Here is a 60,948-nt window from a genome sequence, read left to right on the forward strand (position 1 = left end):
GAACTATGACTCTTATGGCTTCTCTGTTGACTATCTTTGTTGACTTTCTCTGTTGACTTCTTTGTTGACTTTCAGGGTTAGGTTGGAAGCAGATGGAGAAGGGCAAAGGGAAGCTATTCCCAAAGAAGGTTCTTCTGGACATAGTAAACAAAGCAGGGTATGAGGCCTGTGATTGGCAGTGGGAAACATTTCAGCAGTCTCTGGGGTTGTGGGGGCGGGGGCGGTGCCCAGTAATCTGGTATTTGGTTCTGGGGTAATTTGGGGAGGTGGATGGTGAACATGGGAGCCTCAGAGTACAGGTTGTTGGGATGCAGGTTTTGGGTTGGTGCTTTGAGAAGTGAACAGTCTATGAGCAATCTGTTTGCTCTGTCTCTAGTAACTGGCTAATGAGGTAGTGAGGGCAGTCTTCTAGGGTCTGCAAGGTCTCACAGAACAGAATACTGAAAATAAAAGACGTGATTGATTTAGGCTAGTGTACAGAGATGTTGAACTGTGGGGTCTAAGCAGCGTGGACATGGAAATGCTGTACCCTATGGGCCCATTTTGAAGTCTGTCTTCAGAACTGTCTGGTCTGCCCTTTGCTGGGCTCTGGGTCTTCACGGATGGGTGCAACACCAAGGTTTTTGATTTTTAATTACTTTTCTCAGCACATAGGAGATTGGAATCTAGCCTAAGCTCCTGCAGCTATCTTTTTTTCTCTAAACTTGGCTGATCTTTCTGGGTTTTGTCAGAGAAGGGGAGCTGACCACCTCTTCCTTTTTATCTCTGAGGTATCTCTTTGTCATGATGTGTGTGGACTGGCTACAGGTTTTTGGTTTTGATTTTGTGCTGAGATTGGGGCTTGAAGTCAGTGCCTTGAAGTCATTAGCTTTTCGCTCAATGCTGAAACTCTACCACTTGAGCTTTATTTAGTTCAACTTCTTCATTTTTTTTTTTTTTTTTGGTACTTCATTGGAGATAAGAGTCTCATGGACTTTTCTACCCAGGCTAGGCTAGCTGGGAACCTTGATCCTCACATCCCTGAGTATCTAAGATTACAGATATGAGCTGCTGGCTCTAGTTTGAGTCATATATGTGGGCTGGCTTCTGCAGCATGCCTCCTTGGGCAAACACAGCAGCCTGGGCAGTGTGGGGTGAAATGGGCCCTGTGAAAGATGGTATACTAGGCTGTGACAGGATGCCAGAGGAGCCTGGATTCCATTTGTGGCCAATTTCATTCTAGCTGCCAAAGTTTGCTGAGTCCATGTACCAAACATGCTTGTGGTGGCCTGCCCTGGTGAATATTTTGAAGATGATGAATCCAAGTCAGGGCCCTCAAGGAAGTCTGCACGTGGGACATTTGGGCTTGCATGTTAGGGCACACAGGTGGGGTATCTAGGTATTTGCTATTTTATATAATGCCAGGTTGGTTGAGAACATACTAGGTATTCCTGGGCCTAAAGGTGACACATCTTCATCATCTTTCCAGAACTTGGCCAGAAAGGCCAAGTTGTCCAAGTCATAAGACACAGGGTCCTGACTTTGAGATTCATGTCTAAATGAGTTATGCATATGAGGTTTGCTGTGTCCAAAGCATTTGCTTTCTAAATTTAAACTTTTAAAGCAAGGTCTGGTCAGGTGTGAGGGTGCATGTCTGTAATCCCAGCAGTAAAGAGGCAAAGGCCAGAGGATTATCAGAGCAAGGCTTAGTCTACATGGCTTTAACCCAAACAAAACAAATAACACCCAAGCAGACAAAAACAATAGAAACAATAAAAAAAAGGAGGCCAGATGCCCATATTCCTGTTTGTTATGAATCTTAAATTTTGGTGTTTTTTTTTTGGGGGGGCTAATATTGGCACTTAAACTGGGGGTCTGATGCTATTGCTTAACTTTTTGCTCAAGGGTAGAACTCTGCCACTTGAGCCATACCTTCATTTCTGACTTTTTGCTGGTTAGTTGAAGAGTCATTGTGATTCTCCTGTTTGGGCTGACTTCAAACTGTAATCCTCAGGTCTCAGCCTCCTGAGTAGCTAGGATTCAGTTGTGAGCCACTGGCACCCAGTCTTTAATTTTTATTTAATTGAGAGCTTCAGAATTGCAGTGGATAGAGTCTTTTTTCTTACCTGCTAGAGGCCCTGACAGGTGTGTGTGTGTGTGTGTGTGTGTGTGTGGACTGTTCAGTAGTTGGGTCAGGAGGGTGGGTATGACTCTGAGGGAGCTAGAATGAAGAGTTCTAGTCTAGGAAAAAGGAACCAAGCTCACATCGCATGTACGCATGTTTACATGTGTGTGAACACACATGATACATCCTCCACAAAGGTTTGCTAGGGTAGAGACCTCCTTGAAAAATTTCTTGTACCAACTTCATTATGAGTCTGAAATTACTTCAAATAATCCATAATCATTACTTCTAATGGAAGCCAAAGGGAGCCAATGGGGATTGATTAGCATATTGGCAGGTTGGTGGGTGGTGGGGAGGCTGAGAAGAGGGAAGGGCAATGGAAGATGGACTGTGGGAGGGGGGAGGAGATGGCATAGGGTAGATAGCTGAAGGTTGGTTCTGGTATTAGATACTGATTGGTTCTCGTGGTTGCTGTCTGATGGACTTGGCATTATCTCTTCCTGCTGATTGGGCTAGGAGTTAATGTAGCATCAGATCTGCTAACAAGGAGTCCTGTAGGTGGCAGGCTCCACAGAAGTTATGGCTCCCAGATTGGAACTTGCTTTAACATGAGAAGAATCAGACCAAATATCAGGTATTGTGGTGGCATATCTCCACGTTTCACAGTTCTAGGTGCCTGACAATTGCCCAAAGGACCTACTTGATTAAGTGTGGGAGAGTATCAGAGGCTGCGGATGCAGGGAGACCACGCACTCATCATGGTGGTGGCGGGGTGGGAAGGGGATGTGGGGAACGCATTTGGGCTGGTTCTCACCAGCCCGTGGAAGAGCAGCTGCAGAGTCACTGTGTTGCTCATTCATGCTGGATGAATATCCACTTTCCATCATGAGCAGATCTTCCCCTTTCTGGTTCTAGAGAGAGGAAGATTTTCACTTCCCCCTCCAGGTCAAAGAGTGTGGGTCCACTTCAGTGAATGGCTTTGTCAATGCCCTCTGAGGTCAGCTTATAGGAGTTTCCTACTAGAAAGGTCCAGCAGCTGAGAGACCAGGCCCAGAAACAGAGGCTTCCGTTCCACGTGTTAGTTACTAAATCAAAATAGAGTCTCTTTTGCCAAACCATAACAACAAAAATATTAGCCACTGAAGCAAGGAGGTGAAGAAGGAGGGGATCTCATGTATGTATGCATGTCTGGTATGAGAAGTATCACAAAGACCCTTCCAGAACCAGAGCTTTGCATAACAGCCACACACACACACACACACACACACACACACACACACACACACACACACACACACACACACTTCTGAAAGACAACTGCCACTTCCTGTTTGATCTCTGACCAAAGCCTCCTGGTTACTGGTCCTTGGAGCCAAGGATTATTTGAGAACAACTATATAATCCTTCTAATTTTTTCCCGTGTAACAACTTCTCCTGGCCAAACTTTGTCAAATAGATACATCATTTATTATGGCTTTGTGAGGTCTATTCACAAATAATTCACTAGCTTCTGACGACTGCAAAGGAGACACCGGAACTCAGGTCACAGAAGATGGAGTCCATCTGAAGACTCCAGAGTGCTATAGAAACAAGGAAGGTTTGGTTAAGCATGTAGAAGAATACACAGGGGTATGGATTGCTGGGTTTTTGCCTTGGTGTCTGGGAGAGACACTAAGCATTGAAATAGGACAGGTTTCTAGATGCCCTGTCATCAGTGCGCGGAATCTTGTGGGAGAGTGAGCTGGAGGGAGAGGGGGTGGCATTCATTAGTGTTACAACCTTTTCTAATATCTGTCCTGGAAACACGAGGTAGAGAGAAGGAAACAAATGAAAAGAAGAAATCTTTGCACTTATGGCAAGGAGAAGAATGGAACCAAAAGATGTTTACATCCTAATCCCTACAAGCTGGGAACTCACTACCCAGTATGGCCTAAGGGACTTGGCAGATGGGACTAAACTAGTGATTTCCAGTAGAGGAGATTATCCTGGATTGTCTGAGAGGACCATAAACATAATCCCTAGGGTCCTTGTAAAAGAAAGGCAAGAAGGTCTGAGGAGGAAGAAGGGGATGCCACAGGCAGGAATAAGAAAATCTCCAGGACTCTCCCCTTGGAGGAACACAGCTTTGCCCGCAACCTGATTTCAGTCCTCTGAGACCCTGCTTAGACTGCCAGTGCCCATGACTGAGAGACATACACGCAATAACAGGAAGCCAGACCAGAGCGGTTGCTTCCTCCTTCTCTTTCAACAGGTGAAGAGCTGGAGCTCCCTGTACTCACTGTCGTTACTTTCAGTTTATTAATTTCTAAGTTACTGTCTATAGGGAATGGCTTTTCTCATGTCGCTGGATAAGATCTAGAGGGTTTTTAAAGTTTTGTTTTATTTTGGTGTGTGTGTGTGTGATATTGCACAATTGACCAGTTTACTCCCTAGAATTCTCAATTCTATGAGATCTTATTGTACAATTTATCCTAGGGGGTCAGTGGCTAGTTTTGTATGAAAATGATGGAATTCTGATCTGATAAGCAGAAGTGAATTGCGAGGATAATGCCAGAGTATTTGGATGTGAAGCTGTTCCCTCACATGATGTAGTGGCTGACATACTCTTCTTTCTCATCTTCCTCCTCCTCCCTGTGGCCTGCACATTGCAAGAAAACAGAAGGTGAGGGAGGGGGGCCGGCACAGAATTTCAAAGGATGCTACTAATCTCCGAGCAAGACTTTGGGAAGGCTCCCTTTGGTCTAAAAATGAAGAATCATTGTGTCAGTTCTTGCAAGGGTATCCTGGGTGACGTTTACCTCAAACCTCAGAGGATTTCAAGATGCTGTAGTACGTGCACTTCCTATCAGCTGGTGGAGAAGCTGAGCTGCATGTGTTGCTGATGGTGGTATCATGAGTGGAGGATGAAGGGATACAAGGAAAGCAGCCATTGTCCCATGGGTGCTATAGCAGCCTTGGGATTTAATCTTGGGAGACTGTTTTGAATGTTAACTCTTCCTCCTCCTCCTCCTCTTCCTCCTCCTCCTCTTCTTCCTCCTCCTCCTCCCCCCCTTCCCCCTCTTCCTCTTCTTCCCCTTCCTCCTCCTCCTCTTCCTCCTCTTCCTTTCTTTTTTGTGTCTATACTGGGGCTTGAACTCAGGGCCTGGATATTGACCCCTAGTTCTTTTGCTTGAAGCTACCACTTGAGCCACACCTACATTTCCATTTTTTTCCTTTTTTTTTTGAATAGTTTATTAGAGATGAAAATTTCATGGATTTTCTACCTGGGCTGTTTTTGTGAACTATGGTCTCAAGATCTTAGCCTCCTGAGATATGATTATAGGCACAAGCCACCTGCACCAAGCTGTGGGTCTTGAACACTGGGCCTGAGTGCTTCAGCTCAAAATTAGCACTCTACCACTTGATCCACAGCACCACTTCCAGTTTTCTAGTGGTTAATTGGAGATAAGAGTATCATGGATGTTCCTTCCAGGCCTGGCTTTGAACCATAATCCTTAAATCTCAGCTGTCTGAGTAGATAGAATTGTAAGCATGAGCCACCAGTGCCTGGCCCAGTGAGTATTAATCCTTGGAAGGACTATTTTGCAATCCTTGTGACTATATTATCAACTTTGCCCAAGGACAAAAGGGTATGTCATTTCTCTTTATAAAGATCACAAGAACAGTAGTATACTTCAGCATGGTTACAGGCAGGTTATGTGATACTGCCTTTCCTTCATGGCTCTCAGCAGTTGTATGATGACTGTATTATTTAGTAAATAGACTCTTCAAGCCAGGCAGGCCAATTGAGAGTGACGGGTTTGGTTAATTTAAAAGGAGACTCAGTTATTGCATGTTTACTTATTCTGTGAGGATGATGGTGTCTAGGGATATTCCTAGTAGGATAAATTCTCACCACTGGATTGACCTCAAATTTATAGCACCCTCTTCCAACTTACCATGCCAAAATTATGGAACAAAACCAGGTAATACCTTCATCCCCTTATAGGTCTTTGGGAAAAGAATAGACATGAGTATAACAGACCTTGCCCAACAAGCTCCACTTTGGAGAAGTCCTAAATTCTGTAAGTTCACTACCCGTCATGGAGCTAAGTATACCTTTAAATGGGCTCTGCTCACTCACTTGTGGCCCCTCAATGCTGAAACTCAGTTTTCTTTTAAAACTAGAGCATGGGCCAGATGTTGGTGGTTCACAACTGTAATCCTAGCTACTCAGGAGGCTAAAATATGAACAATCCAGGCAGCAAAGTCTGTGAGACTCTTATCTCCAATGAACCAAGAAAAAGCTAGAAGTGAGGGTGTAGTTCAAGTGGTAACACTCTAGCCTTGACCAGAAAAAGCTAAGGGAGAGCACCCTGACTCTGAGTTCAAGCCTCAGTACAGGCACAAAACATACACAGACACAGACAGATACACATGCACATAAAGCCTAAACAAATAACAAGCAAGCAAACAAATAAAAACCCCAAACAAACAAAACAAAACAAAACAAAAAACAGTTGGAGGATGGATTTGATTTTCTCTAAATTTCCATCTAATATTTATTCAATCTGAATTTTGACTTCCAAAATGTAGTCGCAAAAGGGTAGAGCTGATGGCCCTTTCAGATTTTTGTTCTGGGTATGGATTTCCTAAGCTTTCTCTAGAAAGTTTTCTGGATCTACTTATTGACCTGTAAGAATAGAAAGATCTGGGGCTGGGAATGTGGCTTAGTGGTAGAGTGCTTGCCTAGCATACATGAAATCCTGGGTTCAGTTCCTCAGTACAACATACAGAAAATCCAGAAGTGGTGCTGTGGCTCAAGTGGTAGAGTGCTAACTTTGAGCAAAAGAAGCTCAGGGACAGTGCCCAAACCTTGAGTTCAAGCTCTAGGACTAGCAAAAGAGAAAAAGAATAGAAAGATCTGCATAAACCAGAAAGTGTCATCAAAGTTAATAACATGGATTTGAAATTACACTTTGAAAAATGTTCTTTTTTAACCCACCAATTGAGGCTCTTCAAGTCACATCTGCTTAAACTATGTGACACTGCCCAACGTATAAACAGGGGACTCTGGGGACTCTGAACACCGGAAGGTCTCAGCCCTTGAGTTTAGCCCCTCCCACTTGGCTTCCTGTTGATAGCAAGAGGGCTCTGAGCCATCATGTTTGTCTTTGAAGTCTTGTATTGGGTGATGAGTGAAGATTTAAGTTCCTGAGTGGGATTGATTGGTCTTGAAGGACAGGACTGAAGTTGGCCTTGTGCTTGGTGTGAGCTTCCAGGGGTGGTGGGGGTCCCTGAGGGCACACTTCCAGGGAAGCTGCAGGTCAGAATCATCCTCCTGCGACCCTGTTGTCTCTCTGATTTCAGGAAGGTACCTTGTGTGGGAGATAAGCAACAACAGCACCTTTGGGCCTGTGAGAGTTGGTTGTTAGACATTGGTTTTATGCACATGTATGATTTAGTGCCAGGTTTCTACTGTCAGAACAGCAGCTACATAAACAAATTCCACAAGCTGGGAGAAATCACTAGGAAATTGACCCCTTCCATCACCTAACAATGAAATATCATCTAAGAGGAAGGAAAAGCTCCTAAAAACAAACCCATAAAGCTTTTCCTTTCTGAGCTCTCAGACCTCAGACTAGGCGGTAGGCCTGGGGACCATCTGTCACAGTCATTAAAGACCCTGTGTTCTCTTTAATGGAGTCTTGGTTAGGTTGCTAACCAGCATCCAACCAATCAACATCACTGTCAAACCACCTCTCAGCTGGAAATGTGTAATTTCCAGCGAGTCACAAAAAAATAGGGAAACTTACGCAGAGTTTCCTTGGCCACTTCCCCATCTGGTGATCACGTACATAAACACCACCAAAGGCTGGGGTGCTCCCCTATGCGGAGAAAAAGGTGTGTCCATGCCACTCCGTTGGAGTGAGTGACATAGCCTGGTTAGGAAATCCCGGCACATAAGAGGGTATATAAATCCCAGCAGGGACCGCTGAGCCTCCACTGAAGGTGAAAGTCTGGCCTGGCAGCTTTCCCTAGGCAAGAAGCAACAAGGTTCAAGAATGCAGAGCTGCAGGTAAGAGAGGGAGAAGAGAGGAAAGCGAGGAAAAGAGAGGAGGAAAGGAGAAAGAGAGAGAAAGAGAGGGGGAGAGAGAGAGAAAGGAATCAGAATATCTGAGGGAACAAGGTACAAGAATGCAGAGCTGCAGGTAAGAGAGGGAGAGGAGAGAGGGGGGAGGTAGGGAGGGAGGGAGAGAGAGAGAGAGAGAGAGAGGAATCAGAACATCTTTGTCCACCACCCAGGTGACTTTCTTCATTTCTCAGGACCCCAGATGTGTCTCATTTGGGAGACCTAACTCATCAGTGACCTTGTTATGATCTGACCTTAAGTATCACTGGACTTTTCTGAGCTTCTCTGTCCCCCAAAGGGGCTAGATCAGAGGGCTTCAGTGACAGATGAAAATGTGCAATCCAACTTGAGGAGATGGATGGGTGTCCACCTCATTCGTCCACCTCCAAGATAGAGGTTTTCTTCCTTGGAAGGCTCTGGGGATGTTACCAATGTGAAATGTTTGTATTTTGCAAGGATCTCACCCTGTCCTAACAGCTGAGCCCTCAGCCCTGACTGAGCAGCATGCTCATGGTTGTCTAGGAGAGAAGCATTGTGGACAGCATTGTCCATGTATGTGTCCTTGAGCGTAAGTAGCCCAGGTTCAAAGTTCAGTGTTGCTTCTTTCAGGTTGGGTGAGGTTGCACAATTTGTGAGCAACTCTTGGTGCTCACTTCCCCCATCTTCTCATCACAGCCAATGAACCCTAATAACGGAAGGTACTTAGGGTCTTGGGTGGTGCAAAGAGGGACTTTGTCCACATTTGCTCTTACGCGTTGAAGTCCCTTCTCTTCGTTTTAGAGGTTTGCACTCTGTTTGAGGCTCCAGACTCTCTCTACTCCTAGCCTCCAGGTCAGCCTCCCCACATGGTGTGATCTTGGTCAAAACTCTTCCTCTTCCAGTTTCACTTCCTCCTCAGTTTCAGTAAACTGAGGCAGGGGAGTGGACTGCCCTTCCCTTTCCCTCCCAGAACTCCCTGTCTGTGGCAGGATGATGCTGGAATCTCTTTCTCTCTATGTTCCTTTTTACCTCCCACCGAACTCACTCTTTCCCCTGGCCCATTTCCCCCAGCTCTGCCTTCCCACAAAGTCTGTGGTGGACTTGCTTCCCCCCAGCTCAGAGCAGTGCCCCAGCATGCAAAGCACAGAAAGGAACACCTTTCATAATTGTCATACAAAGCCTGGTGATTTGGAGGCAAGAAGGAAGGATAGGTCAAGGCTGAGCGATGAGGATAATCTCTGTCCTATGTGTTGCAGTTGTCCTGGAGCCCCCTTCCTGGCCCTGCCAGCACAACTTCCTCTCAGCATCCCCACTCCCAACATTTGACAACTAAAGCCAAGTGATCCCAAATACACACAGAACCCAATCATCACTCCTTCCATGCCCCAGGATAGAGTCAGTCTTCAAGGTCAGCTAACAGCCGAAGTAGTCCAAGTGATGCAGGTTCATGGTACCTTCTAATGTTACTGTCACCCACTGTACTTGTGGGGACACTTCAAGACAGTAAGGGTGGTCCCAGGTCCTTAAATTTAAGTCTGCAGCAGAATCTCCTGGCAGGTTGATTACAGTGCAGAATGAGTCGGGTGTAGTGGCATTCTTGGATGTCTTGAGATCAGGAAGATCATGGCTTGAGATCAGTCTAGCAAAAAGGGTGACCTTTTTGCTATGTGTTGACATAGCTGTGTGCAGTGGCATGTGCCTGTCATTCTAGTTATGTGGGAAGCTGAGGCCAGGAGAAGGTGAGGCTAGGCAGAAAAATCTGTGAGATTCTGCCTCAATGGAAAGAAATTGGGTATAGTGGCATGTGCCTGATATCTTAGCTAAGGTGAGGCATTAAAAGAAATAGGAGGATCAGTTCTGGCCTGAGCCTGGGCAGGAAGGAAGACCACATCTCAGAAACAACCAGCACACAAAAGGGCTACAGATGTAGCTCTGTGGTATGGTAGAGTACCTGCCTAGTAAGCATGAGAGGTTAAGTTCAAGCCCTAGCAACTAACCTCCAACTCTCCCAAGAGAATTGACTGCTGGGCCCACACTGATTTTTTCTGATTCAGTAGAAATGGGCAGGGTACAGGGGCTCACATCTCTACAAGGTTCTCAGGTTATGTTGGAGATGCTGGTGCAGGGACCACATTTTGAGAATCACTTCCTTTGGAGGTGAGAGATTTGGTCTATGGGGGAGTTATTGGGAGCTAGGTTCTTTTGAGATCAGTGCTTCTTGTATTCCCTGAGAGGCTTGTCAATATGCACATGGTTCTTATTTCTTAGGTCAACAGCAGAGTCTGGGAACCTGCATTTTGCACCATCATTGTTCATTTTGCGGACCCACAGACCATACTTTGAACAGGGCTTTAGAAAATTTATGATGAGGTCTTATTTGAGAGCAAGGAACAAGGTAATATAAAGCTCTGGGTGGCTGGTACATTGCTACAGCTAAGATTCATCAGAATGTTTCCTTAGATGAGTGTGACAGGCAGAATCCTAGTATGACTTCCACTGATTCATCCTGTTGTATAATCCTTTCCCCTTGAATGAAGTGGGGATGTGTGACTATTTTCATGGAGCAAAAGTTCCTCTGCTTTTAGTACCACCCTTTACCTTAAAACCTTTTGTCTCTTGGCTTTCAGGTTTTAAACCTAGAAAAACTGGGCCCACCTACCTGCTTCCTCTTGGAGCTTCTGTCCATTCACGCTGACCTCTAAGGCCCTCCCCCACTTTTTTCTACTTCTCTTTCCTACTAGGAAAGAATTTCTTCCATGTCCTACCCACTTCCTTCCCTCCTTTGTGAGCAGGACTCTGTGCTTCCCCTTTTCTGAGGCCTTTGTAGCAGAACATTCTGGAAGAATGTTGCAAGAAGAGAAATACACTGAGAGGCAATGACAATATTACTACTATGCAGGTCCCATACTAGAGAAAGAGGATTTTGAACAAAATTTGAAGTGTTCTTTGTGATTCAAGGATGCCAGCTATTAATTCCTTCAGGTATTTCGTATGATAGCTTTTAGAGGCCTTTTGGAGGCAGGCCACAGAAACACAGGCAAATACTTGTGTCTGCTTTTCAAGGTGTCAGATGGTTATAGTCTTTGGTTCTTGCATATGTCTAAATCATTTTTCTGTCTCCTTTGTTTCTGAGCATCAGCTACCATTGGTCTTGGTGTGTGCTTTCTTCTATCAGCCCTCTATTTTTATAATTTGCTACATCTAATTTCTTTTTTCCTCCCTCCCTCTCTTCCCTCCCTCCCTCTCTCCCTCTCTCCCTCCCTTCCCTCCTTCCCTCCCTCCCTCCCTTCCTCCCTTCCTCTCTTCCTTCCTTCCTTCCTTCCTTCCTTCCTTCCTTCCTTCCTTCCTTCCTTCCTTCCTTCCTTCCTTCCTTCCTTCCTCCCTCTCTCTCTCCCTTCCTTCCTTCCTTCGTTCCTTCGTTCCTTCCTTCCTTCCTTCCTTCCTTCCTTCCTTCCTTCCTTCCTTCCTTCCTTCCTTCCTTCCTTCCTTCCTTCCTCCCTCCCTCCCTCCCTTCCTCCCTTCCTTCCTGTACATGGTCCACTACTGAGCTACATTCCTAGTTCCTCAAATCTGTTTTTGATTCAACATTCTATTCACCTCTTGCTGCATGAAAAATTACCCTGAAATGTAGTTGTTTAAAACAATTGTTAATTTACACATCCCATCCATGAAGAGCTAGACAATTCCTCTGTACTATGAGGACTGGTGTTGTTCAAACAGTGGCTGTGGTTCTCAACCAGTGAATGGAATCATCTGGAGATTTTAAGGTGGCTTTTCTGTCATGGCTGTTGCCTTTGAGGGGAGTCCTGGAGACTGGTCCAGCTCAACCAGGCCCCCTTGGCAAGGTGGTCTCAGCATAGTCAGACTGTTTCCATGGTGACTGGTTTTTCCTGGAGTCAAACTTCTAAGGAAACCAGTGGCACCTGTGCGTGGTTTTCTGGGCTAGCTTTAGAGTTCACAGTATCACTTCAGTTGCATTCTATTGGTCATGTGAATTCCAGGCCCGCCCCACATTCAAGTGAGGTGAGTTGGATTCCACTTCTTGGTGGCAGACTAGGATGAAAGCATTTTAGAAGACCATGTGGAATGAGACAAGAGTTGGGACAATGGGCAGAAAATGCAATCTACTCTTCTGAAAAACTAACCATACTCATACAAATAAGGGGAAAGAACAGCTGGCAAAAGGCTTCCAAGTTGCTTCTGTGAGTAAAATATACCCCCCTTTGTGTTGGGATCCTGTTGGCTCTCTTCAGTGATTTGGGTCTTTCTGTTCTTGCTTCTGCTGTCTGTGTGATATTTAGATGGGCGAGTTTTCTTGAGGATTGAAAGATTTGAGTTGTTTCAGATGGTACAAGGTTGAAAACAACATTTGGTTCAAAGGTTGTGCATCCACCAGTACCCAGTGCTTTAAGGGAGTATTCAGGTAGTAATTAATGAATATCATCTAGCCATAGTCCAACAGAGCTGGAGCCCCATTGCCCCAGATTCCCAAGCCCTGAGTATTGGCATCTGACCTTTTCTGCCTTGGAGACCTACAGCAAATGAGTTGACCTGGTTCAGTCCTTAATTAGGTCCCTTGACTTGATGCTTTAGAAATGGAAGCTCTAACCAAGAGCAGACCTGTGCCCCAACCTGGATTAGAATCATAGGTGTTTATGCCTGAGAGGACACTCTCAGCCCAAACTTTGTATTTTAGAGATGAAGAAACTGTGCCCTTGGATTATGTAAGTGATTCTGTGGTTGCTTAAGATCACATAGCTAGAATATGCAATGTGAAGACAGGCTCTGAATGAGCCAGGGTTACTAGGAACTCTAGAAGGTATGAGTAGAGGCTTTGACTGTGGGGTCTGATGAGTTGGGTTGATGTATGGAGATGTCTTTTCCTGGTGCTTCTTGGGATAGAAGTTGGTTAAGTTCATAAGGTTCCACAGGAAGAGGGCACCTTTAGTGAGAAGAGTTATTTGTTGGCAGAAAGACAAACTGAGTGTGAAGCCATAACAATATCTCTAGGTCTTCCTTGCTAAGGTACCACCTGTGTGGCCTGAGGCTCAGTGGCCAGGTCTGGCAGGAAGGGTCTTCTTAAGCCATAACTTTTAGGATATGATTTGGTTTACTCAGGCCTCACCAAGAAGTGGAGGATTTTGGTCAAATAATATGGCCAGTTGTCAGCCTGTGGCTCATGCCTGTAATCCTAGCTACTCCGGAGACTGAGATCTGAGGATCCTGATTCTAAGCCAGCCTGGGCAGAAAAGTTCCCATGAGACTCTTATCTCCAATAAACAACTCAAAAAAACCAGAAGTGGTGCTGTGGCTCAAGTGGTAGAGTGCTCACCTTGAGCACAGAGGCTCAGGGACAGTGTGCAGACCCTGAGTTCAAGCCTGGGACTGGCCAAAAAAAATAAAAATAAAAATGAAAAAGTTGGCAGTTGTCATTCTGACTGGGCACTACAGCCAGAGACAGTTCACCATGAAGTTTGGAGGCTGTATTCACGTAATTTTGTATAAACACAAATAATATAGGAATTCTGTTTTTTTTGTCTTTTTGTTTTTTGTTTTTTGGGGGGCTTGAACTCAGGGCCTGGATACTATCCCTGAGCTTTTTTGCTCAAGGCTAGTACTCTACCACTTAGAGCCACAGAAATCACTTCTGGTTTTCTGCTGTTTAATTGGAGATAAGAGTCTCTTGGACTTTCCTGCTTGGGCTGGCTTTGAGCTATGACCTTCAGATCTCAGTTTCCTGAATACCTAGGATTACCAGTGTGAGCCACTAGTACCTGGCTGGAGTTCTGTTGTTCTTTTTTTTAAAGAATTGATTGTATTCAAAATTCATGCATCTCAGATACAAAATTAGTACTCACAAATTAAGGCTGGGTAAAACTCTGTTTTACCAGTACATTTTCCAACAAAAGCTTCAGCAACTTTGTTATAGATTTCTCTTTATTAGAAACTAGAGAGTCTTTCTTATGCTGCACCATCTTAAAATGATTGTGATTGCCTGAGAATTAATTTTTATAGAAATACGTATTTTTTTCTCATGGGTTTCAAAAAGTGCTATATGACATGCATGAAACATGTGTGGGTGGATTTTGGGAATTGATTTTTCTATATTGGATATGACTTAAGTGATAAGTGTAAAGCCTGAGAGGTAATCGACGTCATTAACATTCAACATCTGCTCCTTAGTTTTGTTCTTTAAATGACTACTTGGCCTGATTCAGAGCTGGGGCAGTTGCCTAAAAACCTTCTGGGAAGGAGCAGGGATAGTAATAAAAAAAGGCTTAATCACTGCAGTGACTTTAGTCTCAATAAATTCAAATAAACCATAGAAACATTTATTTATTTTTTTATTTCTGGGGCCATCCCCTAACTTAATTGTTCTCAATTTGCTTAAAAAAATGTATTCCTGCATTTATTCTGAAGTATTTAGGAATAAAGCCAGTGATCTATAACTTTCAAGCATTTAAGGGAATATATATATATATACGTGTATGTGTATAATTCAACATATACATATATGCGTGCATATACATATCTGTCTGTCTATCTATCAGTTATATACCTTAGAGGAAACAAGAAAAAAGTAAATGCAGAAGTAGGTTAAGTTGGCACATATTTGTGGTCCCAGTTTGTGGGAATCAGGGGAAGGAAGATAGATTGAGGTCTGTCTGGGAAAAAGTAGGAGTCCCTATCTGAGAAATAAACTGGAGGTAAAAGGACTGGGAATATGGTTGAAGAGGAAGAAGTCTTGCCTGGCAAGTATGAAGACCTGAGTTAAATCCCCAATACTGAAAAACAACAACAACAATAACAACAAATCCAGAACAAAATAAAACCAAGTAAAAAACCGGTTAGATGCAAGTGGCTCACATCTGTAACCCTAGCTGAGGATGGTGGTTCAAAGCTAGCCTGGACAGGAAAGTCCATGAAACTCTTATCTCCAATTAACTACCAGAAAAAAAAATAAAGCTGGAAGTGGAGCTCTGGCTCAAGGGGTAGAGTGCTAGTCCTGAATGAACACTGTCCAGGCTCTGATTTTAAACCCCAGAACAGGCACGCACACACGCACAAACCCCAAACACAAATTCGCAAAATGTTAGTAAATGAATCAAGGTGAAATATATACTGGTCTTGACCATCCCATTCTATTTCTTTCTCTATTTTTTTTGGCATTGCTAGGGTTTGAATTTAGGGTCCTGTACTTGCTAGGCCCAAAATATTCTACCACTGGAGTGAAACCTCTAGCCCCCTTTCCCTTAGTTAGATTTTATATAAAGTCACATTTTCTCCTAGCCTTCTTGGACAGCAGTACTATTTATGCTTCTCCTCTTCTCATATAACTAAGATGACAGGCACCCACTTCCATACCAAGATTTTATTGATTAGAGATGAAGTTTTGCTTTTTTTTCTTCTTCTGTTTTTGACCTGGCCTAGCCTTCAATGGCAATCCTTCCAATGTCTGCCTCCTGAATTGCTGAGATTACAAAGGTGAGCCACTGGTCTGGCTGGTCACAATATTCTTTCAGCTTTTTAGTCTTTTTTGCACCTTAGGCTTTACGTGTTGTCCTTTTTGATCCCTGGCATTAAAAGGGAGATGGCCAGTTAGTTACCTAGGCCTCAGTATGTGGTGTAGAAAGATGCTTGTAGTGCTGTCATACCTGTCTACTTGCTGTTGTGTCTTTAGCTCTTTCTACCTTAATGTATCCTCCCTCCTTCCATTAGCTCCTCACACATTCCCCTCATTTTCCTTCTTTCTTCTTTTCTTCTCTTCTTTCTTCTGTCAGGTGGACTTAGAGCCTCACCTTACCCCTGCCCCAGATTCCTCCTCCTCTTTCTCCTCCCCCTCCCTCCCTCCCTCTCTCCCTCCCTCCCTCCCTTCCTTCCTTCCTTCCTTCCTCCCTCCTCCCTCCCCCCTCCCCCCTCCCTCCCCTCCTCTCCCCTCCCTTCCCTCCCCCCCTCCCCCCCTCCCCCCTCCCTCCCTCCCTTCCTTCCTTCCTTCCTTCCTTCCTTCCTTCCTTCCTTCCTTCCTTCCTTCCTTCCTTCCTTCCTTCCTTCCTTCCCAGTGCTGGGATTTGCACTCAGGACCTGGGTGCTGTCTCTTAGTTTTTTTCACTCAAGGGTAGTATTCTGCCACTTGAGCTACAGCTCCACTTCTGATTTTTCGCTGGTTAATTGGAGATAAGAGTCTCATAGACTTTTGTGCCCTGGGTTTTGAACTAGGATCCTCTTTTGAACTACCCTCTTGAGTAGTTAGGATTACAGGCATGAGCCACCAATGTCTGCTCTCTTATTTTCTTATGTCCTGCCATGCTTTTCATCTTATTCTTTTGCTTTCTTACATGGAGGGAGGTGAAACATGCTTATTTCTTTGGGAAAAAAGAGTTTGAACTTTAAATACTTGGAATGTGCTATCATAGAAATTTTTTCTGGTAATAAGGTCAAGTCAGATTTCAGGAGAAATGTTATACTGCTTGTGCTTTGAAAACATTCTTAAAGAAAGTAGGGCAGGAGAATAATGTTTTGCTGCAAACCTCTGCAAACAAATCTCCCTCGCTCATTTCTGGGACTGTCAAAGATTCACTATTTCCCACGCTACAGCAATTTGGGTTCCAGCCCCTTTTCTGAGGTTTCTGATGACTGCAAAATGTTACTACTATGTGCTTGTGGTGTGAAGCCACATCCTGGAGAAGTCAAGTCAAACATCTGTTATACTGAAGTCCAGGGAAAGAAACCAAGACAGCTTCCCTGGTGGGGGTAGGTTGGAGCATGGCCAGAAGGTGGCTTCCGAATTTCATTCTTCTGCAAAAGGGCTCTTGTCGAACATCTCTTTCCTCTCTCTTGACCAGCTGTGCAATGGGGTCCAACTTCCTGACAAGCTGTGCAATCTGTACCGTTTCCAACTCATCTCCATTACCTGTCTGAAGAAGAGGTGGCAGTAGAATCTCTGATGCTCTTCAGCAAAATAACTCTTTCTTGGCCAGTCATTCAGTCTGTTTTATTTTATTACTGAAAACATACTGGCACTATATGTTCAATCACAAAATAAAGTGATGAGATTAAAGAATATTTACTGCAAGAGGCACAGCCTGGCAGGATTGCAATTCAAAGTCAGCTCTGGTAAAGTATTAGTGAGCATCTATCTTTACAAGTTAGCTGGGTGTGGTGATGTATGCTTGCCATTCCAACTACAGTACAAGTGCACATAGGAGGATGGTAGTCCAGGCTGGCCTGGAGATTCTAATCCCCCCTACAAAAAAATAACAAAAGCCAAAAAGATGGGGTATATATCTCTGAATGATGAAGTGTGAGTAAATAAAGGAATATAAAATAAAAGGAAGGTATTGAAGGGATGAATGATACAGATCAAGATTCATTGCTTTATTAAATGGCAAAAAATTCAGTACATAACCTAAAAGTTAAGAAAAGTGAGGGAAAAGGTAAGGTAGGAGGGGTGAGTGAGAATGTTAAGAGGGGTGACATTGATCAAGAAGCACTGTCTTCATAAACTACTGTTTATACAGCTACTTAGAGAAAATAAAAATATAGTGGAAAAAATAAAGGGGTGAGTCAAATGCAGGTGGTTCATGTCTGTAATCCTAGTTATTCAGGAGGCTGAGATCTGAGGATCAAGATTCAAAGCCACCCTGGGCAGGAAAGCCAGTGAAACTCTTTTCTCCAATTTGCCACTAAAAAGCCAGAAGTGAAGGTGTGACTCCTGTGATAGCCCTAAAGCCTTGAGGGAAAAAGTCAAGTGAGAGATCAAGGTCCTGAGTTCAAGCTTCAGTACTGGTATACACACACACACACACACACACACACACACACACACACACACACACACACACAGAGCCCGATAAAATAACATAAATAAAAGAATAATGGTAAAGGACAAAAACCTGCTAAGGGTAGCACCTGAGGAGAATTAGGAGATCCATTTTAAAAGGAAAGAGTCTTTCTACTTTATACTCTTATAAACCTTTCAAATGTTATACCTTACAGATATGCAAATTAACATCATCACTGATAAGGGCAACACAGTTGTGGCAGATCTCCGGAGATGAGTGGTTCACAGTAAGTACTGGGAAAGCAAGGAAATGACATCCATAAAATAATCTTCAATGAAAGAGATTTTTTTTTTGAAATAGTGGATACAAAAAAAAGTTGTATTCCTATAGGGAAATATGAAATAATCAACAGAGGTACTTTTGAGGCTTGGGTTTGTGGCATTTTCCTTTTTAACTTATACAATAATATATATATGTATATATATATATATATATATGTATGTGTATGTATATACTATAAATGTATATATACACATATATGGAACTATATAATGTATATACACATATCTCCATATACTGTATAATGACATTTTGTTCAATGACAGATCACATATAAACCATATACTATGACAGTGACTCTCTGTTAGCCTTTGTGTAGCTGTGACCAAATAACTGATAGAAATAACTTGTGGTTTGTTTGGCCTCTCAGTTTCAGACATGTCAATCCATCATGATGGAGAAGATGTGGTAGAGCAGAGATGCTGGCATCATGGTGGCCAGGAAACAGAGAAAGGGATTATAAGTGGAGAGGACAAGATCTAGCCTCCAAGGACACATAAAAGTAAAAATGGCAGTGACCTACCTTCTCCAATTATGCCTACTACTTTAATCACCTCCCAATAATGTAATCGGACTATAAACTCATCAAGAAATTGACATTCATTAGATGAGAGCCCTTGTGATCTAGGTATCTCTGAAAACTCAGAACTGTTCTTTATTAATTTTTCAGGGATTTCTCAATTCAATCAGTTGGCAATTAAGATTCACCATCACAAATCTACACTTTTTCAACTTGACACCCAATCACATTTGCTTATACCATACCTTTCCACCTCTGGCTCTCAAAGACTCATGGGCCATCTTTAAAAAAAAAATCTTATTATTTTTGTTGTTTTTAAATTTTTTAAGTCACAAATACCTTTTAATATTCACAATGACAATCATCATTATCTTAATCTACATTGCTTATGGACTCTATGACCTTTAACAATAAAACTATTCTTTCACAAATCAGGTGATATATACATTTCTTTCCTTTTGTTTAGGATCAGCTGTTCCCTCTTTGTCTCTTATTCTCTCCCTCCCATCCATCACTATTCATGGGCCATCTTGTAATGCTAAATACAACTAATCCCCTTTCAAGAGTCTCCAAAGTCTTAGCGGTTCCAACTTTGTTCAAAAGTTCAAATTCACATCTCCTTTGAGACTCAAGGCAAACTCGTATGTATGAGCCCTCAGATTAGCTAACACCTAGTTTTTCTGAATTCCCTCTGCACAACTTAATTCTCCTTTTCCAACAGTAATTAGACTTGCTTAATTCAATGCCACTCTTTCTCAACACACTGAAAACTCTATGAGGGTAGGAACCACATCTGCATTGTTCTCATTAACTCCACAGCCTTGAAGAGGAGTCTTTCCAATGCATTTGATAAATTGACTTTATTGTAAAAGATAAACTTGAAGCGATTTGACTTTGTCTTCTAACCTCAAACTTTTGTACTAATGACACATGCATTTCCTTTTATTTCTCAAGGCTCTTCCTGTCATAAAATACACAATAAATACTCTTAGTTGATTATTTAGCCAGAAAATCTTAATGGCCTTGAGCCTAAATCCTGGTCAGTTTTATTCCACACTGAATAAAAATGTTTAATTGCTCTACTGGTTTATACATTGAACGTCCAAGTAAGATTTCTGAAGACTAAAAACATGAGCCAGAAAACACATCCACAGGAAGGTTTTTCTAGGACAATGATGTACTTTCAGATCACCTCCACATCATCGCCAGATTCTAACTCTCTTCGTTATACATAAATGCTTAAATATCTTAGTTTTAGTACTGTGTAGGGGTCAAGGTGGCATTGCAGGTCCCTGTGTTGAGGGGTTAGGCTTGGGGTACAGAGTTCAGCCTCACAAAATTGCTTCCAGTCCACCTATCCTTCAAAGCAAGTGTAAACATGTTTTCAGACCTCCATGAAATCTGAGGCTAAGACTAATACAGAAACAATGTGAGCCTTGGGGTAGGGGCTGAACAACTCTTGAGTCAGAGATTTTCAGAGAATCAGCCGAATGGGCTGTGAGCACAGAGCATCTGATGATGCTTGGCAGGCTCCTTCTCCTAAGCTCTTTTTATAAACTCCAGACACACAATGTACTGGGGCTAGGCTTGCCTGTATGATGCTAAAACATGAATATGTAAGAGAAAGTAGTCTAAGGTGGTGAATGGATTCACAAAACCATCAAGGAGGGTCACCCCTTTTCAGTGTTCCATCACTGTCCATTAACCCTCTGTACCTGGTGGTCCAAAATGGTGGTGATAATCCAGCAATCTTATCCATGCTGGTAATGGAAAGGAATGACACATACTAATGGTATATATTTGTAGGGGTTCAATGGTAACATGAATACATTATATAGTGAACAATTCAGGATAAATAACATATCCACTTGGCGTGTTTATCATTTATTGTGGTGAAAATACTTAAAATTCTTTCTTCTGGTTCTTTTGGCTTATACAATGAACGGTTGTGAACAGTAGTCATTCCATTGTGCAATTGGAACAGTAGTCCTCATTCCTCCTCTCTATTTGTAGTACCCATTGACCAGCCTATCACCAGCTTTTTCTCTCTACCTCCACCCATTCATCTGTGATAATCAATATGATATCAATAACATGTAGTCAACATTTTCAAGATTCAATATGTAAGTTCAAATTGTATTTGTGCATGCAACTTATTTTGCTTAGCATGATGTTTTCAGTTCAACCCATGTAGTCATGAATTATAAGGTTTCATCCTTTTTAACAAATGGCTTAATGGTATTCCATTGTGTGTGTGTGTGTGTGTGTGTGTGTGTGTGTGTGTGTGTATAGTATTCTTTATTCATCCCCTGTGGGATATTTAGGTTGATTCCAGATTTTAGTTATTGTGAATTATATTGCAATAAACGGGAGTGTGCAGATATCTCTTCCACACACTGATTTCATTTCCTTTGGATGTATGCCCAGGAATGGGGTTGCTAGACTTTAAGTCTTTTTTTTTTTATAAGAATTTCCCAAGAATATCACATGTTTCTTCTTATGCTCATTAACCAAATTTTGTCACATGGCCATTCCTATTGTAAGAAAGAAGGAGAAATATGGCTTTTGTTTGGATGGGCCATGAACCCACTTGAGAGTCAGAGTTTCCATTATTGGAGAGTAGAGTAGAGAGGGAAGAAACAAACAGTATCTGCTACAGAAAGTTATTTTTTTAAAGAGCAAAAACTTTTGAATCACCAGTCCTAAATCAGTTTTTACTTAGTAGCTAGAAGGCCTAAGCCAAACCTTTTAATCTCTTTTAATACATTGTCTGTAAGGTTGGCATGATACCACATGAGATCAAATGAGAGTCACAGTAATGGTCACTAATACAATTGTCCCTACACAAGAATCTTTGCCTTTGCTTTCCTATTCAAATAAGGAGCATCATTTTTCATTCCTACTTGTTTTACTTCCATACCAGAGGATGAGTGAGTCTAACTACAACCCGTACAGCTGGGTGCATGATGCATAGATGTGTGTCCAAAGAGGACAAAGTGACTGATGCTTCTGCAGCTTTTAGGCTGCCAAACTCAAGGATGAGGTGAGAGTTGAAGGGAAGCATTTGTACTTTGGAAACATGAGAGGAACAGCTTTGGGGAGATCGCTCCTGCTCAGATCCACAGCTAAGGGAGAAATATCAGGTCCTGGCTCCTCATCTCTATGAGCTGAGATGATCCTTTGGACTCTGGTTCTCTAATCATTTGTCTAGAGAATTCTCAATGTCATCCCTTCTCTGAAGAGCCATGTGGGTTTATATGGAGAGATGGAGAGGTGGAGTGGTAACTCAGTTTTGGTTTCATTCTGGATAAATATTCTCTGGTACTTTCTGGCATTGTGAGGCCATATGGGCTGTGAACAAGAGTCAGCCTCTGTCCTGAAGGTTGTCACCATCTGTGGAGAGCCAGGTAAGGAGCAAGCACAGGAGATGACACATATGCTCCCATTGCTTTACCCCTCCCAGCATAATTCTGATGGCACATTTGACCTGTGATTTCTTAAGGCTGATGGAATGTGGGAAGACAAGAAGGAGCTGGTTCTGAGCATGGCAGTTGAGTGACTTTGTCTCCATTGCTTGTGTTTTTGCTATTCCCTGAGAAGATCTTCTCCCAGGATGTTTACTTGTGCAAGAGGAATGAGGGACACATGGAGTAGCCTACCTATAACTTGGAGCCAGGCTTAACTCAGCCTGATCTAGGTTAGCCAACCTCCTCCATAGATTTATTTTTTTCCCCTTCAGGTACTAGGACTTAACTCAGGACTGGGTGCTGTTTGCTGTTTTTTCACTGTTTTTCTCAAGGTTGGTGTTCTGCCATTTGAACTACAGTTCCATTCTGGCTTTTTGTGTTTAATTGGAGATAAGAGTCTCAATGGATTTCCTGCCTGAGCTGGCTTCAGACAGAGGTCCTCAGATCTTAGCCTTTGGAGTAGCTAGGATTTGGAGTAGCCATGGACTTGAGAGTGAGAGGAAATGATTGCTTTATGCCAAATAATTTGGAGATGATTTCTTATGCTGAATTGTTGTGGCAATGGTTAGCTGATAGAATCACCAATGTGAGAAGGGTAATGATGGGGCATTGGCTTACGTATCCCCAGAATATCAAAATTCAAGGATTCTGGAGGTTCTTATACAAAATAGCACAGTAAACAGCATGGTGGTACATACCTGTAATCCTAGCTACTCTGGAGGTGGAGAAAGGAAGATCTCAAGTTTGAGCTTAGCCTGAGCAAACAACAGAAACAGCAAAAGGACTAAAGGTGTGGCTGGAGAAATAGAGCACTTCCTTAGTATGCTTTAAGCTTTGGGTTCAATATCCAATTCCTCAATAAAAAATAAAAAAGGTGTGGTATTTGTTTATAACCTAAGCACATCCTCCTATAAACTTGAAACTGTTTCTAGATAATTTACACTATCTGAATCATTGGAAATAGGGGGCAAATAGTTGTTATATTGCTTTGTTAGGGAATAATGACAAGTAGATAGAATAAGAAAGGCTTGATTTCCCAGCCAGGTTTTTTGACTTTAGTAGCAAAAATGTTGGAGATTCAGAAGGTAAAACATGTCCTGTGCAGGTGTGGGAGTGGAAGGGAAAAGGAAGAGGATGAAGAAGGGAATCTATGGCCAAAATACTTTATGTATATGTGTGAAAATGGAAAAAAAATAAAGCTTTCTGAGACTCATTTGGGAAGGGGTGAAGTGGGAAGGAGAGTGATGGAAGGCATGGTCAAGGTCTGATCAAGGTAGATTGTGTGCGTAAATGGACATTTCAAAATTAAACCCTTGTATAATGAATTGATGTCAAGAAAAAAAATAAACAAAACAAAGCTAAATCCCCCAAAAGTAGTAGTCTTGGAAAACAGCTCTCTAAGGTGTAACCCCATGCTCTAGCTTAGTCTATTCTGTAGGAAAGAGAAGTGGTGAGAAATTCCCTGAGTCCAGTCCTTGATGGATTGATATCAGGAACGTCTACTAGAACTGTGAACTGCAACCTGCTAGCCCTTGAGGCCCTCAGACCCTGCCCCAGACATCCTGGCTGACTGCTGCTTCCCACTGGTGCTTTGCCTCTGTCTCATTCCTCCCTTTCAGAGTCCTGTACTTCTCATGCAGAAGGCTGAATCTGTAAAAGAAACAAAATTGTCTCTTTCTAAAACTCACCTTTTCTGCTGGGCTTTAGAGAAGTATTCACATGACTTTTAGGCAACTGATCTGTAGAAACAATGCACAGTGTCTACAACCAGCTACATGTTAGTCACTTGGGGAAAAACAAATTATACTGATTTGGGGGCTCTTCCTCTAGATTTAATTGGCATGAGCATTTGGTAATTTTTGAAAGCTTCTAGGTGATTCTTATCACCTGGTGTCCAAATGGGAAGTTACCAAGAACAACCTGGTTGAATGAGAATGGATGCAACTGTCTCCTAACTCAACATGCGTTAGACAGCTACATTTATGGATGTCACACCCTGGTTACTTTCAAAAGGCAGAAGGACAATCAGCTCTGTGAGCTGTTTCATGTGCTTCCCTAGCATTATGGTAGAAATACGTATTAGGCTGTGCTTCTAAATACAAAGATTTTAGTTAATGAGCTGTGTTTTCCTGAAGGTTTTCCATTCTAGGTTTTACTTGAAGTATTTCTTCTTCTTTGACCTCCAGCTCACTTATCCCATCCATTTCATTTCTAATGAGTTCTGGGTTGGTAAATAAGCTGACATTGGCCCTCAAGGGCATCAGCTTGCACTTTGCAGAAGTGCCGAGTGCAGATAGAATACTTACCAGGATACAAGTGTTTCCCTTTTGATAAATGATGTGATCCAATGTAAGGAAAGATTTGGTAGCTTCTTAAAGAATGCCGACACACTCAGGGATGAGTTCTTTAGGTTGCATTTGACTACTTTTGTGCTAACTTGGAGGGATGTTATTGCAGTCATAACCCATTGCTGAGCCTCTAATGAAAGAAAAGAGTTCTTAAGAAGGTTGCTGAGGAAGCTGATGGGTGAGCAGCCAACACCCTGGGACATAATGTTCGGTAACCTAGAGAAGATGTGTACCTCTTATTCAGGATCTTGAGAACTTTCTATAGTATACATAGCTGGAATGGAATGTCTTTTTTGAAGGAATGAATAAATGCCTAGTTAAATCTGTTAATTAGCATAAGTATAGGGAGATGTCCTAGAAAAAAAAGAAGAAAATTCTATGGTATTCTTGAACCACTTTTCAGGGACCTTCTGAAAAATCACCCACACTGGTCCAGGATCAGTGGAAGAAAGAGCATTTGCAACTACACATTTTAGTAACATAGGCTGTCCCAGATATCTGAAGGAAGTTCCAAAAGCTGGAGGCAGATCTTTAGACCCCATTGCTAATCTTGGTAGACAAAGCCTTGAAAGTCTCTAACAACAGAGATAGAGCCAAGAAGAATAGGAAACCATAACAACACAGGTTTTGGATACTGTAATTGGACTACCACACGTTAGGGTAACAAGGCTCCAGAGTATCTATAGCCAGTTTCCAATGGGAGGCAGGTCATGTGGGTCAGAACAGGTGTGTTGATTCCTGGAAAGAAGGACACAGCCTGGAGCAACAACTAGATAGCATTCCACATGGAACTCAAGCTTACCCTAAAAGGCATAGTCACTGTGCCAAAAGAAAAAAAATCACTATCACGTCAGCAGAGCCTTGGTTAACCTTCGGTGTGGCAGGTAGTAAAACAGAATTTTATTGGACACTGAGTTTGTCTTCTCTGTCCTGACTCAACCTGTTGACTTCTTTATCCCTCATATATGAACTTTCCTGTATATTTAAACAAAGTGCCTCTAATTCTCTACATGAAATACAGGTTTTTTTGTAGAGCTAGTATCCAACAGATCTAATAGTGCTCCTTGATAGTCCTGATTTTAAACTCCTACACTTTCCTGATGGCCCATTAAAATACAACCCAAGCCTGAAATTGATTGTTAAAGGGATTTCTTGGACATGGATTCATTAGACAATGCAGTCCCTGTGTCCACTAAAGAAACCCAAATGGGGAGTACTGGCCAGGTCCCTTGGCCCATTGTTTTTTAACCATGTCTCAGGTGCATTCTTCTCCATGCAGAGTTCACCTTCTAATGATGTGATCCTGACCCATAGGAACCAATTTTGGATAAAGAGTTGAGAGCACCACCATTAAGGAATGGGACTTGCTTACAATATGTGGATGACTCATTGATTGTTAGCACCATTCATCAAGCCTCAGAGGACTGTACTTTGGGATTTCCAGACTTGCTAAACTAGTTGTCATGCAAAGTTTCTAGCCTACACCCTCAGGAAAGGAATCTGGCCTATAAGTCACTAGAATAGGGAGCAAGATTTCAATGCCTCCCAGTCAGTGTTCTTGATAAACAGAAAAGAGTTATAGATGATAGAGACCTTCCTCTGAGTTACCGTGTTCAATGAAGATGAATGGCATTGTGACTAAGAGAACCAGTGAAGAATGTATGGACCGCTGGGAGGGAGAGGTGGTGACATTGAACACAGGGAGCTGGGGAAAAATGTTATCGACAGAGCCAGTGGTGTGTGAGCACAGATCTTGGGAAGCTGGCGCTGAAGCAGCAGTCTCAGCTGAGGTACGGGGGAGGCTGAGGGACATTTCTGAGTAGATGGAAACTGAGGCTGTGGATCTGCAGGTTTGCTTGCTGAAAGTCATTTGTTTCATTTATAGCTAACATAGATAAGCTTTCTTCTTTGCTTCCCTGAGGAGTGTGTGGGGAACTTCCCCAGTGTGCTGACCCTATCTTCTTACGCTTGAGCATAAGGCTCAGTAGAATTGCCTGTCCTTTCATGACTTCTGTCTTTAATTGAACAAAAGGAGCCAAGGCTGAGGAAGCACAGTAACTTCCTATGAGACAAGATCACACATCATTGGAAAGCTAACAGGTAACAAAGAATTAGAACCAGCTACATTGGCAATGATGTACTCATATTTTTGAATATTTTCCATTTGTGTTTGATTGAGTACAGCTGTAGTATTGGATAGAGGGATGACTGAGGAGAAAGCTCTCTGACAAGTGAGACATGAGGACCTTTAGGTTTTTAATGATTCATTCCTTCAAGAAATGGCAATTGGAGATGGAACTGTAATAAAATGAAGTGGAGTTTTCATAGTAAAAGACAGAATCACTTAAAAAATATGTAGTATTGGGATGGAAAGGTGGAAAGGAGAAGATGTCACTAAGAGATTGCCATGTGAGCCAAGATCTGGATGTGGTGGGCTTGGACAGTGGCCTTAACTGAGGCACAGAGGGACCTGAGGTACAGTTCTAGAATATTCCAGTTGGAAACCTAGGGTATGGAACTCCTAATCTAGGTAGATCTGCAGATACTTCAGGAGTTTGACTTGGGATATGATCAAGAAATAGAACCATACAGAAAAAAATACAGAAGTCTTGCATTTTCTTACTTAAAAAAAAATGGAGGCAGGCCAGGCAGCGGTGGCTCACGCCTATAATCCTAGTTACTCAGGAGGCTGAGATCTGAGGAGCACAGTTCAAAGCCAGCCTGGGCAGAAAAGTCTATGAGAATCTTATTTCCAATCAAACAACAAAAGGTGAGAAGTCAAGCTGTGACTCAAGTGGTAGAGCTCTCGCCTTGAGCTTAAGAGTGCAGGGACAATGCTCAGGCCCAGAGTTCAAGCCCCACAACTGACAAAAAAAAAATGGAGGTGAGAATGTTTCCATGATTAGGGACAGCTTCAAGATTTGGACTCTGAGATCATCTTCAAGGTCTTCTCTGTTTGGGAGTTCATGACTTCTAGTGACTGTTTTGTTTTTTCCTCTAGGCGACAGGGCCCTGGACCCCAGATCTCTACTTCCAGTATTTTCCAGAAGCTGTTGGAAACAATGTTCATCTTGTATATATTGATAGTGTGTGTTTCTGCCTTGACCACTCAGCCAGAGGAACAAGCAGGTAAGAAGGAAACCCCCTTCAGCTGGAAAAGAGCTAGCCTGGAGCTTCTCTGGGGGAAGTTTCCTCATAGTGTTTCATTATTTTATCAAAAACCAAGGTACAAAATATTCATGCTTCAGTGAGTACCAAAAGCTGCTCCTTGATGATTTCATTTGCTCAAGCCCTGGGTGGGTCAGTCCTACCAAGGAACAAATCCACGATATGTCTAATTCACTCTTTAAAAAAATAGTACCTTTGACTCAGGAGGCTGAGATCTGAGGATTGCAGTTCAAAGCCATCCTGGGCAGAACAGTGTGTGAGACACTTACCTCCAGTTAACCACAGAAAACAGGAAGTGGCACAGTGGCTCAAAGAAATGGAGTGCTAGCCTTGAGCAAAGAGCTCAGGGACAGTGCCCAAGCCCTGAGTTCAAGCCCCACAAATGACAAAAACAAGTACCTTTGAATTGAACCATATAATTAGTCTGAGGGCTGTTTTGAATGTCAGCCAATGAAAAATAAAACCAAATTAAAAAAGAGTGATTGTCACCATGTGAAACTGATTCTTTTCACTAAAACTTGGTATTGGTAAGTAATTCTTGGCTTGCTATTCCTGAAGTCATGGTAATGGACATGTAGCATCTTCGGCTAAGTTATGTGACCCTCTGCCAGTGCCAGCTTCGGTCTGGGATGGGGGAAGTTTTGTGATTTAAAGGGCTGGGACCTAAAGCCTGGATCTCTCTGTGGTTTCCCCATTCAGTGGCTTCGACACTCTGCCAATTTCATGGTAAACATTATAAAGCAGAATACAGGCTGGAAGGGGAACCTGTGGTTCTGAAGTGTCCCCTGGTACAGTCTCAGTTAGAGGCAAATGCCAGCTCCCACATCCTCCTGACCTGGCGTAAAAACAACTCTGCCCAGCTGGTCCCAAGAAAAGAACCAAGGATGTGGGTTGGGGATGGTGCTCTCTGGCTTCTGCCTGCCTTGAGAGAGGACTCTGACACCTACATCTGCACAGTCAGGTAAGCCCCTCTGGGACAGGGCTGGGGTAGCCCTGTTCCTGGCACAATGGATTTCTGTGTGTGTTTCACTGACAGTCTGGATTTCCAAGTACCCAAGTGAAAAGCCATATTGTGTTCTTGCTGCCCCTGGAATACCTGTCACTGGATGTTTTATAGTTCCCTCTTCTCTTTGAATTCATTTGGTCTTTGCTTCCATGTCACTTCTTTGGGGAGGACTTTCCTAACCATATTAGCAGACACAGCATTCTCACTACTCTGTTTTTATTTTTCTTTATCATATTTTCCCATCTGATGCCTTCCCCTCTCTGTATTTCTCTCTCTCCCTGTCCATATTTAACATTTGGTAAGCCATTGGGCAGGAACTTGGTTTATTTTCTTCATGATCAATCCACATGGTAGTGAAATAAGAAACAGATGTGGAACCCTGAGTAGGATTTTAGAGTTGCGTGGGGGTCTTAGGGATAATTAAATCACACTCCCTATTTTATGGATAAGAGACCCAAAGTTGGTTACAGAATTTCCCCAGGTAGGGAGTACATGGTAGAGCTGACCCTAGAGGCCATGATTCCTGACTAGTTTTCCCCACTTTTTGTCTTGTTGCTTTTGGAAAAAAATATAGCAAAACACATATGACAAAATTTTACCTTAACTGTGTGTGTGTGTGTGCACGCGCGTGCACACGCGCTCTGGTACAGGGGTTTGAACTTAAGGCCTCATGCTTGGTCAGCATTTTTGCTCAAGGCTGCTGCTCTACCACTTGAGCCACACTTCCATTTTTGTCTTTTTGCTTGTTAATTGGAGTGTCTAGGATTTATTTGCTTGGGCTGGCTTTGAATTGAGATCCTGAGATTTCAGCCTCCTGAGAAGGTAAGATTACAAGCAGGAGCTATTGATGGCTCCCTTAACTATTTTTAAGTGTATGGCTCAGGACCATTAAGTTTATTGGCACTGCTGTGTGATCATCTCCAGAAGGCTTTCATCCTTCCATACTGAAGTTCTGGACCCACTGAACAACAGCTCTCCTTTGTGTCTATGAATTTGACTACTACTTCTGACATGAACATAAGTATTCTATATATCTTGTATCAATAGACTCACAGGCTTGTTTTTCTGTGACTATTTTATTGACAGCATGACATGATGTCTTAAAGATTCATCCATATCACAGTGTGGATCAGAATTTCCTTCCTTTACAATGCTGAGAATTAAGACTCAGAATTTCATCCACAAATACAAGGGTTGGTTCTGTCTTTTTTTTTTTTTTTGCTGGTCCTGGAGCTTGAACTCATGGCCTGGGCACTGTCCTTGAGCCTCTCTGTGCTCAAAGCTAGCACAGTGCCACTTCTGGCTTTTTTTGTTTATGTGGTACTGAGGAATTGAACCCAGGGCTTCATGCATGCTAGGCAAGCACTCTACCACCAAGCCACATTCCCAGCCCCTAATTCTGTCTTTTAAATCTTGTGAATAGGCCAATATGAATATGAGTGTGCAAATATGACCTTAAATTCCTGCATCCAGTTTATTCATTTATTTAGTTTTTTTTTTGACATATTTCTGGAAAAGAAGATGCTGGATCCTTTAGCACTTGTATGTTTGATTTTCTTTCCTTCTTCCTTCCTTCCTTCCTTCCTTCTTCCTTCCTTCGGAACTGCCATACTGTTTTCCACATTGATGCATCATTTTACATTCCTAATGCCTATTTTCATTTTCTACTTTTTTCAGCAGTTTCTAAGGGGTATGAAATGGTATCTCATTGTGGTTTTGAATGGGATATTCCTAGTCATTAGTGATGCTGAGCATTTTTTAATGCACTATTAGGCCATTTGTCTTTCTTCTTTGGAGACCCATACATTCAAGTCCTTTGCAACCCTCTCTACCACTTCCTTTTTATTCTGTGTCAGCCCTCGGGCTTGAACTTCTGAGCCAGAATCCTGGATGCTGTCCCTGAGTTTTATTTATTTATTTATTTATTTCTCAAGGTTACCACTCTACCACTTGAGTCATAACTCCATTTCTGGTATTTTGGTGCTTAATTGAATATAAGAATCTTTCCTGCTCAGGTTGGCTTCAAACCACAATCCACAGATCTCAGACTCCTGAGTAGCTAGGATTACAGGTGTGAGTCACCTGTATCTGGCTCCTTTGTCCATTTAAAAATTGTATTTTTGTTGACTTGTCAGAGTTCTGAATATCAACCCCTTATTGAATATGTGACTTGCAAATATTTTCTTCCATTCTGTGATTCCTCATTCATTCGGTTGATAGGGTCTTTTGATATACAAAAGATTTCAGTTTTGACTAATTTTAATTGATCTGTTTTGTTTATATTGCCTGTGCTTTTGGCATCAAGAATATCTGCCCCAACGACTCATGATTCCCTAGAAATTCCCTTCTAGGGATTTTATAGTTTTAGTCCTTTAATATGGGGCTTTGAAAAGTTTTCAGTTATTTTTTTTTGGGTACAGTGTAATGAAGGTTTTAACTTCATGTGAAAGTTTCACATAAAACCTCCCCAACCCCCCCTAGAAATAACCACTTGTGGAAATCCTAATATACTGACAGACATTTATTTATGTGTAGGAAGTTTACCTGGCTGATTTTTCAGACTCTCAATTGCTCAATGCTGGGCTTCAAAGTTGAATGAAAATGACCAGAGGTTGCCATAGTACTCTGGCATGTACAGCCACAGAACACAAGCTTGCCTTGCCCTGTGATTTTTGTGCTACTTAGAACCAACACAGACTTTCTGCTATTCAGAACAGTTGAGGTGATGTTCCTGGAACAAATGGCCTCCCAAGCTCAGCCCAAGGGGAATTACCAGATCTGCGTGTGAACAGCTTTGCAGCTCTCAGTATGTCTAATAGGCTTGGTTCCCAGAAGTGCTGCCTTAATGTATGGACTTTCCCAGAGTTCTGCTGGGTCCCAACAAGGCTGAGATCTACCAATAGCCAGGCACACATAAGCAATTAATTGTTGTATCTAATTTTTCTCACAAACATGTTATAATAATTTCTACCTTGTAGAGAGGTGAGCATAAAGGAACTATATATGTAAAGCATAGCCCAGCATTGGTCTAGCTACCTTGGTGATGACTTTTCAAGTGTACACTGTTCATTAGCCTTGGCCTCCTATTTCTTCTACTTGAAGTGAGATCCTACATTTTTTTTGGGGGGGGGGTCCGGTCATGGGGCTTGAACTCTGGGCCTGGGCGCTGTCCCTCAGCTCTTCAGCTCAAGGTTAGCACTCTACCACTTGAGATCCTACATTTTTTTAAGCTGAGAGTTAATTTCCTTTATATGAGCATGAAATGTTTGCTCATCTATTTTTATCTTTTTTGAAATCAGATATGGAAATCTAATGTAGCCATGGGTCTTATATATTTAAATGATGGTTTTTACTTTTCAGTAAGCAGTTAACAATTTCTTTCACATATATTTTTCATGTTTCATTGCTTCTTTGGATATATATTGTGGCACATTTTGCTGGGTAATTTTTATCCCACATGTAAAGTTTATCTTTATCATCTTAGTGGATAGATTATGTGTCTTAGGCAATTAGAAACTTATCTGAGATAATTGCTTTTTTTCTGTATGCTTTATTTTTTGAGGGCTGAGCCTAGTACCTCATGCATGGTACATGTATATCCTTTGCTTTCTTAGCTTAAAAATTAGCTTTTGCTAGTTGCAGTGACTCATGCTTATAATCCTAGCTACTTGTGAGGTGGAGATCAGGAGGATTATAATTTGAGGCTGGTCAGGACTAAAAGTTGATGAGGCTTTCATGTCAACAAATTAAAGCTGGGTGTGGAGGTCCACACCTGTATTCCCAGCTATGCAGAAAGCATTCGTAGAACTGCAATTCAGGCCTGCCTGAGCAAAAATTCAAGATCCTACTGGGCTTAGCCTGAGCCTAGCCTTAAGTTCAAACCCAAGTAATACCAAAAAATACCATTTATTTTAATTACTGTCTTCCATCCATTTCCTCCATGTTTCCAGCAAGGTTTGGCTTCTGCTGCTTTCTCACTACTACAGAATTATGCTACAGAATTGCTAGCATTATGGCATTAAAATCATGGGAGGGCCAACACACAAAAAAACTTAAAAAAACAACAACAACCAAACAAGCTCAGAAGTTAATCCCCTCCATGAAGTATTGCAAACAATTGTATTGTTTAGATGAAGTTCCCACAGCTTTCTGAAACTGGACTTGGGTTAGTAAATGACTCCCAAGAGAGGTACAGGAAATTTTCCTTTTATGGGAAATGGCTCTTAGGAAATAAGCTCTCCATTTGCATATGCTTCTGTAGACCATGCAGCTGTAGAACACACAGTACTGGGTTCAAGAAGCTTGGGAATTGGAATGATTCAAGATCCTTTGAGAGGACTTGGAGATTCCTTAGTGGCTTTTGATGGCATTGGTAGGCTGGTGAAACACTGATCAGTTGTTAAAGCAAAGACAAATTGCTGTTTCTACCCAATTAGGATGCTATGCTCTTTGTACCCCAAGGATTTAAAAAGAACAGAAGCCTCGTCCTCATGAAGAAAACAAAGTTACAGAATTTAATAGAGCAGAGGAAAATTATTCTTAATTTCGTTTAGCTTTTTATTTTGCCTTTGCTGGCTGTTTACTGTCCTTTCTTTCCCCCTTCCTTTTAAATCAGAAATGCCTCTCAATGTGGTGAAATGTCCACTGAGCTCAGAGTTTTTATGAATACAAAAGCTTCCCTGAAGCTCGTCTCCTACGTTCAAGTTGTGACTTTGTCAACCTCTGGGATGTTAGTGTGTCCTGACCTGAGGGACTTTCTTCCTCACAGAACTGATGCGAAGGTTCGGTGGTACAAGGTACATCTCAAACACACGCCATTTCGGTAGAACATATTTTACTAGCCATAGGAAAACTATATTAAGACCTACATTTGAAGGTAATCTATTGTTTTCATTTACATCTATTATATATACTTATATTTAAATATATGTACTCAACAATCAAAAATGTCTGTGATTGCCAGGTGTCAGTGGTTCACGCCTATAATCCTAGCTTCTCAGGGGCTGAGATCTGAGAAATGCAGTTCAAAGCCAGCCTGGGCAGGAAAGTCTGTGAGGCTCTTATCTTCGCCAAAACTATTTCAAAAATCCAGAAGTAGAGCTGTGGCACATGTGGTAAAGCACAAGCTTTGAGTAAAGAGAAGCTTAGGGACAGTATTCAAGCCCCAAGTTAAAGCCTCAGGACCAGCACACACACACACACACACACAAAGTGGCTATGATTAATATTTTATTAGCTGTATGTGGATTGGATGAGGTTTCCTAAAAGTGATTTGCGAAGGCAGAATAGAAAATGAATAAAGAATAGCTGAAGAAAATAGCTTTTTAGTCTATTTTATGTCCCTATAAAAATTCCTGTTTCTGTAATGACATTATATATGTACTAAAGAGGATTTTTTTCTCTTTTGTGCCAGTACTGGGGCCTGAACTCAGGATCTTGTGCTCTTACTTATCTGATTTAGATGTTTTATTCAAGGCTAGTACTCTACCACTTGAGCTAAAGCTGTACTTCCAGCTTATTTTGCTGGTTAATTGGAAATCAGTCTCATGGACTTTTTCTGCCTGGGCTGGCTTTGAAATGTGATCCTCAGATCTCAGTCTCCTGCATAGCTAAAATCACAAGCATGAGCCATCAGTGGCTGGCTTAAATTTTTTTTTTATTTCTAAAGAGTATATGGCAATATTTGGGCTAATGAAGTAAATATAGAGCACATATTTCCCTTTGTCTGGTTAAATAAAGATCCAGTGTTTTGATAGTTCTTAATGAGATTGCCAGACATCCTTTAGGTAGCCCACGTGTTGGCAAATTATAGCCTGGAGCCAAATTGAGCTTCTCCATGTCTGCCTAACTTATGAATTAAAGATTTTTTTCACTTTTTAAAATGGAAGAATATTACATTTCATATTTAGAGTTCAATAAACAAAGTGTCCATACATAAAATTTTACTGGCACACAGCTCTCTTTGTTTCTGCATTCACATGGTATAGTTATGATGGAGACCACACAGACTGTGGCCCTTAAAGTATTTGGCCTCTAAGTATTCCTATCTAGCCTATTGCTTATTGGGGCCATTTCCAGAAAGCAGGACTGATACTAAAAAGACAGTTACTCAAATCAACTGCTAGTTAGTGATAGGTAGACCAGTTGGTTGGTGTTGTAACTACAAGATATAGAAATGATATGATAGAGTATATGCTTATGTGATATAATAGGTATTTATGTATACAGGTATAATATATATGATACAGATTTGATATTGTAAATGTCATAATGATTTTCTGAAAGTAGTCAGCTCCTGTGAATAAGATGGCTCAGCCGTAGGCAGCATCTTTCAGTTTAGAAAGATCATTCAGAAGATATCCAGAAGGTTTTACCTGCAGAGGAAAAAGCCTAGATTAGCAGAAAACATATTTGGATTTGCTTGTGACTTCTTTCAGCTTTGGACAATTTATTTCCCCTCTTGAGCTTGTTACTGCTATAAAAAGGCAATTAGAAAATAGTGCTTAAAATTAGGCCAGCTGTGGCTCACACCTGTATTCCTAGCTACTCAGGAGGCTGAGATCTGATGATTCAAGTTCAAAGCCAGCCTGAGCAGAAAGTTCATAGATTCTTACCTCCAATTAACCACCAAAAAGCTGGAAGCAGAGCTGTGGCTCAAGTGGTAGAGTGCTAGTCTTGAGCAAGTAAAGCTTAGTGATATCATCTAGGCCCCGTGTTCAAGACAATGACAGTACTGATATTATATATATATATATGTTACAAAACTTTTTTTTATAATTTTTTCCATTGTAATGACTCCAAATATTGCCACAATTTTTAAAGAAATTACTGCGATCCTATCTTTTTAGAATATTGTTGTTAACATATAATAGTGAGCTTCCTAGATATTTTATAAAGCCAGAAGGAATACATTCATGTATTTGTATTTTTAAGTCTGTTTTTTCAGTGATGAGTTAGTTCTTTTTGTATTTTTGCAAAAATAAATATGCTTTACATATAGTGGATTAACAAATCCAGCTTCGATATTTGTTATATGTTAACAAATTCCTTTTCTAAGCTGAGCATGGTTGGGTACACCTGCAATTTACAGCATTTGGGAGGTTAATGCAGAAGGATCAAATATCTGAGGCCAGATAAATGTGGTGGCTTACACCTGTAATGCAGGTTGCTAGGGAAATGGAGAGTGAGAAGGTAAATCTAGGCAAAAAGTCTGTTAGAACCCTATCTCACCAATAAAAGCTGAGCGTGGTGTCATGTACCTGTCATCTTAGCTGCAGAGGAACCATAAAGAAAAGGATCGTGGTCCAGGCTAACTTGGGCAAAAAATGAGACCCTATTTGAAAAATAACCAAGGGAAAAAATGGCTAAAGTTGTGGCTCAAGTGGTAGGTAGAATGCTTGCTTAGCACATGCAAGGTTCTGAGTTCAAACATCAATACTAAAAAATTTTACACCAGCTTGGTTGGATTCATAGCAATACTTTTCTTAAGAAATAAAGCAATAAAAAAACCCCTCTAAATCAGCCTTTTCCTTTTTTTTTCTTGTGTCAGTTGTGGGGCCTGAACTCTGGGCCTGGGCACTGTCCCTCAGCTCTTCAGCTCAAGGCTAGCACTCTACCACTTGAGCAACAGCACCACTTCCAGATTTTTCTGCCTATGTGGTTCTGAGGAATCGAACCCAGGGCCTCATTCATGTCAGGCAAACACTCTACCACTGAGCCACCTTCCCAGCTTAAAACACCCTTCCCCTAAAAATACTGTTAAAAAGTAAACATCAGGATAATATTTAGGTTATAAACTCAACATTGATTGATAATGATGTGATTCAAAGCTATTGAGATACACATTGCATTAATTACATATTAATAATGTATAAATATTATATTAATATATTCATATCAGCACAGTATTATACTGTGTATAATAAAATACTATAATAACATATAAATAGCAGTATATATTAATAATGTACAAATACATTTTCACTTAAGGATTCTGTCCTTTTGGATGAAAACAACAGTAAATTTGTGGGAGTTGGAAAACGCTTGGTCATATCGAATGCATCTATGGAAGATATGGGCTACTTCACATGTGTCCTGACATTTTCCCTCAGGGGCAGAGAATACAACGTCTCTAGGAATATTGAACTTCTTGTCAAAAGTAAGTACTAAGGTCCCTGTCCTTCTGTCCAATGAAAAATATAAGAACAAATTTAGGCTCACCCCGAAGCCCTGTAATGTCCTTAGTATGCAAAAGAAAACTGATACATGAACTGTTCTAAAGGATGATGAGACATGTAAGTGACAGTTTGAAAGCTATAACTCATAAAAGAAAAAAAGATGATCCCTGGGCAGTTAAAAGGCTGACAGAGGCATAAACTCACCACCAGAGGGGGCCAAACACTGGTTTCTTTAGAAAGCTCCTTTGGAAGTCCAAAGGTCCTCAGCACAGGATTGCCCTGAGCTGGGAACCAGTGGCTCAGGACTTTATGTAATTCAAGACAATTAAGGAGGCTGAGATCTGAGGATCCCTATTACAAGCCAGCTTGGTCAGAAAAGTCCTTGAGGCTTTTTATTTCCAATTAACCAGCAAAAACCAGGAAGTAGAGGTATGGACAGAGTGGTAGAGTGGTAGCATTGAGTGAAAAAGTTATAGAACAGAGCCTCGGTCTTGAGTTCAGGCCTTAGTACCACCTAGAAAAGCAAATAAACAAAAATACAGTTGCCCTGGCCTTATGTACTGCTATTATAGGATTTGAGGACTTTATTAGATTCTCACTCCTAAGGTCATATATATCCAGTAGAAATTGCCTTAATGTTTTATTTTCTCTAAGATGTGTGTAGATGTTCTTGGTACCAGTTGAATATAACTTATTCTAAATGCTTGAAATAGAAGTCTCAAACTTTAAAAAATATTTCTCTCTCTCTCTGTCTACACACACACACACACACACACACACACACACACACACACACACACACACAAAATAAGATAGCTAGGGGAAGGGACTCAAATCTAAACATGAAATTAATTTTTCATACACATCTTACATATATTCCCTGTAGGTAAAATTTAATGCAATGTTTTATATTATGTACTGTGTTTTTTTCTTTTTTTCTTTGTGTGTGTGTGTGCATGCACATGTGTGCACACCAGTACTAGAGCTTGAACTCAAGGCCTTGGTTCTGTCTCTTAGGTTGTTCACTCAAAGCTGATACTTTACCACTTGAGCCATATCTCTCTACTTTTGGCTTGAACAGTTAATTGGAGATACACTGTAAGAGTCTTGTGTACTTTCCTTCCTTTGAACTGTGACCCTCAGATATCATTCTCCTGAGTAGCTAGTAGTACAGACATGAGCTACTGGTATCCAGTGTGTCTCTCTCTTTTTTCTCTCTCTCCCTTCTTTTTCTTCCTGCCTCTCCTCTCCTCTCCTCTCCACTCCTCTCTTCTCCTCTTCCTTTCCTTTCCTGTTATTTTCTTTCTGTGACAGTCCTTGCTGGCTTCAAATGATATAAAATCCAGGCTGGCTTTGAACTTACTATGTACTCAAGTTGGCTTCCAACTCATGATCTGTGTGCCTCAGTTGCCTGAGTTATAAGATTACAGATACGTGGCACTACACCCAGCCCTACACTTTTAAATAATCCTATGTATAAAACTTGCATGCTGTGGAATTTTTTTACTTTTTACTTTTACTCATATCAACACTCAAAAAATTAAGAGTGAGGAAGCTCAACTGGTACCAGAATCAGTTATACTTGAAAATAACATTGGGAACAGGGTTTACCATTTTCAACATTTATTCCATACCTTCTATATAAGTAAAACTTGGGAGAAAACTTGGGACAAGGAGCATAAAAGTTTGTGAGTGAGTCCTAGACTGTGCCCTGGGGAATGTACTGAATAGCTAGAGATTAGGTCATGTGTCTTGTGTACGGAATAGCTGACATGATTGGAACCTTTAAATATTTTTTTATTTTTATGGTTAAGGTGATGTATAGAGAGGTTGCAGTTCATTGTAAATAGTGTCTAGTGAGTACCACTGCTGAATTAGTTCACTCTTTCTCCCACTATTTCTGTGCTTCCCATTACCCTCCCCAATAAGATAAACTTACATACAAGACAAAATGTACAAATAAGGGAGGGTATGACACTGTTACAAAAGAAATATACTCATAACATGACTTATGTAACTGTAATCCTTCTGCCCATCACCTTTGCAATAAAGTTTTTAAAAATCCATTGATTATAAAAAAAAGATAAAAGGTACAGAAATCAAAAACAATGACAACAGGGGAAAAACAGAAAAAACACAAAAAGTAAAATAAAAAACCTCTTGTTTCCATTTCCTGGAGTTCATTTAGATAAGCGTTATTTAATTTCTATTGTAAAAGTGATGTACAGAGGGGTTACAGTTATATAAGTAAGGTAATGGGTACATTCTTGTTGAACATTGTTACCCCACTTTCCCTCGCCCCAGACTCCTCTCCTCCCCAAGTTGTAAAGTTCATTTCCAACATAGTATCTTGTAAGTATCACTGTTGCATTGGCTCACCTTTTGTCCTTTGTCTGATTCTTTTCAAAACAGATTCTATTCTATTCCATAACCCTAAGCATAATGAGCACTATTGGCAATGAGAATGGGAACCCCAATGATGCCAAAGAGTAAAAATATGGAAACTTTTGTACTTCCTTTTAAGTGTTGCATGTACTTTCCTTCTATTTGTTGGTAGAAAACTCATTTTTTCCCTAAAGCTGACCCTTTCCTAACTCTAACCCTAACCTGAACTTGAATACTGACTCTAAAGTCCCACAGATGCTGTCAGGAAAACAGATATACCTGTTTTCTTTCATCTTAACCTGAAAACAACTGAGTCTTGTTCATTTTGTTATTCCCTTTCCCTTTCCCAAATTAGATAAATCTATATACAAGACACAGGGTACTAAAATAAAAATCAGTGACAACAGGGTATAAACCAAAGGGGTGGGTATGTGATGAAAGTAAAAAGAAATAACTTCACACAGTACATTAAAACAAAAATAAAAACAAAACACAAAAAACACTTGTTTCCATATCTTGGAGTTCATTTTGATTAGCCTCATTTTATATGATCATAGCTGTTGAACCTTTGTGATCCTCTCCTAAGAATATCCTCCTTTGATCTCAATGTGTGAATGTTTAGAGTCCTGTTTCACTTATGATGTCCAAGTGTAATTTTTTGTCTTTTACTATCCACTGTGTTTACTTGTAGATTTGTAGACCCATTCTAATTACTATAAATGAGGGAAATCATGCAGCTTATGTTTCTTTGGGTCGGGTTTACTTCACTTAATTTTTCCAAGTCTTTCCATTGCCTTACAAATGGGGCAATAGCATTCTTTCCGATGGAAGCATAGATTCCATTGTATGTATATACCACATTTGTCTACTAAGGGACATCTGAGTTAAATCCATATCTTGACTATGGTAAACAATGCTGCACAGAGAGGGTTTGAAAAGAAATGTACTTATTACCTTACTTATGTAATTGTAACCACTCTGCATATCACCTTTACAAAAACAAAAACAAAAACAAAAACCAGCTGGGTGCTGGTGACTCACACCTGTAGTCCTAACTACTCAGGTGGTTGAGATCTGAGGATCAAGGTTCAAAGACAGCTTGGGCAGGAAGTTCACAATACTCTTATCTCCAATTAACCACCAGAAAACTGGAAATGGCACTGTGGCTCAAGTGGTAGAGCTCTCACCTTGATCTGAAGAGCTCAGGGACAGCATCCAGACCCAGACTGCAAGCCCCACAATAGACAAAAAAACCCAAACAAACACAAAACAAAACAACAAAAAACACCCGCCAATGCTGCAGTGAACATGGTTGTACTGGTAGCTTTAGTGTGGCCTGGTTTGTGGTCCATTGGATAAATATCCAGGAGTAGAATTGCTAGGTCATAGGGAAGCTGTATGTTTAGTAATTATTTTGGGGGCTTAAACTCTGGGCCTGGGTGCTGTCTCTGAGCTCTTCAGCTTAAGGGGAGTACTCTATCATTTGAGCCACAGAGCCATTTCTGGTTTTCTGGTGGGTTAATTGCAAATAAGAGTCTCACGGACTTTCCTGCTTGTGCTGCCTTTGAACTGTGATCCTCAGACCTCAGCCTCCTGATTAGGTAGGATTACAGATGTGAGCCACCAATGCCTGGCTATGTTTAATCTTTTAAGGAACCTCCATACTGCTTTCCAGAGTGGTTGAACAATTTTGTATCCCCACCAACAGTGTAGTCACATTCAATTGGAATCTTTTAGAGGGACTTCAGAGAGCCCTGAAAACAAATTAGTGTTAAATAATTGGTCTATGAGCTGAGCATTGGTGGCTTATGCCTATAATCCTAGTTACTCAGGAGGCCGAGACCAGAGGATCACCATTCAAAGGCAGGGAAAAGTCTGTGAGATTCATCTCCAATTGAACAGCAAAAAAAGAATTGAAGGTCTAGGTCAAGTGGTAGGAAACCAGTCTTGAGCAAAAATATCAAGTGACAGAGAGAGGCCCTGAGTTTAAGCCCCAGTATTGGTATCCCCTGCTGACCCCCATGATTGGGTCTATGAAAGAAAAATTTCTCAGAGATTCCAGAAGTTCATTTTTATTATAAGTTCATAATTCTATGTATTCCTAGATTATATTTCTTTTCCTGACCTGTTCTAATTCATTCACATTACTTCCCTCTTTCCCCCACAGGGTAGTGATTGAGTCTCCCTGTGCCTTTCCACAGGGTCTACTGTTCTATTTGTGTAATACCACACAGAAACACTAGGAGGTACCAACCTATATATTATACTGTGATGTTAGCCTACTGCAGCTCAGTGGCTTCTCAAAGTGTGGTCCTGAGCCAGCAGCAGCCTCTTCAGCTGGCTGGGTATTCCTTGCAACAGGTGCAAAATCTCAGGTTCCATGCTGACCTAAAATGGAAACTGGGCATTGAGGACTGCTATCTGTATGGTTCACCCCCAAGTGTGAAAAATGTTTTAATACTAGATCCTGGAGGCTTTTCTCTCTCCCTGTATAGCCTGGCCACTGTCCCATAGCAGTATAGCTGGGAGGGGCCTATGTAGTGTAGATGCCAGCAGCTCTTCAGGTTAGACCATCACCCATGGGAGGATTTTGAAATATTTTGTAAAAGAAATGAGGGTGATGAGGCCATTGAGAGACAGCTCCTAGCCCTCACTCATCCTCAGCTATCATTTTGTACCATTTTGGGTACTCAGTTTGTTCAAGCTAGGTGTAATCCTTTAATTCCTTAAACATCAACCTTTGCATCTCCAAAGACTTTATTTTCTTGGTTAACAAGATATCAGTGGCCCACTATGGGTTACTGGATTTGTTACTCAGTGTGGGAGTAGGGTTAGCTTTATAAACAGGTCATTTAGTTCTTCAGCCTCTGTGTGTGTGTGTGTGTGTGTGTGTGTGTGTGTGTGTGTGTATGTGTGCGTGTGTGTGTGCACGTGTGCACACACTGGTCCTGGAGCTTGACCTCAGGGCCTGGGTACCATCTCTGTTCAAGGCTAGCACTTGAGCTACAGCTCCACTTCTAGGTGTTTTTTTTTTCTTTTTGTGAGGAGTTAATTGGAGGTAGGAGTTTCATAGACTTTTGTACCCTAGCTAGCTTTGAACCACAGTCCTCAGATCTCTTCCTGCTGAGTAGCTAGGATTACAGGCATGAATCCCCAGAACTTGGCTCCTTATGGCTATTCTTATAGAAGTGAGTCTTTAGTGTTCTGTGGTAGACACTTTGGAGGGGAGTGGAAACCTTTGAGTATAGCCTAGCCTGTGGATACCATCAATGTGCATTCAGGAAGCCTGGGAGGTGAAGGGCTAATTGTTTATGTCAGAGCAAAGAACAAAGACCATCTGTCATTGGAATGTGTAACTGTAATCTTTTCCAGTAATGTCTTTTCTCTGCTGGGAAAAGCATTGGCCCCAAATGCTCAATTTTGTGAGGAGATCAACTGTGTTTCCTTTGCCAGAAAAAGGTTGATTAGCACAATGACTGGCCACTTGGTGAAAGATAACTTAATTAGACAAACAATGGAAGTTAAGTGTCAGATCTAAATGAAGGTTTCCCTAATGGAATCTCTTTTCCTTGCAACTTTCTCAGAAAGAAGAGAGGAAACTATTCCTGTAATCGTATCTCCCTTGGAAACCGTAACAGCATCTCTGGGTAAGGCCTGCAAAGACTGTCATGCACATGCGTGTGGTGATTCTTGAACCCCAGAGTCAAGACTCAGGGCTCCTGGCCTACTGACCACAATATCCACACCACTGCTGTTCCTTTGGAGTATCATGTGTCTGGGTGAAGACCTTAAAACTCCAGTGGTTGGGCCTGAGGGAACAAATGGGAGTGGGCATTTTTCTTTGTCAAATATTGTTAGGAATTGTATTTAAAATTAAGGATACTTGGCTTCAAGGAAACCCTACTTACAAAGTTCTAAATACAACATGGTATTTTTGCATAGCAGTTAACAACAAAGGATTGACAGCATAAATCCCTTACACAGCCATCACTTCTAGTAGATTTAAAATAATCCATATTGCTAAAGCTTGGCTGGTGCTCAGCACCTCTGTAAGACTTCATTTGAAGATGTAGTAAATGAGCTGGGCTCTCATGGCTTAGACTTGTGAACCTAGCTACTCAGGAGGCTGAGATCTAAGAGTTCTAGCTTGAAGCCAGCTCAAGCAGGAAGTCTGTGAGACTCTTATCTCCACTTAACCAACAAGAAGCCAGAAGTAAAGCTGTAGAACACCAGCCTTGAGTGAAAAAGTTCAGGGACAGGGTTCAGCACCTAAATTCAAGTCCTAGTACTGGTATGTATGTATGTATGCATGTGAAAGAAAAAAATAAAATGGAGTGGATGACCAGAGACAGGTTCTTTCTACCAGAACAACTGATCAGCTGGTTTAGTGGTATGGACAAAGTAACCATTTAAGGTTTTGTATGTTTCACTCCATTTTGATTTAGGCTGACCACCCTACTTTTTGGATAGTCCACAGGATTGGCCAATGAGGGCACATCAGTATTGAACATCCACCATATCTAACATTGTCTAAGAAATCACAGTTAGGTAAGGGGCTCCTGCACTATGCATTGAAGACTGTAGAGGGCGCCATCCTTAGAAAATGCGTTTGTTTTGGGGAAGGGTTAATTGGGAGTGAGTACCATCTTAGAATGGAGAGTCCCAGGGGGACGCTTAGAGCTGAGATAACCAACTGTTGGAACTTTTAAACATAAATAGAATCACTTGCAGGAGAATTCAAAATGCTTGGTAGGACCTGAGTGACCTTATTGAAGCCATTCATGTATTTCTGGATTTTCACCCACGGTGAGGACCAGTGGAAGGTTCTAGAGACATATGGTAAATATTAAAGTTTAGTGTGAACAGAATTGTTTGGAGAAACTATATTTCCTTGTGAGATAAGGACTTCGCAGTGAAGAGTGCTGGGGAAGATGAGGAAGGATTTCTGGTTGGCCAAGGGATGCGAATTGCTTGGATGCCTTTGTTTCCCATTGACTCCTTTTCTGGTTAATGTGTTATGTCTTGCTGCACACAGGGTCAAAACTGACAATTCCATGTAAAGTGTTCCTGGGGCCAGACGAAGATCCCCCCTTTGCCTATGTGCAGTGGATGGCTAACAACAGCGAAGTCCCGAACACCTATCCCGGAGGCCGATTAATGCAGGGGGATGTTCGGTATGTGGTCTGGCAGATCTCCACACTTCCTTTAGGAGACTGGGTCTCCTTTAGGAGACAGAGTCACATTGGGCTTATACACATAACACTCTGCAGTGAAAGTCACATTCCTGATTTCCTGCAATCCTAGCTATTAGGGAGGTTAAGGTATGAAGATCAAGGTTTAAAGCCAGCTAGAGCAGACAAATCCATGAGACTTTTTATCTTTAATTAACCAGCAAAAAGCCTGAAGTAGAGCTCTGGCTCAATTGATAGTGCATCATCCTTGAAGAGAAAAAGACAAGCAACAGCAAGAAGCTTTGAGTACACACACACACACACACAAATCAAACTTTAGACTTGTATGAGTGGAATTGTAGTTGGTCAGTTGGAGGTTGCCTTTTGTAGCCGTTTAGAACATTTTCTTGTACTTTTATTTTTTCCAGGTAAAAAATATTTGTGAATTAATCCATCTCCATTTCCTGTTTTGCTATCTTACTTTCAAATTTTTTCATATACCTTTATAAAAGCTCTGAGATCTAGCCACAGTATCTGTACTGGGACCTCTTTTGATTTTTAGGGAATTGTGGGCTGCTCCAGTTTCCAAAGAAGATTGATAATAATAGAAAGATGAGTTTGCTTCTTTTACATACCTATCTTTTGAGAATATTTCTTCAGTGTGAAACTAGAATGCTCACATCTCATATATGGTAGCTATTTGCATATGAACAAGGGAGTCCATTCAATATTCCAAATCAAAAAGTATTTTTTAAATTATAGTCTGACACATTGGGTTAGCTGGAACTCTGGCTTGTTAGTCTTTGTCATTTTTTGAAAGATTTATCAAAAAGTCCTTTTGGGGCCAGCTGGGCTAGGTAGTAAGAGACTGTATCTGTAAAACAAACTGAAAAGTACAAAAGGACTGGGGGCATGGCTCAAGTAGTAAAGCATTTGTCTAACAACCATGAGGTACTGAGTTCAACTTTTAATTCTTAAAAAAAAAAAAGAAAAAGTTCTTTCTGGATGGCACTGACTGGGTCACAATGATGGTTAGCATAATCCTTTGTTTTCAAGTCTTTGTTGAAAAGAATTGACCACAACTACCATATCAGTTTACTCACATTTCATTTTCTTTCCCTCCCTCCCTCCTTCCCTCCTTCCCTCCCTCCTTCCCTCCCTCCCTCCCTCCCTTCTTCCCTTCCTTCCTCCCTTTCTTCCCTCCTTCCCTCCTTCCTTCCTTCCTTCCTTCCTTCCTTCCTTCCTTCCTTCCTTCCCTCCCTCCCTCCCTCCCTTCCTCCCTCCCTCCCTCCCTCCCTCCTTCTTTCCTTCCTTCCTTCCTTCCTTCCTTCCTTCCTTCCTTCCTTCCTTCCTTCCTTCCTTCCTTCCTTCTTTCCTTCCTTCCTTCCACCCTTCATCTTTTTGCCAGTCCTAGGGCTTGCATTCTAGGCCTATGCTCTCTCCCTGAGCTTCTTTTGCTCAAAGCTAGTGCTCTATCACATGAGCCACAACAGCACCACTTCTGGTATTTTCTGAGTAGATTATTGGAGATAAGAGTCTCTTGGACTTTCCTTCCTGGGCTGGCTTTGAACTACAATCCTCAGATCTCAGCCTCCTGAGTAACTAGGATTACAGGTGTGAGCCACTGGTGCCTGGCTTATACTTCATTTTCTTAAAGGAACAGATTTCCATACTTTTCTTCCCTAGATAACACAAATATAATCCTAGTGGATTCACTCCACTAGTGGCTTGAACTGCACTGGACTGGAACTCAGAGCCTCACACTTTTGCTTAGCTTTTTATTCAAGGCTGGCTCTCTACCACTTGCTCCCTACCTCCATTGCTAGCCTTTTGCTAATTAATTGAAGATAAAGTCTCCATGATGCCTAGCTTCCACGATAGCAAGGCAGTATCTTGGACTTCTGCCAACATTACACATGGCAGCTGTCCACACTGTAGTTGCCAGTCTGCAGCTCTCATCTGGACTCGAGTGTGTGGAGTGAGAGACAGCAGTAAAAATGAAGGGCAGACACCATTGAGGGTGGAGTCCTGGAAACTCCCTTCTCTTCAATATATGAATAAGTCATTGGTAAGAGAACAAGGTTTCCCCATACTAGACTTCTCTATTCCCACTACTGGGTACATTAAGGATATTTAAAATATAAAAATTTGCATCTAAGTGAAAATGAAGGTTTAAATTCTTATTGTGACAAATGGCCTATTATCATAAGCTATGCCATTAACAACACTCTGGCCTTTAGAAATAGGCTTGAAAACTTCTCCCAAACAGGGGTTCGGAATGGGATGCAGTGGTAGTGTACATGCCTAGCATGCATGAAGCCCTGGGTTTGATTTCTCAGTACCACATAAACAGAAAATAAACAGAAGTGGCACTGTGGCTCAAGTGGTAGAGTGCTAGCCTTGAGCAGAAGAAGCTCAGGGACAGTGACCAGGCCTTGAGTTCAAGGCCCAGGACTGGCAAAAAAAAAAAAAAAGTAGAAAAATTCTCCCAAATAGTGGGCTGGCAATGTGGCTCCGTGGTAGAGTGCTTGCCTACCTTGCATGAAGCCCCGAATTCAATTCCTCAGTAACACATAAACGGAAAAAGCTGGAAGTGGTACTGTGGCTCAAGTGGTAAGCTTAGGGACAGTGCTCAGGTCCTGAGTTCAAGCTTCATGACTGGCAAATAATTCTCACAAATAAGTAAAATAGTATGTGTCAATTTCTCCTAACTTTATGAAACTTGTAGTTAGTTTAAATTTGAGAATGTTTGATTGTCTAGCCGGTAAAAGATACACTTACACCACACTTAAATGAATGTTTTCTTACCCAGGGAATATTCAGAAAACAATGAGAGCTACATTGAAGTACCACTGCTTTTTAATCCAGTCACAAGGGAGGATTTGCATACAGATTTTACCTGTAAGGTCAATGGCAAACAAAGTCATCAGGTCCTACGTACCACAGTCAAAGAAGGTATGCATTTTGGGGACACTAAATGGGAAAACAAACTTGTGTAATGGTCTACAGATGCAACACAGAGCTCCATGATCTCCATGTAATTCTTGAACAAACCTCCCACTCTTTGATAATTATTTTTGGTTGATTAGAGGTTGGACATTGAGGAATTATACTGTGATTGAAAAAAAGATTAAGTTGTTCTAGGCATGGTGGCTCAACCTTGCAATCATAGCTACTTGGGAAGCAAGGGTCAGAGATGGAGCTTCAAGACTACCCTGGGCCTATAAATTCACAAGACTCCATCACAACCAATGGCTGGGGAGGGTGGCATGTGCTTATTATCCCAGCTACTGGAGAAGGAAGCAGAATGGCTGGGCACAGAGGCCACACCTGTCATCCCCAGTGATATGGTAAGCACAAGTAGGAAGATTACAGTCTAGGCCACTCAATTGTGACAGGGAGACCCTATCTCAAATATGATCACTGCAAAAAGGAGCTAGAGGCATGACTCAAGTGGTAGTGTGCCTGTCTTGCAAATGTAAGGCCCAGACTTCAGTTCCTACTTCTGCAAAAACTAAAAACCAAACAAAACCAAATCAAGTGTTAAGTTTTAGAAAGCACATAACATAGCTCTTGGATGAACTTGTGAGAACTCTGCATGTTTAAGTGCTTCTGCAATGGAGTACCAGGGTCTGCTGTCCTCTAGGAGAGGGTGGGTGGCCTCCTCTCATCTTAAAGTTGAAAAACTCCATCCTGCAAGAGCTGGGACTGGAAGATACTGAAGTTCAGAGTAACTCTGAGGTCAACGACATCAGAAACAGGAATAAGTGCAAAAATCAGTCCACTATCCATTTAACAACAAAAAGTGAAATGCTATCATTTTTGACTAAATGGATTCCTTGGTATATTTAATCACTGAACAGGAAAGGGAAGTACACTTGATGTTGTATCTGCTGACAGTCCAAAAAAGCAACAGCCCCTGGTCCAAAGTGAGTCTCAGCAGGACTGTTAATATCTTTCAAACAAATACCCAGCACAGCTGTCTCCAACTGAGCTTCTATACCAGCAACACCACAGATTAAAAAAACACAGCCCCTGCCCTCATCCAGATAGATTCCATCCAACCCTCCCCAGCTCCTTTCATACTGAAGTTTCACACTTGGGTCTATGTGTACAGGGCAATGTTGCAGGACCTTTCACAGAAATGAGGGCCAGGAGGGAGGGAGAGACACAGTGACCATACAGATTTGGAAATGGAGGGTCCCATAAAAAGAAACTTGCCTTCTCTGGGGAGTAGTGAGTCAAAAAATTCTGTGCAAAGCCTGATTCTGATGTTGAGAACCTTTGAAACTTTGTCACTGGAGTCCTATGTGCATGCTCTTTTCTGGGACAGCTCACGACTTATCCCAGAGGCCCAGCAAGGCCTTTTATCAGGATGGAGAGACATATTCAACCAGCTGCTCAGAGAATTGCAGCTTTAATTATTTACTTTGTTACTTACTTACTTTTTGAGCTGGTACTGGGCCTTGATCTCAGGACCTTGTACTCTGACTTGGCTTTCTCGCTCAAGGTTGGCACTCTGCCATTTGAGCCAGACCTCCACTTCTGGCTTTTTACTGGTTAATTGAAGAGGTTCCTGGACTTTTCTGCCCAGGCTAGCATTGAACCATGATCCTTAGATCTCAGTCTCCTGTAGCTAGGATTACAAGCATAAACCACTGATGCCTAGCTCCATGTATTTCTAATCCGAGTAGTGTAAGGTGAAAGACTCCTGTGGAAAGTCAGATTGAGATCCTGGTGATTGCAGTAAGCCTGCATAGACTATCCCAAATACTAACTTTAAAATGTGGAATTCTCTATTCTTGTAATCTCAGCATTTGGAAGCTGAGGCAGGAGGTTTAGGAGGTAGAAACTAGCCCCGGTTAAGTAGAGAGACTCTGTCTCAAAAACAAACAGTGGAATTCAGATCTCATTAACAAGGTATTTATTAACACCATGTTTTCACATTTGCATTTTAATTTTTTAAGTTCACAGATATTTCCTATATTTTCACAACACAAAGATGCCTAGGGGTAGAACATGCAATAGCTGATCAAAAGAATTATCTTGATGTGCAAGCCTGCTCTTTTCCTTTGTTCCTTTGTTTAATCCTCATGTCACCCATGGTCCCTGGAAGAGGGCAGATTGTTTCCTGGCAGTGTCGCAGATGGAAACAGATCACATCAGAGACACACCACTGCTCACAGTTGGAACAGTTAGTCCCAGAATACTTGTTCCCTACCTTACAATGTTCTTGGTAACAGATTTTATCCTACCTTGCTTGTTTTTCTAATGTCACCAATGTCATTCTCAAATATCCTTAATTTTGGTGTCAACAACATTTCTCAAACAAGTGCACATTTACCAGGAAAAAAAAAAAAAACTCAGTGTGCTTCTCAGCAAACCTGTGTGGCCCTGGCCTGACCTATTTTGTAGTGAGTGATGCTCAGTCCTGACATCTCTCTCTCTCTCTTCTCTCCACAGCTTCCCCCACATTCTCTTGGAAGATTGCGCTGGCCCCACTGTCTCTGGTCATTTTGGTTTTGGGGGGAATGTGGATGCATAGGTGGTGGAAAGACAGAGCTGAGAAGCATATTCTCTAACCACGCTAAGAACTGGCCAAAGACTTCCCATCCTACTCATGTACGATAAGGGAAATGTAGTGGTGCAAACTCATCTGTGTCATTTCTTATGGAAGCATTGTGCCTTGAGGACTCCTGTCCTCTTCTCTTTAACAAAGCTCTGTGTTTGGAATAAAAGAATGAAATCTTATATTGTGTTCTGAAAATCAGAGATAGGAACAGAAGTGCACCTGGGAGCATATGAGCGGCTCTGTCACCTCTGACCTACTTAAAAGAATGAGCTGGGGCTGAGGTTATAGCTCAGTGCTAGTCTAGTGCTAGCTAGTGCGTGTGTAAGGTCCTGAATTCTATCCTCAGCCCCACCAAAACCCAACAAACAGCAACCAACACCTGACAAGAAAACACAACAAAACAGCAACAAAACCAGATTGAGTACTAGGAAGTTAAGAACAGGTGTTTCTGAGGGAGAGAAGAGAGGACACATGAATGCAGAGAGGAAAGGTAAGCAAGAGTTATCATAATATTCAATGTATATATGTAAAAATTGTTGGAGAGGTGGGGAGAATGAATGACATTGACCAAAGATGCATCGTGCTCATAAACTGATATGCTGAATTGAAACCCCTTTGTACAACTACTTAAAGATAATAATAATAATTAATAATAATAAACCAAACCAAAACTAAAAGACCAAAACCAAAACAAAACCCAACAACCAAGTTAAGTGTTTTTAGGTATGAATGAGAGTGGAAACCTAGAAGTGACTTTTCAAATTCATCTACTCTTTAAGGTGTTTAGGAAGTCCAGTTTGTTTAAGTTCTAAGGGCAATGTCATAGGTGCAAAGATGATTCCTCCAGGGCTGGGTTGTAGCTCAGTGGCAAAGCATTTGCCTAACAAGTGCAAGGTCCTGGGTTCGACCTCCAGTACCAAAAAAGAAAAGAAAGAAAAGGTACAGTTAAAAAAAAAAAACCCTGAACAACAACAACAACCAGAAGATGATTCCTCCTTCGAAATATAGGAAGGTATATCTAAATCTATTTTCAAAACTCTGGAACTCTCCATGAATATGAATGGGTGAAGACAGAAGAAAATGGCATACCTGGCAAAAGGAAGTCCTGAAGACCCCTGTGTTTTGGCCTCTCCTTACCCACCCAGAACAATTGTCTCTGGATTGGTTGTGGCTGGATCACAGGATACACGTAAGGATACACGTACTCAACCAGACAGGAACTGCCGTTTTGAGTCTTTAACTCCCATTTCCTTAATGGGAGACAGGAAATGTTTCTCTCTTTTCTATTTCTCCCTACTTTGATCCTGTTACACTAAAATAAATCCTTGCCAAACTTGTCAAAAACAAACAAACAAAAAGAACAAAACTAAAAGCTCTAAGGGTGCTGGAGATACAAACACAGTTAAAATGTAATTTTGACATTTTGAGATACAAACACAGTTAAAATGTAATTTTGACATTTTGATTCTAGAAAGGGTAGTTTAGAAATGTTAAAGCCAAAGAACAGCAAGAACTGGTGAATTCTTTGAGAAACATGATACAAAAAGTAGCAAGTAAGATAAAGTTAGGATCATCTGAAAAATGGCCCCTGGGGAACAGATTGAGGGATGGAAAAATATTGCAACTTCATAACAGCGGTTGGGAAAAATAAAAGAAATGAAAAGGAATTCAGATCATCAAACATAAACTAGAAAAATATAATCAGAAACTCTGATTATATCCAGATGGACAAGTGGGTTTAAGTAAAAGCCATTAAGCAAATTAGGTAGATTTACTCTTCACTTATTTAGGCATCTATTCAAATGTAACCTTCTTATAGAGGTCTGTCTAAAACATTGTCTTTCTATCTCTCTGCCCCTTCCCCTGCTTGGTGACACATGACTCTCCTCATCAACAGGCCTTCCTATATACATTTGCTTGTGTATTTTCTGTCTGTATTCCTCACCAGAGTGGAAGATCCAGGAGAATAGAGATGGTGATCACACACCAGTGATCACACTGTGTCCACAGGCATTTAATGAATAGTTACAGAGTACAAGAAAATAGGACAAACTCTCTCATGTTTACTGCCAATCAATGAATTTCAAGGATAAAGACAGATAGACTTAATTATGCTCACACTTGGATCTTACTAGGAGGTGCAAACTGACCCAGAATTCCTACTGACTTGGTCCTTATTAACTTTTTACTACCTGGTGCCAAGATTAAGGTACTAGTATAGTTATTGGGCACTTGTGGGAGGGCTCATGCCTGTAATCCTCGCTGCCAAGCTGGCTGAGATCTGAGGATCATGGTTCAAAGCCGGCCCAGGCAGAAGAGTCCACAAGATTCTTATCTCCAATTAACCACCAAAAAGCCAGAAGTGAAGCTATGGCTCAAGTAATAGACTACCAGCCTTGTGGGAAACAGCTAAGGGATAGTATTAGGCCCTGAGTTAAAGTCCTGGTACAAACAAATGAACAAACCAAAAGATGCCAGTAGATTTGGTGTCTGGTGTGGGCTATTTCCTGGCTTGTAGACAGCTGCCCCAGGGCCCCATCTATAATCCAACTGCATTTGGGAATAAAGTTTCATTATATTAATTTTAGGAAAAATTAAAGAATCTAGTAGCATGAGTACCTCAGTAGATGTAAGAACATGCATAGGGGACACATGGAGAAATGATAGTTTCAGGAATAATCAGAGATGTAATACACTATCACGTGTCCAAGAATAAGATCAAAGCTGTTAATGAAACAGCCACTCTCACAGATCCATTCAGAATTTGGCACCGGTAGTAAAAAGGCAATAAGGACAAGTCAGTAGGAATGCTGGGTCAATTTGTACCTACTTGCAAGATCCTAGTGTGGGCATCATTTCCCATCCCAGATGACAACTTAAAATTAGCCATCCTAGGAGTATTTCACCATAGTAGGTAGCCAAATGTCACATATCAGTATCCTCTCCCTATCTTACCACTACAAGGGTTAGATAAGGGCCATAGAGATCTTAGGAAATCATTTAATGAAAGGAAATGGTTAGATATATGATATTTGAAATATATCTGATGGAATTATAATGAAACTACCCTGATTATGAAAATTTATATACCAATTATTAATAAAAGTGATCAGGATGGTGAGACAAATAGTAAAGGAGAAATGTCTTATGTGATATTTATGGTTACAATGATATTTAACTTTGCATATAGACACAGATAAGAGAGATATTTTACATTCAAGTTCAATCACTGTGGTGTGTTATCAATGAGATCTTTAGCCTCATAGTACAGATATTTTCCTTTCTGAAATATGATGCTAAATAACAGAAATGATGTTAACATCGTAGCTACAGTTTGTATTTCTATTTATTTATTTATTTTGTTGGTCGTGGGGCTTTAACTCTGGGCCAGGACACTGTTCCTGAGCTCTTCAGCTCAAGGCTAAGCCTCTACCACGGGAGCTACAGCACCACTTCCAATTTTCTGGTGGTTAATTGGAGATAAGAGTCTCTTGCACTTTCCTGCCCAGGCTGGCTTTAAACTTCGATCATTAGATCTCAGACTCTTGATTAGCTAGAATTACAGTCGTGAGTCCCACCAGCACCCAGCTAGTTTGTATTTTTATGTTATATCTTATACTTTATTTAACAATAGCAAGCTGTTGAATAATTAGGTGTATCACAGGAATAGACTGAAATGAAGATAGTTGAATCGTTTAGACAAGCATAAATCAACCATAGCCTGGGAGCCAAATCCAATTTGCCTTTTGTCATAATCCCTACACAAGATGAGAGGGAGAATCTGAGAACATTTGGAAATCTCAAACATCTATGTCATCTAGAAAAAACAACAACAATCCTTCCTTTTGAAGATACTAACTCCCAAGGAGTAACTCAGGGAGACAGTGGATATAAACACAGACTCCAAAAAGTGATTTATTGAAAATGATGCACAATAATGTGGATGTCACAAGTGTTTCAAATGCTATGGGAATGTAGAGTCTCTTATAAAGAGAGGATGGGATGTATATTTCTTGTAAGATTGCATCTCAGGCAGAAGCAGATCATTATTCCTTAGCATTGAGTGCCATGTAGCAGACACTTACAAAATGTCTGGTGAGCCAGGCACCAGTGGCTCATGCCTGTAATCCTAGCTACTCAGGAGGCTGAGATCTGAAGATCATGGTTCAAAGCCATCCCTGGCAGGAAAGTCTGTGAGGCTCTCATCTCCAATAAGCCATTAGAAAACTGGAAGTGGCACTGTGGCTCAAGCAGTAGAGCTCTCACCTTGAGATGAAGAGTGCAAGGACAACACCCAAGCCCAGAGTTCAAGCCCTACGACTGACCCAAAAGCAAAACAAAACAAACAAACATCTGGTGAGTGGATAAACTGTGTCACCTGGATTTTCTCAGCCAAGGGAGTATTTAGGTGCCCTTCAGTGGGACTCTGCTGAGTTTTCCTTCCCCTGTTCCCATCCACACTTGCACTGGTTTTTGACATGACCTCTTGCTAGTGCCTCACTTGGGCACACAAATACATGCTCCTGTTTCTGGCTTGTTTTTTGTATTTGTGGTTTTCACTTGTGGCCATCTGCTGTTCATGCCACCACTTCAGGGCTATTTGTAAGTGCTCTGAGTCTCCAGGGGACAAAATGTCCAGATAATAACTTGAGCCACGGCCTGTGTCATCTGTGGTGGCCCCAGCCCTCTGTGTAGTCAGGAAAGCTCCCCTCTTTCTGTGGTTCAGATGGCTCTCAGTCAGGTTCCAACGCAGGGGAGGCTCTTTCCCTCTGCTACACAGCTTAGCTATCAGCACACTCCCTCCTCCCTGGCAGGCCTTTGAAACCCACTTCCTCTTACATCCTCAGAGAATCAAAGCAAAACGAAGACTCCTGCCAAGAGAAACATCCACAGCCTGCTATCCACTGGGTTCTTTACAAACTCCCCAGCCTCTAGATACTGGCCTCTGAAGGAGGCTGAGCTAAGGGAGCAGGGAGCATTTTGGCAGCTGCAAGGACAGGAAAGACAAAGCAAGGACAAGACAAAGATTTAGAAGAAGAAGAACAACAACAAAGCAGAAGGGAGAAAAAGCAAGGATGTACAAGGGAAAAGCAACATCTGCTTACAGTGTGCAAGATTTTGGATTTTTTTTCTTTTATTCCAATTTCATCCTCAACTAAAGATCTAGCAGGGACTCTTTTTTTAGGACATTTCTCTTTGAAGTGTCTACTTTTCCTTTCCTTTCACGACTTTCCTCCACGTTCAACTAATCTTAGTCTGTTTACCTTAAAAAAAAAAAAAAACAACCAAAAACCAAACCAAACAAAAAACCTCTAAGCCAGGCACACATATTTTAGACCTCAGGAAACTGAGGCCCACTGAGCTTAAGTACCTGGTCCTGAAATGTGGGAATGGAAGTTTTGGCAAACAAGTGCCTCCCAATGTGGAAATCCAGCATGTGAACACAGCTGGAGAACAGCTGGCTCTGGGGGGTGAGGTTGGGTCAGGGAGTGTGGGTGCTGGTCTGTATGAAGGTCAAGGCAGGAAGGAGCAGAGTAAATATTTGCTCTCCTGGGGGTGGACTAGTTACCAAGAGGAGAAAGAGCTGGGTGCTTCTATCCGGTTTCTTTTCTAAACTTAACAATGAGGTGACTCTGGAGAGACTCAACAAGAATTCCTCCCAGGCAAGGAAGCCTCAGCATGGAAGCCAGAGTCCCTGTTCCCTGCACCATTCCTCCATGTTTTGTTCTGTTGGGGAGTTGCTGTGTACTGCAGGAATGGAGCTGAGTTGTCCTATTTGACTTTGATCTTTTGGTTTTCCTGGGGGAATGCAAGTATGTGTTCCTGGACTTTTCTGAACCTGCTGGGTTCAGAAATGGTCAAGAATAGTGTGTGAATTCCATTAATTTTAATTAGGAATCACATGATTACATTAATGTAGTTAAGCATTACGTTGGACTAGTTTCAAAACCATGCTATATCTCTGGTTGACAACTCACCTTGTTGTATTTTCTACCCCTAATTGTAGTTTGAAAGTGTAGAGTTCATTATTATTTGGGTGTCCAGAAGCCAATATCCGCGGAGACCTGTGCCATCAAAAAGATAGCATTGCATTCACAGATTCCAGGAGAGCACCTGTGGTATGAAGGAGGGAATGGGGAAGACTTGGGTTGGTCAGGAGCCAGGGAAACGAGGGACAGATGTTGGCAAGAGCTTTTATGATGGTCCTGTGGGGTGGCAGGTTGGTCCCTGGGCATAGGAGCTGTTTCTCGTTTGGTAGTGAGGGCTTCATAAAGGTGGTGGAGGTGTGAACCTCCGATTGGTTGGTTTACATCTGAAAAGCTTCTTCTTAGATAAGCTGTTCACCGGGTTTAGGAATTGGATGAGATTGAGAAGGAGCAAATACTCCAGGGTCAGCCAGGTTCTAGGTGGTCAATCATCAATACAAATTAAGAAAAGTGAGGAAAGGGATAGGTTGGGGGACATGGGTGAGAATGTTGAAAGAGGTGACGTCGATCAAGATGCGTTGTATTTATAAACTGTTTTGTTCAATGGCAACTCCTTCATGCAACTACTGAAAGATGATCATTGAAAACATTAAAAAAAGAAATCCACACTGAACACAACTATTGTCTGAGATGGTACTTCAGAAGTTATGCAAGGAAATTAGCCCAAAGTAAGAAGTCAACAAAATAAATGCATTCTCAATACCAAAGATTCTTGAGAAAGCATACTAAAGCAGGCATCGTAAAACCTTCCAAGCATGAACATTAAAATGTTAGTGTTGCATAAAAATGTCCCCAGCCTTGGTAATATCTATAAAGGATTCAAAGCCAACTTCAAAACATTTGAAGTTGAAATATAAGATTCCCTCTCCACAATTGGTTCTTTCTGAGTTGCATCAAGAGGCAAAGGCAGTCTTGGCTGTCATCTTTCACAAGGAATGAAGTATCTCCCGTGGGCCTTAGAACCTGAATTGGCTTCTTCTAGGTCCCCTGTTAAAGAATCCCAGGTATTAAGATAAAATTATGAAAGTCCTTCCCCCCCAAAACACTCCCTAAAGGTTAATATAAAAGCATGTCCCTGGAGCAGATTTCCCAGGCAGTGTTGCTTCAGTGGTTGCTGGCTCTCTGCATGTGAATCCCTGGCCATCATCCTCAGGAACTCATTAGACATGACAGGCTTGCTAATTAGAGACTCAGGATGCTACAGGATACTTAGCTTCAGGAACCTTGCCCAGGTGACTGTTAGTCACAAAAGATAACATGCCATAGCTCTCTGTGGTTAGTCTGTAAGTTCTGTTGGCCAATTGTTACATTTGTTTTTAGACACTTACCCACTTCACTTCCTCATTTTCTTCCCCTTACCCTTTCCTACTCCCCTGCCAAACTGTAAAGTTCATTTCCAACATAGTGTCAAATGAGTATCAATGTTGCATGATTTCATCCTTTGTCCTGCTGTTTCCATGATTCCTCCCTAGATGGAATAAACACAAAACAAAGTACAGAAAACTAAAACAAAAAATAAAAAGTAATAACTACATACAGAAGAGAATAAGAACCTCCTGTTTCCAATTCTTGGAGTTGATATGCTTCTTTATATATGCTACTATGCACTTATCAATTGGGTTATTGAGATCCCCTGTTAAGAATATTATAGACATATTCTAGTTATTACAAATTAGGGGAACCATGCAATCTACTTTTCTTTGGGTCTGGCTTACTTCACTGAATATAATTTTTTCCAGGTCTTTCCATTTCTTTAGAAATGGGGCACTAACATTCTTTCTAATGGAAGCATAGAACTCCATTGTGTATATATACCACATCTTTTTGGCTTTGTTCTTTCTTGAATAATAAATACATTCCCAGAAGCCAGGCGCTGATGGCTCCCACCTGCTTCTAGCTACTCAGGAGGCTGAGATCTGATGATTGAGGTTGGAAGGCAGCTCAGGTAGGAAAGTCTATGAGACTCATGTCTTTAATAAACTACTCAGAAAAAACTGGAAGTGGTGCTATGGCTCACATGGTAGAGTGCTAGCCTTGAGCAAAAGATGGTCAGGGACCAGTGCCTAGGACTTGAGTTCCAACCCCAGGACTGACACAAATAGCACAAAAAGAAAGACTTGAGGTTCTGGCCTTTTTTGGATGCTTTTCTTTCCACTTAGCACATTTTGTATTATTCATCATACTTTTTCCAGACTGAACCAGGCACACTTAGTTTCTTTCTGAAACTCACAATAAGGGCCCAAATAGAATGAGGGTCCAATGTTCACTCATGTCCACAGATAAAAGGAATCCAAAATATGACTTCCTCAAAAAACTAACATTTCTTAGTTAATTCTAGCATTCATTCTTTCTAAGTTTTCATAAGAAGTTGCCCATTATTCAGGGAGCTTTTTCCTAGGAATATAGGAGCAGAAAAGGTAATTGAGTTGTAGTCAAGAAGTTTGCGTACTGCTGGGTCATCCTGTGAGATGACAGGTTCCAGGAAGTGGGACCAGAGTCTTTCAAAAGTTGTCCAAGATCTTGTTTCTTGTGTGATGTGGCCCTATCCTATGAGTGTCATAGGACATTTTTACTATAGCACGGTAGTCTAGCTATTGCTCAAAATGCATTCAGAAGACAGAAGGTCCTTATAGCCTGTTACTGAGTAGGTAACCAACGAAAGCATGCATACATGAATGACTAGACTATTTCACTAAAAGGGAAGGACAAGAGTTAGAGCCTGCCATTGGCTGTTTGCTTTCCGGTAACTGACTTTGTTTGTACTTTGTTCTCCTTTTCAAATCCTATTTTCACTCCAGGGTACTGTTCCTTTGCTAAGCACTGGTATAATCTCTCCAAGGCCTGAGATCTCCAAGAGATCAGCTGGGCCTCTCGAATATCCCATGATGCTTTCTACTTCCTTTGATGCCAATCACACTCTCTCTGACTAGGCCGTGAGCCTCTTGGGATCAAGTTCAAGGTCTGATTGAGCTTTGTTTCTCCAGAGCCTCTAGTAAGATATCATGGGGCCAGAGCATGTAGGCATGTATAAAGACTCTGAGGAAGTAGGATCACTGGGCCCTGAGATGGCACACAAGGGTGCCATATCATAGGAGAATGGTTGGAAAAGAGAGCAAACTCCCTCTGGGCCTCCCCTGCTCATCTGAGAGAAGTTTCCAGGTCCACAGACCGAATGGGAAGGATGCAGCCAATGAGGAGTGAACTAATCAGATCCTTCCTTAGGAATCTGAACATTCTTCAGAGAGCCTCTGCCATCAAGGTAGCTGGCATGGAGAGATTGTCAAATCAGCAACTATCACCTATATGATGGTTTCACTGTTTCATTCATGGATTCATTCTTTAGCCTGGGGCACAACAGCATCTTCGTTTGTCCTTGCCTCCACACTGGCCTCCACCCTGGCCATCCCATGGTTGCGTATTGTTGGGGGGAGGGGTGTACTTTTTCAAGCTCATGCCCAGTGACCTTACTCCTCTGTTTTAGATTTTTGAACAGCTGACCTATAGTCCTCAATTAAGATGTGAGGTCTTTCCGGTAATTTTATTTATCTCATGTGTCTTGTTTATTTCCTTTTGCAGTGTAAGTTCTAAGAGGGTGGATTATTTATTTATTTTTTTTGTGCACAGTCCCGCCCCCTCCTCCGGTCTTGAGGCTTGAACTCTTAAGTCTGGCTCTGTCCCTGAGCTCCTATTGCTCAAGGCTAGCACTCTACCACTTGAGCCACAGTGCCACTTCCGGGTTTTTCTGTGATTTATTTGGAGATCAGAGTCTCAGAGACTTTCCTGCCTGGGGCTGGCTGTGAACTTCCATCCTCATAGCTCAGCCTCCTTAGTAGCTAGGATTACTAGCTTGATCTACCTGGTGCCTGATTGAGGGTGGGGTTTCATATCTTTTTAGTTCACAGCTGTTCTTCCTTTGTGTAGGTGCACACACATTTTTAATAAATAGTTAAAGGTCTGAATTGCTTGGCTTCATCTTCTGTGGATCTCCCACTCTGCCAGCCCAAGGGAAAGCCATGCTGTTTCCCTCACATCACCATTCTGTTTTGTGTTGAAGCATATACTGTTGGCATATACTGTTTCCTGGATCTCAGAAACTCCTTACCATCCTGCGCAGTTGGTTGTCTCCTCTTTCCTGCCCAGGTTCTCTCTTGGAAGCCTTTCTTTTTTTCTTTTTGTTTTTTAATTGTGAGAATACCGTACAGAGGAGTTACAATTACATGGGCAAGATGACGAGTACATTTCTTATCAAGCATCGTTGCCTCCTCTTTGTTTCCCCTTCCAATCCCTGCCCATACTCCCCCCCTCTCCCCACCTGATCTTCCCCCCACCCCCTACCAAAGTTGTAAAGTTCGTTTTTGGACATAAGGACTTGTACATCTCATTGTTGCAATGGGTCCACCTGTATCCCTAGTTAAACGATTTGTTTTTTCCCATTCCCTCCACAAATTATACCAACATCTAATACAGTGAAAGCAGGGTTATACTGTGGGGAAGGGACATGCAAAGCAACAAAGAAATCATCTTATAAATGTGTTAGAAAAAATGGCATGAAAGAAAAAAAACAAAAAATCATTTGAATACTTATCTTGGGGTTCATTTCCCTAACATCAACTTATCTGACCTTTTCTGCTTGACTCAGACATATACTAGTTATTGCAGATAAGGGAAACCATGGGACCTATGTTTCTTTGGGACTGGCTTACTTCACTTAATATATTTTTTTCCAAGTCTTTCCATTTCCTAACAAATGGGGCAGTGTCATTCTTTCTGATGGAGCCTGATGGAAGCATTTCTTAATCACCAAACTGGTACAGAGGTCTCTTGTACTGAA

General features: G+C 41.6%; 1 protein-coding gene across 4 annotated transcripts; it reads left to right on the forward strand.

Moving 5' to 3' along the window:
- The first annotated feature begins 8,038 nt into the window (after positions 1 to 8,038).
- Positions 8,039 to 50,309, forward strand: Il1r2 (interleukin 1 receptor type 2). Of its 4 annotated transcripts, none has more exons than XM_042695406.1 (10): positions 8,046 to 8,162; positions 18,192 to 18,263; positions 27,653 to 27,780; positions 28,519 to 28,780; positions 33,441 to 33,621; positions 36,815 to 36,983; positions 42,972 to 43,034; positions 44,423 to 44,561; positions 47,371 to 47,513; positions 50,022 to 50,309. In XM_042695406.1, the coding sequence occupies exons 2-10, from the start codon at positions 18,250 to 18,252 to the stop codon at positions 50,138 to 50,140; spliced, it is 1,218 nt and encodes a 405-aa protein (XP_042551340.1). In that variant the 5' UTR covers positions 8,046 to 8,162; positions 18,192 to 18,249; the 3' UTR covers positions 50,141 to 50,309. The 4 variants fall into 4 exon arrangements, with proteins under 4 accessions (XP_042551342.1, XP_042551340.1, XP_042551339.1 ...); XM_042695407.1 differs by lacking the exon at positions 8,046 to 8,162 and adding an exon at positions 12,368 to 12,397; XM_042695408.1 differs by lacking the exon at positions 18,192 to 18,263 and having other exon boundaries at positions 8,039 to 8,162.
- Positions 50,310 to 60,948: the final 10,639 nt, after the last annotated feature.

This window comes from Dipodomys spectabilis, unplaced genomic scaffold, assembly GCF_019054845.1.
Source record: "Dipodomys spectabilis isolate Male_0828 unplaced genomic scaffold, ASM1905484v1 ptg000187l, whole genome shotgun sequence".
In the NCBI taxonomy this organism is placed as follows: domain Eukaryota; kingdom Metazoa; phylum Chordata; class Mammalia; order Rodentia; family Heteromyidae; genus Dipodomys; species Dipodomys spectabilis.

Bases quoted from the DNA above. Each gene is read 5' to 3' on its own strand.
- Il1r2 (XM_042695405.1), top strand. From the start codon at position 12,282: ATGAGACAAGAGTTGGGACAATGGGCAGAAAATGCAATCTACTCTTCT. The intron at 44,562-47,370 runs GTATGTGGTCTG...TTTCTTACCCAG, and splicing joins TTAATGCAGGGGGATGTTCG to GGAATATTCAGAAAACAATG. The intron at 47,514-50,021 runs GTATGCATTTTG...TTCTCTCCACAG, and splicing joins ACGTACCACAGTCAAAGAAG to CTTCCCCCACATTCTCTTGG.